The sequence below is a fragment of the Sciurus carolinensis genome, chromosome 2 (assembly GCF_902686445.1).
Source record: "Sciurus carolinensis chromosome 2, mSciCar1.2, whole genome shotgun sequence".
Taxonomy (NCBI): Eukaryota; Metazoa; Chordata; class Mammalia; order Rodentia; family Sciuridae; genus Sciurus; species Sciurus carolinensis.
The window spans coordinates 15,603,389-15,675,477 of record NC_062214.1 but is presented as its reverse complement, the minus strand read 5'-3'; positions in this window follow the sequence as shown (position 1 = coordinate 15,675,477).

The window sequence follows — 72,089 nt, the reverse complement described above, 5'->3', positions numbered from 1 at the left end:
AGAGCACAGGGACTTACCAAGGCCACACAGTGTCTCAGGCTAGAAGCCTCGCTGCCCAAGGCTTCCTTCCCTTCACCAAGCTCCCTCTTTCTTATTGCTGGGTCAGGGTGGACCATCTCTACTGGGTGTCATCCAGGGTGGAATGTCAACACCTCTTTGGGAAAGTGGTTCATGCACAGGTCCCTGATGCTGAGCCCAGTGGGGAGGACGGCAGAAGACAAGGTGAACCCCATTAGCAAGGACCTCTCCGCCTTCTTTCTTCTGAGGTGCTCCACTTACCTACCTGAGCCAGGGCAGGCGGGACGTGTACTGCCAACAGACATAAAGCAGGGGACTCTGGGGCCACTGCCTGTTCCCAGAGGGAGGGACCCGCCAAGGGGCGCTAGCCAGGCCAATTCACCCCCCGGCCCTGGTGGTGTCTTATGAGTCCCGAGGCTCCTCCCACTGTCACTTGTACAAAGCTTGTCTGTCTGTGGAGCCCCAGGGGACTCTGTCCCTGAACCCCTCCCCATCAGGCAGCCCCAGCCAGGTCCACGAATGCCCGCCTCCCACTCCATCTCCACGGCAGCCTGGCCGCCTTTCCTGCTCAGACCTAATCTCATTCCTGATTAAACTTCCTCTCCCTTCCATTTGTAATCATGCACAGGGATGTGAGTTTTGAAGCCCCGTATAAATATGTGCTTTAGAATTAAACTGGTTCAGCGATTCTTGACAATGATTTCTCAAAAATTAAGCCCAGACAATTTGTCTAGCTGGAGCACAATGTCTGAAACACGCGTGATGGAGAGGCGGGCAATGTTCTCAGGGCCGCAGCTTCGTAACGGGGCTCCTGAGAGGGCGGACATGCAGGCTCCGCGGGCACATGCTGCCCCCTGGCAGCGCTCGGGGTTAGTGCCAGCCCGAGCCTGGAAAGTAAGAGGAGCAGCGGGCGAGCCTGGCCCAGCGCACCTCCCTCCGCTCAGAGGACTCGGCGCCCTGACGCGGGAAGAGAGCTGTTGAAGCGGGAGGGGTGGGATGACTTTTTACCCGCGCGTCTGGCGCTGCACAACATGAGATCAGAAAGGAATGACGTACTGGTGACGCTACAGCTGGGTGAAGCTCGTGAGCTTTCTGCTAAGCCGGACACAAAGGGCCGCCTATCGCATGATCCCATTTATATGCAATGTCCCGAACAGGGAGCAGATGGGGGGTTGCCAGGGCTGGGGGGCGGGGCTGGGGAATCGTAGCTAATGGGGCTTCTATGTGGGATGAAGGAAGCGTTTTGGAACTATATAGCAAGGGTGATCCAACATTGTGAACGTGCCCAATGCCACCAAATCCCTCTTTAAAAATGGTAAGTTTTGTGGCATGTGTATTTCACCACAATAAAACAAATAGGTCACCAAACAATCTCAAGTCTCACTACTTGCCCTGACCCCGCCCCCCCCCCCACGCCCTCAGGAGCTGCAGCTCACCTCCAAGTTGTCCTTAGATTTCTGAGCATCCCCAGAGGGTGCTTTGCTGCCTGGCAGGATCTGCCAAGTCCTCCCCTGATCAGGCATGTGGCAGACCTGCCCCTGTACCTGCCAAGGGCATCCATGACTGCCACCTGGCTCTGAGGGACATCAGGCAATGGGGAGGGGACCAGCAGTGCCCCAGAGCATCTCCTCTCCCTCCTGCGGAGCTCCTGTTGGGGAAGCAGCAGACTCCCAGTGGCCCAGACCATAGGCATCTCCTGATGGTCTTGGTACCACTGCCTTTCCAGAGAACTAAGCAAAAGCACCTGAATGGGGCTGGAGCCTGCTCCCCGGCAGACACTGTACGGGCTCAGAAACTCCTCTATGGTCGCTGCTGCCCTCAGTAGGACTTGTGGGTCTTGAAAACTTTTCCCCAGGGACTCCTAGAGCCCAAGTATTGATGGAACCCTGGCAGACCTGCCCTCACCCCTCCGTCCTGTGATCCCCTCCAATCCCTGGGGAGGATTCATTTAACATGAATGCCCCAAGGCACATACGAGGCACTGAGGATTGCTTCCATTTCATTGCTGAAGAAACAGGCTCAACGGACAAGACCCACACAGGAAATCAGTGGCAGAGTCGTCAGAAGTCCAAGCCTGGCCACCGGCTTGTCCCTGGGCCCCAGCAGCCCCTGGGGTCTCCCACAGCCTGGGAGCTCTGGTAGGTCAGGCTGTAGGCAGGTTCGCCTTTGGGGCCCAGGGCCAAGCACAAGCCCTCAGGTGCAAACCTCCTTTGCTCAGATGGATCGGCACAGGCCCCAGTGAGGCTGAGAGAACAGAGCTGGCCAGGAAAATGACATTGAATCTTTGCTTATGAAGTCAGGTAAATGGTGAGTTAAAACAGCCCGGGCGTGGGGCGCACACACACATAGAGAGAGACTCAGGTCTTCACAAAACATCTTCAAAGAACGAGGTTTTGTCTCAATGGTCCTCTGGGCACTCCACCTACCCAACCTCGAGCAGCCAGTCTGTTCTTCAAGGGCTTGAAGAATTGCTCAAAATTCTCAGATTCAGCCCTAAACTGCTAGAATGGATTTCCTCCCACATGCGTCGAATGACAGACTCGGGTTTCAGGAAGACCTTGGCAGGATGGGGCGGTGGGCCAAATCTCACAAGGGAATTAGAAAAGGGAAACCACGAATCCCACACTCAGCTCATCACTGCTCATGTATCAAGGCAGCAAAGTGTTAGGGTGAAGTGGCTCTTCAGCGTGACAGGAGTGCCTTGCAGGTCTAGGGTTACGTTCCGTCACGTGAGCTCAGGTGTGGCGCTCCGGGAAAAGAAGGTGAGAAGGCCCGTCTGCTAGGAATCGTTCAGCACGGGCTGAGGTCTTGTGTGGCGTTCTGCACTCTCAAGAGGAATCTTTTCAGGGGGGTTAGACGCTCAATTTCTCCCTCGAATAACCCTGACTCTAGTGTGTTCCCGGTGACTGGCTCAGTTCCCGAGAAGGAAACAAAAGCACCCTGACCCTGACTCTCCCCCTTTCCTTCCACAGCTATAGCCAAGTCCGTCGGTCCCACCAGCTGAGCATCTCCGGTGTCCTCCCTCCTCTTCCAGCCCACCTGGATCTTACCCTAACTTGTTCCCTGGCCTCCAACCTGGTCCCCAGCCTACCCCCGCTTCTCATTGTCCATCTTTTACATTGTGTTCAACTCCCAGTCCCATCCCCGCAAACGTCACCTCTGGCCCCAACCATACACGGGATTAACTGCAAACAGACCCCAGAGACTGATGCTCTCCTGTCCTTCCTCCCAGCTTTCTTACCCTCACTGCCCCACTGTGTCCTAATCTAAAGAAGGGGGCATCCATCCTTCCTCCTGGCTTTGAAGGGGCCATTTCTGCAGAGCGAAGCATCCCTAACTTCCGTGTCCCACCTGTGAATCCCCTACACACCCTCAAGCAGGTCACACTGCTCTGTCTGTCTCCTCTCCTAGACAGTGAGATCACTGAGACAGGCCCAAGTCCTAGGGGGCTCATCGCTGCCTGTGACCAGCACTGAGTTTTGCACATGGTATTCATCAATAAATGTTGCTTAGAATGAAAGGATACATGAATGAATGCACAGAGGACACGTAGATGCTGGGATAGATGGTATGTCTCTGATCAAATGTAGCATGATAAGATCACTTCTGTCAATCATCCATTCAGTGAGCCCAGAGTGATCATAGGCCCTGGGGTTAGGAGCATGCATCTACCATTTCCTTGTTTGGTCTCTGTCTCCTTGAGCCTTTCAAGATGAGAACATCTCTCTGAATTGATCAGGATTCAATGCTTCAGTGTTCTCTGCCTTCAGCCTGTAGGAGACAGGAGTTCCTTTCCCGGTTACTAAGGCTCCCTTTTAAATGCCCAATCATCATTTGAAGTATTTTTCTCCAACAGCCATCCAATTCCTGTGAGTTTTTAGATAACATTTAGATAAATGTTTTAGATAACATTTGCCCATGTTTCTCAAGCATCCCACACCTTGAGCCACTTATTCCTTTCCCTTCCACTAGAATACCATCCCAGCTGTCCGCTGGTGAAGGTTTTCTCATGTGCATTGCTACCTTATGACAGGAGATATCTGTGCCTCACCCACCACCAAGACCAGGGCTCTCATTTCCAGTTGGGTGGCAGGTGATGCACCTCCTCATCCTAGCACCTGATTTCTCAGACCACTTCTAGTGTCAATGGTCCCAGATGAGATTTCTCAAGAAGTCAACTCAGAGCTGAAAATTAGCAAGCAGGTTTCCTAAGTGGTGCTCTCTGCTTGGCCTCAAGACCCTGGAGTTAAGATAATATCTGCTGCTGTAAAATACTTATTCATAATAGTTTAAACCAAATCTAAGTGTATTTTTCTTCACACAAAGAAAAGAGACATGTTTTGGGTCTATGAATGACTCTCCTCCAAGTGGTGACTCAGGAACCCAGGCTCCTTTTCTCTCATGGATAGAAGCTGTGTCCACCATGCAGTTCCAAGCTCTCCATGCTCCTCTGCTTGGCAGAAGTGGAAAGGATGGGATGGAAGGCTATATGGCTCTGGCCTGGATGTGGCACCCATCTCTGTTCCCATTTCACCAGTTAGAACATGTGACCACACCCTGATTGCAAAATAACAAACAAACAAAAAACAGAAAAGAAAAGGAACACAGCCAACCAGTGCCTGTAACATTCAGGAAGCTGAAACTCTCCATTGTAAGTATTCTTGGGTATCTTACTCTGGCCTTGGATCATCAAGGATGCTAAAATCATGTGAAGCCACTCTTGGTTTTAAAGCCTGGCTTCCTTCTTTACACCCCAGACCTTCCCTGGCCCCCAGTCTTCTCCTAAGCTTCCCACTACAGCCTCCCCCACCCCACCCATCACATGCCTAGGCAGCATCAACTACAAATAGCACATGTGAGACATAGCACCCTCAGCAAAGGAGGAAGACAGGAGGAAATTTTGGCTCCAGACGCAAGCAGCATCCTTATCTCCAGGAGAAAAACCATAATAGCTTATTTCTTTACTTCTTCGCTCTCTTACAGTAGCTATGACAGTTTCTTGCAATATTTTTTTTTAAGATTCCAACACTCCAAAGATCAGTATGGACAAGTTAATGAGAAATACAATTGTTGCTGTTGGAGGTAAAGAGCTGATCGTGGTGAAATGTGAAGAAATTATTGCATTTATTAGGGTTTGTCAGTTTAAGTGCAGGAAGTTAATGTTGGGGAAACACAAATGGTCTTTGAACCAAGTGAATAATGCAGCCACTTCCTCCTGCTATTTTTTATAACTGTTATTAAATTAAATACACATAAGTTCAAATGCCCCTGAGAAAAGATGCTGAAAGACCTTTCGGGAATAAGTCATACTTTCGTTTTGAGATGCCAATTTGAGCCCACATATTTAAATACCTTCCTCCAACATGCCAATAGACATGAACAAAGAACCTGGAGATCCAATAGGACAGAATCTATTTCTGTGCTAGAAAATAAGGATGGATGGGTGCTTTCAATAAACTAGAATGTTGTGACATGTCTATGGGATATAATGTAGGTGGCACTAGATTGAAGAAAATTCTGGCCCACCCACAACTCAAAATAAGTGAAAGAAAAGTTTAAAAGTAGGCAAGAAAGTAGCGAGGTAGATCTCTGGTAGGACCAGAGTCCCCACTTCCACCCACCTCCCAAAAAAATCTTAGCGAGTCAGCAGCTGTAGACAGAAGTGAGACGTGATATATTTGACAAGGACAAATCTGAACCCCTTATGGGCTCAGGAACAGCAACAGCCATAGAGCAGGCACAGAGTACACCTCCTGCCAGAGATCTGCCAGGTCACCTCGGCATTTGCCTATTTCTGGGCATGCCAGCCTGACGTCCAACCTTGACAACCGGGGTGTCACCTGAGGGCTCTCTCTAACCACCAGAGCCAGCTCTGTCCATGTGAGGCAGACCAGAAGCACCCAGGCCCTGGAAGCAGGGGGTATACGTACCTCAGCTCCCTCATCTCTTCTGTGGGGTGACCTGAGGCATGGCTTTACCCTGGTTCTAGAGGTCCCTGGGTGTTGAGTTCCAGTTGTCCAAGGTGGTAACTTGCTCCATGGTGCACCTTGCGCTGGTTGTCTTTCCTTCCTTATCCCACTTCCTCCCTCCCACGGCAGGTGAAATTTCCTCTCACAAAATTTACCCACTCTTTACTTTTTATGTTCGATCTTCTTCTGGAGAAATTCAAAGTTTGGAATTCCCAGACCTTCTGAATGGGTGGTTATTAGGTCCAACCAAGTGGAAACACTACTATGGTGGGCAGTGGGAACCTTTAGGGATGAAGGCTATCATCCAATTGATGTCAAACTAACCTGAACGAAGGAAGTGTCCAGCCGTTGGTGGTTACCCCACCCCAACACACACGCACTCACAGAAACTCAGTTCCACTTCTCTCTCTATGGGAAACATTGGAGCACAGACCCTTACACTATCTGACAGAGCCCATCCCAGTCTCGGGAAAACTAAACTCTCAAAAGAATAGGAAAATTTTTAAAACCACCTACCCTAAGAGAAAGAGTCACTGGTGAAAACAGCAGCCCGATTCTGCAGAGTCCCTTCAGACATTTCCCTGTATATACATTTGAGAAAACTTTAGGAAATCTCTCCTAAATATATGCAGAAAGATCCAAAAACACATTGCAAGATGTTAACATGAGAGAAGCTGAGTGAAGGGTGTATGGAGGCTCCCTGTAGTGTCTTTGCGCTTTTCTATGAATCTAAAATTATTCCAAAATAAAACGCAAAAAAAAAAAAAAAAAAGACTAAACAAAACAAGCATTGCCTCTATGAAAGAAAAACTCTAAAATTGGGAAACACTTTCAGTAGGAAAGGCAAATATGATAATCCAAATGCCTAAATTAGTGGGGGCCAAACAATGAGTTGGAGACTGACCAAACCATCTGAATGATCAGCATGAGCCATTTCCCAAACTCAAGGAAAAGACGAAAAGTCGGATTTGATGAGGTGGGGGGAGGGATGGGGAATGAATCCTGGAGGCTCCGTAGCCCCCATTTGGAATTCTAGAAGGAGTGAGCAGGACAGATGGAGGAGAAGCAATAATGGAGGAAGTAACAGAAGGAAAATTCCCTCAATCGTAAGCAAAGGATTAGCTCCCAAGGACGGCAGAAAGTGCTGGCGGGAAGACCTCCAGTGAGCGGTGCCATGCCTGAGCCCTTGGCACCTGCCCAAGCGACATGGCAGAGGAGAAACGCAAAAGGCACTGGCTTGTCGGCAGTTGTGACACAGTAACCAACCTGACGGGAAAGGCCAAGTTTCCGGCACTGCTCCTGGTGACCCAAAGGTTTGCAAAGGTCCAGGAGGTCTGAGCAGTGCATAAAGGAACACCGCCAAGCCAGCTTTGGGAAACGAGCAAAGCCAGGGCAGTCTTTGGGGTCCTTCGGGGTGGGGGTCAGGATTAGGTCCCAAAGCCATGTTTTCTCCCACTCTTATATTCCCTGCCTTCCCATGCCTGCTCCCCACATTCACTCCCCATCGCTCCCCCATCCAGGTGGAAAGCTGGCGTAGCTCTGGACTCAGCCTGTTACCCCTTCATCTCCAGCAGATGACCTGTGCGATCGGCATCTTTCATCCCGACAGTCCTTGCCTTGGGCTATTTTAACGGTATTCCACGGGCGTGCATGCTTCCAGAAACTCAACCGCTAACTATAGACCGAGGCTTGAACCAAGCAAGTGTCACCAGCTCAGATGTCCTTGATTGACAGAAACGAGGAAGGCAAGCGGGATCCACAGCAGGGAGTCGTGAGGACTGTGGAACCAGGAGAGAAAGTACTCCCACAAAAGGGGACACTCGCTTCTCGCCTCCACCCATCACTCCCCATGGAAACATCGACCTAGGCTACATCTTCCGGTTTTCCAAGAAAAAACAGGAAGTCAGACATCTTTTCTGTGAAACTTCCTGGTTTAAGTTAGCAACTAATACAATTTTTAAACACTGAGATTCTTTTTTTTTTTTTTTTATCTACATAGGTCTCTGACACCTTCACAACACCTAGAATAAATATTCTTAAAGGGCTGGGGTGCAGCTCAATGGTAGTGTTTGCCTGACATGCATGAGCCCCCTGGGTTCAATCCCCAGTCCTGCAAAAAATAAGTAAATAAATCAATATTCTTGAGGGATATGAATTGCAGAGATGAGGTGCCAAAAGTGCACTGGAGAATCTCATTGACTCTTCACACCATAAAGTAGCATCATCATTCTTGCCTTAGAGATGAGGAAACTGAGCTCATGGAAGGCGAGTCTTGCCCACATCAGACAGGCAGTGCCAGTACTGGGATTTAGATCCAGGTCTCTCTGACCCCACTACAGCCTTCAGGAAATCAAGGGGCTGAATTCGGGTCCCCTTTCTGTTACTATCAAAGTGTGGGCTCTTAAGCAAGTCATCCTCCACACATCCCTGTCCCCACAACCTACCCCTGAGCCTTCTCCTAGTTCCCTCTTCCTGGCTTCCTAAATACTTGCACCACTAAGCCAATCTTGTTACCTTCCCCTGAGGGGTGAAGCCTCCTCCCCTTTGACCTCCCTGCCTCCAGAGCCTCTTCTTTCACTGGGGTCTCCAGAGGTCTGCCAAACAGCAAGTGCTTAAAGTCGTTTGAGACTCTTAAGAGGAATAAAAGGCCACACCCAAGGCCCAGTAGCTGAGTTTCTTGACTATCTAGTCCGACCTATGTCACAACCTCATCTTCCACCCCTGTGGCCCCAAGTTCCTACCACAGCCCATGCTCCAAAGCTCTCCATGCCCCAGAAGTGCTGTGCTTCTCCTTCTTTGCCTTCAACTGTGCTGTTCTGTCCTCCCACCAGCCTTGTGTTCCCTTCTCCCTTGGGGGACTCTGACTCCCCCCTAAAGTCCTGTGTGAGAACCTCGTGAAGATGTCCAGAGTTGCCATAGCTCTTCAGTGACCCTCGTCCCTTACGATGCTTCCAAAGGACAACACTCCTCACGGCGTTTCACAGTCACCTGCTCATGTATCTCTCTCCTCAAACTGACGACTGTCCCCCGGTCTGCTGTGCCTCTGTCCCCATGCCTAGCGAAGGCTGAGATTCCAACACAGATTCGCTAAATACCTTAAAAATGAACAAGGGGTCACAGCCCCACCTTCGCAGCCACACAGAACTGCAACCAAATAACGTTTTACAAGTTACGCCATTAAATTTCCTCAGTGATCCTGCAATTCTGTGATCATGTCCATCTTACCAAAGACGAAGAGGACACTGAGGAGCCCTTACAGGTCCAAGATGCGACAGCTAGGAAGTGACAGAGCCAGGACGTAAACCCAGATCTCCGAGCTCCCGAGATTCACATTGTGTCCGTGATACCATATTTCCCTTCCATGACAGCCCCTGGATATGTCCCCCAGGCTCAGCAATCTCTGACCTTTCTGCCGTCTGCGATACACTGCAGTCACGACCCATCGCCAGCTTGAACACGGTGAGGAAGTTCACTCTGCAGATTTAATGCTGGCACCTGACCCGTTTCACCCAAGGCCAACAACACAGCCATCCCAGGCAAGGCTGCTGCTGATAACGGGAATTTGAGGAAGCCATGAAGACAGCCCATGGGCTCTCAGCTCCCTGGCCAAAAACACACCTAAACACGTACATCTCCATGACCTTCTTCTTTGAGACATGACAGCATTGGCCTGTTCTGCACACTTCATAAATTGCAGTCATAAAATATGTGATTAATCACGTGTACGGTGGCCGGCCATCACTACCAGTCACCACCAGAGAAACAGGACCAAGAGGGCGTGTGAAATAGATAGGGAGATAATAAAGAGACTTATTACCAGGAATGGGTTCACCTGGCTATAGAGGATGACAAGTCCCAGATCCGAAGCAGGCAAGTTGGAAGCCCAGGAGAGCTGATAATGTAGTTACAGTCCAAAGGCATGGCGATTTGGGTTCAAGCAAAAGCCAATATTTAATTTCAAATCATAAGGCCGTGGGGAAAATTTCCCAGCTTGAAGGCAGACAGGCCACAGGAGTTTCCTCTTCACTGGAGGGAGGGTCAGTCCTCTGATCTTAGGGTCTTCACCTGCTTACATGTGGCCCACCCACATGAGGGAAGGCAGATCCGCTTTACCCAGTTTCCTGCTTCAGATGTTAATCTCCCCTTCACAGGCACCCTCCCCCCAAGAAATGTCTGGCCAAAGATTTGGACCCTCCAGGGCCCAGTGAGGTTGACACATAAATTAGCCATCACCATCCCAATCTGGAATTCCTGTTAAACTATAACTTCAATTGCGTCCTCCTTGGAGCCCTTGGCAACCACCAGTCTACTTCCTGTCCCTGTGTATTTGATTAGCCTCGGGACCTCAGAAACGTAGAATTATACCGTACCTGTCTTTTTGTGCTGAACGTCTTCACTCGACAGGGTCTTTGGGGTTCATGGGGTTACAGCAGGGGTCAGAATGCCTCCTTCCTGAGGCTGAGTGATATCCCACTGCGTGCCTAGCCCACTTCCTGTTTATGCACTCCCGCGGTGGATGGCTAGGTTGTTTCCACCGTTTGACTATCATGAATAGTGCTGCCGGGAACGCCGGTGTACTGACGCTCATTCAAGTCCCTGCTGTCCAGTCTCTGGGGTGTACAGCCAGGAGTGGAGTTGCTGGATCCTATGGTAATTCTTCTTTTAATTTTTTGAGGAATCATTATGCGATTTTCCTGAATCATACCTTTTTTAAATGGTGAATTTTATGTTATGTGAACCCTTTCTCAATAAAAAATGTTCAAGCATTGCAGAGGAAACATTGAAATGTTCTGCGAGACAATTAGCCCGGACTCTTCAAAATATCAATGTCATGAAAAATAAAATCTAGGGGGAAAGTTAGGGGTCAACAAAAGAAAAAAGAAACGCAACAACCAAAAATACACATGTGGCGCTGGTAGATGGCTAACCCAGTACCCATCCCCAGTCTTTTCCTGCCTTCCTCCTCTGTGAAGGCTGAAAGGTGGAGTGGGGGGCGCTTAATTCTCTGGCCACTCTTGCTGCTCGAGGTTGACCTGTGACAGTCTGGCCACGGAAATGTAATGGAAATCCATGGAACGTTTCTGGGAAAGCTTTTGCTTTCCTCTCTCCCTCTTCTTTCTGCCTGAAAATGCAAAGATGAAGCTGGAACTGGAGTAGCCACCTTGCAACCCAAGGGAGCAAGTTCCAGTATACTAAGAACGGAGGAAGGGTGACATCCTGTGCACTTGGCAGCTTTGATCTCCCATGCCAGCCCTGGACTCCTGGCATCAGACATCTAATTACACGAGGGTTTTTTTCTGTGTTTGTTAGTTACATACCACACCAGGATACAACCTGACATGACCACAAAGGTATGGGGCCCAACCCACTCCAGTTCAATCCCCAACACTCCCGCACGAGATCCCCCTCACCTCCCTCCACTCCACCTCTCTCTCTTCAATCCATTCAGTTTAATTTTTTTAAAAAATATTAGTGTCCTATGGATGCCAGCCCCCCACTCTCCAATGCAGGACCCACCGTGCCACATCCATGCATGCACATAAGAAAGTTCAATCTGATCCATTCCACTGTCTCCCCTCTTTCCATCCCTTCTGCTTTTCTGCTATTTGCAACGGTGTGTTCTAGGAAGAACTCCAGAAAGATGACAATTGCTTTAACCTCCTTACACCTCAATTTTCTCATCTATAAAATAAGAGTTACCACAGTGTAATGGTTATTCTGAATTTTCACGTTGATTGGATTAAGAGATGCCCAAGATTAAGAGGTTTCTGAGTATGCCAATGAGAGTGTGTCTAGGAATGACGGGCGGGAAGGTGAACTGAAGGGGAGACCCACCCCCAAGTGTGGGCAGCACTGTCCAATAGGTTGGAGGCTTGGATGGAACAAAAGTTGGAAGAACAAGGAAGAAGCAGCAGACTCAAGCTCGATTCTTCTTGCACGGGTTCTCAATTGCTGCTGTGGTCCCCAGCGGACATCAGATTCCAGCTCCTTTGCTCATCCAAAGTGGACTCTGCCCAGTGACTCTCCAGAGAGTTTCCAGGTCTTTGATCCTAGCCTGGGGTACAATCATTGACCCCTCTTGTTCTGAGGCTTCAGCTTCTTGGACTGCACAGCTCCTGGTTCCTCCAGCTCTCCAGCCTGCAGACAGCCATTGTGGGACTATCCAGCTTCTGGTTGTGTAGGCCAATCTAATAAATACCCTTTTATAATCATACGTGTATATCCTGCTGATTCTGTTCTTCTAGAGAACCCTGACTAATACACCCGGTGATCTGACAAAGAACCATCAATGGCTTGATGTGAAGATTAAAGTAGTTAGCACTAATAAAATTAGACTAGAACTTATACATAAGAATCCAATAATATTAACAGTTAGTTGGATACTGCTATTACGATTACTAATATTATTATCGTAGAATGAGAAAATATTCACAAGACTCCACTCCCTGAAGCCCATCATATTAATTTTTAAAAAGCCCAAAGTAGAGATGAAAATTCCAGTACAGCACGAAGACAATGAACCCATTCAGACGCTGACTCACAAGATGCAGACTGAGCCCTAAGGAGGTGCTGGGAGGTGGTGGGGCTTGCTCCGGGGTTCTGGAATCATCTGGTTGGATTCAATTTCCCACTTGCTGGGTTGAAATGTTTGGCAAGTCACTCAACCTCCACCAGCCTCTATTTCCGTAGCTTTAAAATGAGATTATTGACCATCCTTAACTCAGAGTATTTGTGAAGATCACAGATGCTTTGTAGCTCTAGCCCAGAGTCTGGCCCATGCCCTGTGCCAGATTACCCATCTCTGAAAGCGTTTGCTGCTGATGTTAGTGCTGTTATCTCTAGAATCTTGGGAAAGGTGTTCGATGAATTCTTTTTGGAATCATGGATGGATGGATTGAATAAATGGATGGATGGATGGATGGATGGTTCAATAGACATGTGGATGGACAGAATCTCTTGGAGGTTGGGGAGTAAATAGTATTTAAATTCCCTATTGATCTTAGAAGGATTAGCAACCTCTGTACACACACAGCCCCACCAGCGCGTGCCTGCTGCCCCTCTTCTCCCTCCACAGAGTAAACACATACCCTAATCCACAGCCCCAGTGCACACTGCTGAAAAATCACTTCTTAACAAAACTCTAAAAGAAAAACGCATCTTGCCACTGCCACAGGAATTATAGGTTGTCAGCAGTCCAGCATCAGTACATACTCCGAGACTTTATTTTTAATAATAAAGTTGCTAGGTTCCTCCATCGCGGGAGGCCATGCCATCTTTGAAGCTCCTTGCTGCTGTCTGACAGAGAAAGGGGCCGCCTATAGCACTCTCCCCACACCAACAGGCCAGTGTCAACCAGACAGCGCCATGAATCATAATTAGCTGCTACCGTCCACGTGGGTGTGGAGGGTGAGGGGCAGCAAAGCCCACACCAGTCTCGGGCACAAAGACAAACCTCAGCTTGATCCACTGAAAGGTAATTACAGGGACTGTCAGAAGCTGGGCCGGCTTTACTTTAAAGTCGAGGAGACTGCAGGAACCTAAAAACTCCACATATTCAAAAATAATCACTGAATTCCCCACAGTGAATTTGTGGGTCGATCACTCACAGCTCCTGAATAAAGACATCTGCAAAACACTTTGTTTCTTCTGAATGGAACAAAAAAGGGACTTATTGCTTTTCCAATGATCCCCGAAGGGAAGGGGGCAGAGAACCAGTGCTATTAGCATCTACTATGCTCTGCGCCAGGCATTTTGTGTGTATTTCTTCATTTCACTCACACGGCATCTAGGGGTTGACTTTCCAGGTCCTCACTTTCAGATGAGGAGGCTGAGCCTAGAGAAGTCACATAATTGTCCCAGAGCTCAAAGGTGACGAGGAGATCTGCAGCCATCCTCATAACTCCAGGGCTGCTATCAGTTCCCAGAAGTCCTCCTGGCTCATCTTGGTCCTAGTGCACCCTATGGCTCATGCTGCGTCTGGCCTGCCGCAGACCTACCTTGCTGCCCATAGTGGCACCTGGTCACATGAACAATCTCAACCAAACACTCGGAGGTGAAGTTGGCCTGGGCCTGCTGCCCACACACCCAGCTCTGTGTAGTCGAGACAGCTGCCCAAGACCACCCCGCTACACACAGAGTGTATGACTGGCCCCCGAACTTTGTTCTGGGGTCTTGTTCCAGGTCAGTGCTAGGATCTAGTGATTCTCCAACTCCCCAGGGCTGCCTCGGCCCTCTCCGGGTCCCTGGCTCAGGCGCTTTCCACCTTCCTTATTTTCTTCCTAACATAACTGAGTACCTGAACCAGAATGCCAGCTTCTGAGGGCCCAGCAGTAAGAGGCCAAGCCCTCATGGAGCTGTACGTCTAGCAAAGGGGACTGATGCTAAAGAATCAGAGGCTAAATATCTCCACAAGCATCCATCCAAGAGATCCCATGTTCCAGTGGAAAGACAGGTGGTAACAGCATCTGGCACCAAACCCAGTGTCATCCCATGAGAGTCTACACGACAAGCATTAATATCATCCCCATTTTACAGTTGGAGAAACTGAGTCTTAGAGACTGGCAAGTGGATGAGCCAGGTTTGAACCCAGGCAGTGTGATTACAGAGGCCACGCTCCCATCAGCTGTCCGATGGAGTCCTACACCCAGACTCAGGAGCCAATAGCCTCACTTACTTTGAAACACAGTTTAAAAAAATAATTCAGATACATACAGTCCGGCAGAGTCACGCTGCCAGACATCATCTTTTAAAACAGCTTGTTTTTACCAGTCGACAGGTGTCTGGGTGGCCCTGGGCACAATCAGGACTCATTTCTCTGCCAGGCTGTAGAACCGTCAAGAGGATGGAGGACAAGCCCTCCCGCAGCCCTTGGCAGGCTCAATCCGTCTGGCGGACTGGTGTCCCTGGCGAGAGCGTGCGGGCGCCGGCCACTGGGAGCGCACAGCGCGCCTAGCGCGGGGCCATTGATTTCAACTCGCTCGCTCCGGGTCCCGGGAAGGCATCAATTACCCGCACACACGCGGCCCATTCGGAGGATGGATATTACCTTCTGCGCTCTCCGCAGAGCCGCGCGTCCTGATCCAAGCACAGATGGAGGACAAGGGCGTGGGGTTAATTGATCAAGCGGCACCGACTCCTGTGCGAGGGTTGGCAGAAAATGGTTCATTTCACAGATGCACAGGCCCCTTCCTGGCCCGTCTCCTCTGATTAAACCAGGTCACTACTGCGCTTTTGAACAAACACCCCGAATTTACATGTTCAGGTTCATCTTGTTCCCTCCAAAGTGGTCACCTTGGAATACTCCACACAACTTCCTCATTCTGGAAACCTTCCTCGAATACTGACCACACACAAAGTGTAATGCTAGCACTGGGCCCTGCGGGTATGCAGTTCAGTGTAGCTCGCTTGCTTTCAACCATTGAACACCAACTGGGTACTGAAGCCCCATGGCAGACAATGAGGGGGGTCCTGTCCTTTGGACAGAACAAGTGAAAGGTGTGGTGCAGGGTGAAGGCGGGAGTCTGGGGAGGACAGGGTGCAGGTCAGGGGGGCTGCATGAGCTTCGTGGTGCTCACAAGAATGGGAAGCCATACTCCATGTATACGTGAGGTGTCAAAATACAGTCTATGTCATGTATGGCTAAAAAGAACAAATTTTAAAGAGAGAGGAAAAAAAAAGATTGATGGCACTAAATATGGGGGTGGGATGGGGGGATGGTGGTGGGCGTGGATTCCATGCCTCAAGCTCAGAAAGGCAAGAAATATGACTTTTTAAAATTTTCTCTACATGTATCCCTGCTCTCTGCTTACTGATCTGGCTGGAAATTCTTATTTGGGGTCTCATTCTTGACCCCCAGGATTCTAAGTTCTCAAGGCTCCTACATAGAACCAACTTTGGGGGCATCCAGTGGTTATAAGTCCACACTGGTTGTCTAAGCCCTTGGAGGTTCCCGGTTTGCAACTAACAGTGCTGCCTCCCTGCCAGACTGGGCTGGGGAAACAGCCTGGACCAGGAGCCCCAGTACCTGGGGCCCAGCCTCTTTAAAACCCCCTAATGGTCTTCCTTTCCAGCATCTCACCACCTCCAGGAATGCCCTTCAGTTCACAGAACCCAACTGGCATGTCCTTCCTGGTGTCCAGGATCATTGCCGCATCCTCACCCAGCAGTGAGCCTAGGTTGTGAGGGAAACGAGACCCTTCGGAGGTCAAGTTCTACTATTGAAACCTCCCTTCGCCAAGAAAGACAAAAATGGCCTCCACCTTAGAATAGGAAATACAAGAACACGACACACATTAATGTATGAAGCCATCCCATCTGTCAAAGGAAGACTCAGAAACTGAAGTATTTATTTAGAAAAGAAAAACATACTTGCAGAAGAGTGCAAGGGAGTGAAATTTCAGAAGGACTGGCTCACCAAACACAAACACAGTCATCGTTCAAAGGGAAACAATTGCCAAATCACCAAGTTCCCTGGGTTTACATTAATCCCCCCACAGCGTGACGTCAGTGACCATTTTGCATCCATTCCATATTCACCAAGGCCACCATCTAGCTTCAGAGAGCATCAGAGTGAGAATCTGGGATCTGGCTGTCTTTGTTAGAAAGTCTAGGTTTAAGGGACATGTTCAAGGACTTAGCATTTGGAGAACCCTGATATTTTCAGTTTATCTCGGAGTTTAGGAATATATACTTGTTTCAGTTCGGTGTCTCTTTTTCTCTCCTGATATATTATGTGAAGTGCTTAATCATTTTGGAAGTAGGACAAAACAACAGAGAAAACGCAATGGGAATGCACACTAGTTCATCAGGAATCGTAAAAGTATCAGTAAGAGACCTCAACAGTCTGGGCACATGTTGGAGGAAGGGCATAAATGTGGCAGAGTCACCAAGCTCATGTTGGAGTGTGGGGGAGGTGACAGGTGGTTGCAGGAGCTGGTTGAAGGCCAGACTGAGGACCCAGGTGGGTTTCTGTGACACATCAGCCACCCAGAATGTGCCAAGATGGTAGTTGTGTAGCAGTGGCCTCAGAGTCCTAAAATGTGATTCAGATGCCAAAGTCATTTAATCCAACTTCTTCCAACACAAATGGGGGAACTGAGACCAGGGAGCTTGGTATATGCCACCATATCCTGTGGCCTTCAGGTCAATAGCGGTGGCAGGGACGGATTCTTTTTAAACAGCTAAAAAGACATTCAGAGTCAGATGTGGTTAATCAGGCAAGAACCAGCGTGAGCAAAGCCAGGTCCTGCTAACATTTTTGTAAAGATAATTTTTAAAGGATAATTTAAATTTTAAAGACAAGAACCAGAGCAATCTTCTTGTGCTATTACCTCTAGTGAAGGTCATTCCCAGGGGAAAGACCAGATGCTGTGAATGGATTGAGTGGAAAGGGACACTGCTCCCCAGGGGTCAACACTCATTTTGGTGTTCTGCTCTGGGATCTTTTCTTTCTTTTTGAATATTGCTCATTTTAATTAAAAATAATAATCCATGCTCACTGTGAAACTTCTAAATAATAAAGAAATGAAGAGGGAGGCCTCCCTTTAATAGCTATCCCCAATCTCACCCTTCTCCCTGAAGACAGGTGATTTTAGCAATGTAGCATCTACTCCCCTTGCTGACATTTCATCACTAATTTCATCACTAATCACTAATCACACATGTAAATGCAATAACGAAGGGGGTTCTCCCGCTGCACAACATATTCTTCCGCCTTGCTTTTTTTTTTCTTAGTTGACATCACAAACATCTTTTCATGCCATATAGCATGACCTCGCTCTTTAAAATAGCTACAAGCCAGGTGCAGTGGTACATGCCTGTAATCCCAACAGCTTGGGAGGCTGAGGCAGGAGGATTGCCAAGTTTCAAGCCACCCTCAGCAGTGTCGTGAGGTCCTAAACAACTTAGCAAAACCCTGTTTCAAAATTTTTTTATTTTTTATTTGTACAGACTGCATTTTGAGTCATTGTACACAAATGGGGTCCATCATTTCATTTCTATGGTTGTGCACAATGTAGATTTATACCATTTGTGTAATCATACACGCACATAGGGTAATGATGTCTGTCTCATTCCACCATTTTTCATACCCCCTCCCTCTCATTTTCTTCTACATAATCTAAAGTTCCTCCATTCTTCTCTCACTCCCCACCCCTATTATATATCATCATCCACTTATCAGGGAAAACATTTGGTCTTTGGGTTTTGGGGATTGGCTTATTTCACTTAGCAAGATATTCTCCAATTCCATTCATTTATTTGCAAATGCCATAATATTATTCTTCTTTATGACTGAATAATATTCCATTATGTATATATACCACAGTTTCTTTATCCATTCATCTGTTGAAGGGCATCTAGGTTGGTTCCACAATCCAGCTATTTTGAATTGAGCTGCTATAAACTGATGTGGCTGTGTCACTGCAGTATGCTGGTTTTAAGTCCTTTGGGCATAAACCAAGGAGTGGGATAACTGGGTCAAAAGGTGGGTCCATTCCAAGTTTTCTGAGGATTCTCCACACTGCTTTCCCGAGTTGTTGCACCAATTTTTACAAAAAAAAAAAAAAAAAAAAAAAAAAAAAATTTTAAAGGGCCGAGCATGTGGCTTAGTGGTTAAGTGACCCGGTACCAAAACAAACAAGACCAAAACAGCTAAAAATGACCTTGTGTGGATGCTCCATAATGGATGTCACTCTTCCTTATTAACGCACATTTAGGTTATTTTCAAATTCCTTACTAATATAAATAATGCCACAAAGAACATATATTTTCGTACATATATGCCTATATGCTGTAGAACAGATGCCTGGAAGCGAGACACTGAATTAATGAGTATGTATACTCGATGTTCTTGGCATCCGCACAGTGTGAGACTCATTTTGTACTACGCAAGATATTAATGACCTTCTCAGAATGTTTGTCAATTTACATTTCAATTTATGCTTCCTTTACTCTGAGTGAGGCGGTAAAACTTTTCATTTGAGACTCTAGTCATGGTTCGTTCAGGTCCTCCAAGAAGCAGGTGCCAAGAGATGGTCAGGAGCCTTGCCGGGGAAAGGCATCTAGAGGACCGAGAAAGAGGGGCGGCTGGAGGCAGGAGAGCCTCCAACCAGGATGCACAAGGAAACGGGGACAGGAAGGACTGGGCAGGAAGATCCTCAGACCCCAGTGTAGTTCTGAATAAGCCTCCACCAGTTTAGTCTGGAGCACCTGAGGGGACTTTCCAGGACTCCGTCATGCTCAGTCGTTGGCTGGGGACAGTGTTGGAAGCACAGCCTGGTATGACCTTCATGGTGGATCCAAAGATGCTGTAGGTTGAGGCTGTCAATCAGCTCTTCTCCCAGCAGTACCTTCCTCTGAAGAAAGACCTGAGCTCCAATCCACTGTTTCCTCTTCTAGAAATTACCTGACCACATCCTTGCCTGTTTTTCTATTAGATCTTTGTCGTTTTGATGTATATCTTCAGAAATTCTTCCTACAGTTGATAGATTAGCTCTTTCTTATATCTGTACAAGTCTTTTCTCCAGTTTTTGTTTTCTTCTAACACAGGCTGTTATACAATATCAAAGTTTTTTACATTCTAAAATTTTTTCTATAGTAAAATCTGTTAATATTTTTCTCTAAGGCTTACTTAAAAACATTGTCTTCTTCTAATCAAAAGAAAAAAGAAAAAAAAACAGGAGGATCCCATTACTTTATCTTATACATTCCCTGGCTGCACAGTACATTATTGACCTAAATTTAGTATAAATGATTATATTATGCATCCACCAAAGCTTGATTTGGTTTGCTTCTCATCATTTCCAGTTTTTTACCATCTAATTATTGTAAAATATGCTTCTTTTTGATATGAGTAACGGGGCTCTATTTGTTCAAGTCAGAGTGCATGATTTCTCCCACAATGTCATCAATAAGTCTGTAAAGCAGGAAGAAAATCAGCAACATGATTCAGCATTTGAGAGAAGAGGATGATACCACTTCCCGGGAGGGCTGGGTTTTGAGACCTGTGAGACCCCAGCCAGCCTCAAGGAGTGGAGGGGGAGAGGAGTCTGATACCAGAGCACCCCACATCCAGTCCCAAGCATCCACAGGGAGTCCCAAGCATGGTGGCCCAGCCTGTGCACACCTGGGTCTCCTCAGGAGCCTCCATTCGGTTTTCTCCCATAAGCTCTCCTTGTCACATTCACGGCTTGCAAGCGGGAGTTTCCTGCATCTTCAGGACCCATGCTTAAGGAAGTGGCCATGGGGTATCTGCTATCCACTGGTCCTCTTCAGGAAGAAGGCTCACCTTGCAGGGGACAGGTCAGCCACAGCCACATAAACTTCTACTGCCCCCGGCTCCACTTGTTTATCAACTTTATCTTCCAGGGTCACTTACTATCAATCCCTGGAGGGGCCTGGTGGGGACAGCCTAGCATGTCCCAGGATGCCCTCTGCCACACCCACTCTTCCTCCCTTTGTCTAAACCCCCCAAGGCCACAGCAATTATTTCCAGACAATTATCAGTGATCCAGGACTGTCTAGAGCTCACATTTTTATGTCAGGGTGAATTTGGATTCTGAAGTTGATCTCCTTGTTGTGCAGGTTTTTATGAGGGGAAGATTAAATCATTCTCTGATGTGAGCTTCATTAGGCCCCAAACCCTTGAAGAGTCGTTAAGGCCCCTTCTCATTGAAATGCTCTCAATCTCAGCTTGACAGCGATCAGCAGGAATAATCTCTCCATTATTTGGAAGCTAAACTGACTGGGGACCTCTGCCAGACATGAGTCTGTAGCAACCCTTTGAGCCTGGCCCTTCTGTGGCTAGTGAACCCCAAAATCTATGAGTGCAACACCAGAGGCCCATTCCGTTCTGGAGGAGACATTGCCGGTCCGTGATCTCTCAGGGGATGGCTCTGCCCTGAGTCAGCTTCATTCCCACCTTGAGCCACAGCTGCAGGTCTGATCTGTGAGCTGGGTAGGACTCAGTCCATGGTCAGGGCTCAGTCTGGGCTAAGGTCAGGGTTCATTGCAGAAGTAGGGTCAGAGTTCAGCAAGGTCATTGTGGTGTCTGAGCATAGCCTTGGAATCCAGTGGACAGACAGGATGAGGGTTTAGTCTTTGACCAGGATTGGGGCCTAGTCTAGGACCCAATGTTCACTGACTGGCCCTGGCCTGGCACCAGCACTACCTTAGTTCAGGGAACCGGGAATTAACACCTGATCTAAGCACCCATCTCAATATTAGCGTACCTGTTCCTAGTCAGGTTGTGCCAATAGCCACCAAGGGCCCCAAGCTATTTCAGGTAAGAGAAGCCAATAAAAGTTAGTAGTATATGCAGGTGAGGGTAGAATCAGAGATGCAGCAGGGAAAACTGAGGCAGAACTGAGGGGTTGGAAGGTGAGAGAGAAGCTGAGGCATCGTCAGGCACAGGCTAAGGGATCCTGCAGCATTTCCAACCCTTTCCCAGCAAAACTTACCACGGTTCATCTTTCTGAGTTCCGCAGCAAAAAGAGTCAGAATTTTGGGTGAAGGATACAAGCTGATGCCGTTTCCTTCCCGTGATGGCTGAAGCAGGGAGGAAAAGAGGTGGTTCCTTTTAGCACAACAGGCTTTGGATTTTATAGGTGACTTTTGGTAAGTCCCTCTTCCTCTCTTGACTTCACCTAGAAAATGGACGGCCCATCTGCCACGTCCTCTGGGTTCAGCCAACAGGGAAGAGCATGAGAGGAGAGTATGAGTCAGAAGGTGGAGTGTTGAGAAAGGTTCCAGGCGAGGCAGAGCCCTGGATTAAGCTTAGTGTGGCTGAAACCGAGTGTGGAGAGAACAGACAAGAACTGAGGGCAGAAGAGAGGCGGAACCCAAGCCGGGAGGGCCTAGGAGATGGGAAGGGTCTGGTTTTAGTCCTACGGGCAATGGAAGGCCTTGGAGCAGGAACACCACCAGATTTGCATTGTAGAATGACGGCTTGGTTGCTGTGTGCAGGCTGGGTCAGCAGGAGTGGACACAGGAGAGCCATGACCAGGCTGTTACTATCCTGCAGCATCTGGGGGCCTGGGCTAGGTGACTGGGTGGAGCAAGTGGTGAGAGTTGGACAAATCTAAGAGAGATTTGTTAGTAGAATCTACGGAATCCGTGACCGGATTTGGGGATGAGGGAAGCATCAAAGGGAGCAGGTGGCTTCTAAGGTTCTGGCTTGGACAGCAGATGGATGGCAGCAGAAGTGGCTGCAATGGGAAGATTGAAGAGCAAGACTGGTAGGAGAGGAGGGTGGATTCCAGCCTGGAATGGCTGTGGGATCCAGGAATGATTGACATCATGGGCCAGAAATGAGGTGAGGGCACAGATGAGGGAGAATTCCACCATTACTTAGGAATAATGCAGAGGAGAGAGGAGAAGGGAACCCAGAATGGAATCTTGGGACACCCAACATTTAAGGAACCAAGCGAGGAAGAGAAGCCAGCAAAGGAGCCTGAGAGGGAGCAACCAGGTCGGTAGGCAGAGTCAATGCTAATAGGGCTGGTGAATTGGAAATCAGAGAAAGAGTCATACAGACTGAGAATGTGAGAGCTCAGAGGACTCAGTGACCACAGAGGTCATCGGTGACTTTAGGGAGAGCCGTTTCTGGAATTCTTCTAGAGCAGAAATCAAACTGAAAAGAATAGAAGAATGAGTTGAGGAAGTGGAAGCAGACAGGAAGTGAAGGCAACTTTTTAGGAACACTTTCTCTGAAGGAGCTAAGGTGGGATTGTAGAGGAAGAAAGGGCGGGTGTCGGGGGAGACAGGTGTGTTCTAAGCCCAAGAGCCTTGGGCATGTGAAAGTACTACTGGGAAGGATCCAGTCAAGGGAGAAATTCAAGATACAGGAAAGAGAGCTATTCGGGGAAAGTAGGGGTCACTGAGTGTCTGTCATTTACCATCACAGAGAGCACTTTCCATACACTCTTAATATTTAATTCTCCCAACCCATCTGTGGTTTCACATAACTCTGCTAACTTCCCTTACAGCACTTACCACAGCCTATAAATTGTTTTAATTATTCTTTGGCTTGTTTATCGACTCTGTTGGCCACTAATCTCTAAGCTCCAAATGGGGACTTCCCAATCTCTTTCATGTCTATCTTATCTCACTTTATGTTTTACAATAGCACTTAACACTATCTGACATCGTATTATTCATTTGTTATTTGTCTCCCCAACACCACCACAAAAATGTAAACTCTGGGGGAGATGGGATGAAGTCTGGATTGTTCTCTGCCATGCCCCAGGAGGGCCTATCCTAGCAGAGACATGATAAATACACGTGGAAAGAAAGAACCACATGGGAAACACTTCTGAAAATCACAAAGTACTGTTCAAAAGTGAAGCACAGGGACAGGAACCTAACATTTATGAAGCTTGTACTGTCTTCACGTTGTTCTTAAACTTCACAACAACTTCTTGAGGGAGGAATTTCCTTTTTTCTAAGGTGGAGAAATTGGGCTCAAAGAGATTTTAAATATGATCAGAAATAACTCTACTAGCTCAATTCACAATAGCTAAACTATGGCACCAACCCAGGTGCCCTTCAACAGATGAATGGATAAAGAAAATGTGGTACATATACACAATGGAATATTACTCAGCCACAAAGAAGAATGAATTTATGACATTTGCCAGTAAATGGAAGGATCCGGAGACTATCGTGCTAAGCAAAATAAGCCAATCCCATAAAACCAATGGTCAAATGTTCTCTTTCATATGTGGATGCTAACACACAAAAATGGGGAAGAGGGGAATATTAGAAGTTCAGTGGATTAGGTAAAGGGGAATGAAGAGAAGGGAAAAGGGATAGTAATAGGAAAGACAGTTGAATGAATCGGACTAACTTTCCTGTGATCATGTGTGAACACAACCAGTGTAACTCCACATCATGTACATCCACAAGAATGGGAAGTTATCCTCCATGTATATATAATATGTCAAAATACATTCTAACTAAAGAGAACAAATAAAAATAAATAGCCCTGCTAATATGTGGTGGTGTCATAATTGAAGACCATGGATGTTTTGTCTTGAGTTATTTTTGCTTATTGGTTTGCTTTTCTCAAATACCTGAGCTCACCAAAATACAGTTAGATAGCAGGACTAAGTTCTACAATTGTACAGCACTGTCAGGGGACCATACTTGACAAGAATTTATTACACATTTTATGAGAAACTAGAAGAGAGGAATTCAAAGCTTCCCAACACAAACATGATAAATGTTTAAGGAGATGAAAATACTAATTACCCTCATTTGATCATTACATGTTGTGTATATGTATCAAATTATCACACTGTGCCCTGTAAACTTGTGATTACTATGTGTCAATATAAAAAAGAAGAAAATATTGATTCATTAAAATAAATACTAACCCTGAGCTCATTTTCTGTCCCACGTGGTCACTGGGAATTACCATACATTTCTCCCTGTCTCTGTCCTCAGGACATGGCCTGGGAGCAGAGGCTGACCCTGCCTGTGTGTTCTGGAACCGTCCCTCTGACTGCTGTCCTGCAGAAGGTGGGGGGTGGGTTGGTGGGAGAGATGGGGTCCCTTTGGCTGTGAGAGAAACGGGGAGAACCTTCCTTCCCCAGGGAGGTGGTGGCTGGGCTAAGTTGAAGGACGTTTGATGGAGATTTGAATGAGGACACAGAGAGGACCTGATGGGTGGGATGTGGCAGCGACAAAGAACAAGACGTAGGGTGGGCTACCAGGTTTGGGGGCCAGGGAATGTGTGGCCCGGGCCACCAATGGCTGAGACCCAAAAAAGAGAAGGAGCCAGTGGTTTCCATCTGTGACATGCTGTGTGGGTGGGGTCTGGGGACATCCCGATGGTGGCGTCTAGTGTGAACCCCAGGGAGTGCTCCAGGGTGGAGACAGGAGTTTGGGAAGGGCCAATACGGCCTGCGTGGTGGATGCTCCTGCCCCGGGCAGCAAGGGGAGGTGAGTCTAGGGCAACCCAGGCCATCCCGGGCAAGGCCAAAGCGGGTCCATGAGTAACGCTCAGACAGCAAGGGGCAAGTACCACAGGAAGCGCATCCCTTCCCAACCACGGAGAAGGCAAGAAAAATGAGCTTCTCTGCACGCCTGCCTGACAGAATATTGTACAGCCTCCCTGGATGAGCAAGCTGGCATCTGCCGCCCAGCCCTGTATCCACGCAAGCGGGAAAGGAGAGTCCGGGGGCTTGGACACTCTCCGCTGCTGACACCTAAATGCTACCCAAGCAAAACAAGGCCAGAGAGTCGCTGGCTGACTCAGAAGGAAAGCAGTCTCCCCATGCCCAGGGAAGGAGTGGAAGAATCATTGAGCACCTACTGTGTGCCAGACACTTGGCACAAATCACCTTATTTAGTACAGCTCGAGCGGTATCATCTCCATTTTGCCGATGAGGAAACAGGTTCAGAGAGGCCTGATAATGACCCCCAGCTGAAGGTCTCACTCCAGGGGCTTCCCGTGACTCTTGGCGGCTGCCTGGAAAAGGTCTTAGTTTGGTTCCTCTCTCCCTCCCAAGTCCGGCACAGTCAAGTACAAATGCCTTGCTCGTGATTTTACGATTCCGCTAACTGTTCTTTTCCTAAGATGTCTGCTTGCAAGAACTAGAAATAACTATGAAGAAAACTGCCATCAAGTCATGGACTTGAGCTCCTGGCGTTACCGTATATTCAAAGTGGATTTCCAAAACACCATTTGATGTCGGTGGCAATGCCAAAGGAGACTCTCTTTCCTCCTTTCCTGTCTCAGTTTCCAAGACCAAGTCAAGAAAGGAGAGGAGGTGAGGGAGTCCTCCAGAGTCACCGGGACAGCTGAGGAAGAGCTAGCCTCCCCACAAGGAGTGTCAGCAGTCTTGATTTGAGGACAGATCAGATGATTCTTCCCACCTCCTTCCCTTCCTGACCTTATAGATGAGGAAACTGAAGCTCAGAGAGGAGCAGTGACCAGCTTAAGATGGGACTAAATCCCGAATCCTTTGGCTCATAGCCCATAGTAAACAGGCAGCTTCATGAGAGACCAAGAACTGCTTATAAGGAAAATTTATACATGTATTCCCTGTGTGGTTTATATTCATTCAACTTTTTTTAAAAATCCCAATACATATCTTCCAGTGCAAATAGGCAAAAGACAACATCTCCATATAAAAAGAAAAAATATCCGAAAAATAAGAATGTCCCTGACGCTATCTTTTCTAGTTAATCTGCATGATTTTATACCACGCACCAGCCACACTGGCTATATTTTTTTTTCAGTAGCCTTTTAAAGCACCCAAACTTGCAGACTGGAAATATTGAAGAGTATATGTCCCCAGGAATAACCCTCAGGAGTGACTGACCACAACTGGTGGGTAAATAAAATACCCTGGCTCTCTCGCCCCTTAGGTGGAATGACCAGGATACCTACCCAGTGCCGCCCGCCAGAAGCCCCTCGACTGCCACTAGCAGGAAGCTGCTCAGTCAGGCACCTGCTCACCCCACCCCCATCCCACAGCCTCACTCTCCAACTGCTGCTGCCTCAAATTGACTCCCAAGTAAGACCACTTACGTCCGCACCCCTATCTGTCAGGGAGCCCAATCCAAGACATGCACCAACGAATAAGTGGGTGCTTGCAGCCCTTTGGAATACATTTAATCCAACTGAAAATTTATTGTCCATTAGCCCGGAATGGGTCAGAAGATAAGTCCAAACAACTCATTAGTTTTCCTTTAAAAATAATCAGAATAATCAGAATAATGAAAATACTATTTGAGAAAGTGTGAGGTGTGTGTGTTTCACCACTTGGGGCTGCTGATTGCTGTCTCCTTGTGGTCTTGCTGCACATTAAATCAGATGGTTCAGCCCCTTTGCAGAGAAGCCAGGTTCTCAACCACAGTGACCTTCCTTTTAATGAACCCTTGCTTTTGAAAGAAAGAAGTTCTATGAAAATTATGGAATAGATCAGGACTCAGGAACAACTGACTGTATTTCACCAGCTCCTCCCAAAAGGCCTTTGAAGGAGACAACATTACCTCCACTTTCCAGGGGAGGCATCAGGGACTCAGGGGAATCCGGTGACTTACCCAAGTTCATCCAGTCCAAATCCTTCTGACTCTCAACCCGCACTGCTGCCTTCTCATCAGGCTGAGTGTGTGCGTGCCGCACTCCTGTGTCTGCACGGAGCCGAGGCGGGTGGGGAGCTGCGAATGCCTACTTAGCCTCCAGGCTGCCATCCCTTCTGGTCTGCAGGTTGACCACAGAACAGTGGCCATTGAGGCAATGCACCAGCAGGAAGGGACCCACGGGCAGAATAAACTGCAGAGATCATGATCCAGGGCTCCCTCGAGGGAGCTCAGAAACATCTGGAAGCACTTTAAGAGGGGCTCATTCTCTTTATTAGATTAAAAAAAAAAAAAGGTGGGATTTCCTGCTTTAATGTTTAAATATACTGAGAAAACGAGATCTCTTTGGGTGACCTCACAATGTGATCACAGTACGTGGTCACAGGCAGGTGAGGCCAAAAACACGAGATCCGGCTTGGGCCGATGTAGCAATTCGGTGGCAATACACACTAAGGACCAGCGCAGAGCCAGGTACTCAGGACTGCTCACCTTCTCACCCTTTCCCAGTTCTAGAAATTAGAGGCCCCAGCCTGATTTGTCATCGCCCTCTAGGATCCCACACTACCTGCTGTCTTAAGAAGCTCCGCCACTATTTCCAATCCATCAACACTTAACCATGAGGCCAATTTGCCCAATACACTGTCTATTTATTTTCTAGGCTGCAGTCTTTATGATGCATATTCCTGAGGCAGTTAATTTGCTCTTGAATACATCTCTTTGTGTATTGGTTACCCATTTCATTAGCTTCGATATTGAGACTGGCTGGGACGTGTGGGGGGTTTTCACAGAGTGAAAGAAGGTTTTTAATAAGCTCCATCATCACTGGCTTTGTGGTGCCATTTGATGAGCAACAAATGTATTCGTTTGGCAGCTGCATTCCTTAATCAGGTATTCACTGGGTAACAGTGTATATAAATGTGGAGAAACTCAGAATCCATGGAGCCAAGCGCAATCATGTTCCAAGGGGATGGGAGCATATTCTGCGTTCACCTTCGGTTTTCAGGCCAGGGCTCCTCCCTGCTGTACAGGGGACTCTGTAGTTAAGAAGCAGCACCAGCTATGGATCGTTGACATCTTCCAGGTGCACAGAGGGGCCACACCCTCCTGAGGATGCTGATCCTCTCTTCCACCTCAAACAGCTCCCCCGGTGCTGGTTCCCTTGACCGACGATGCTAAGCTTTCCTCTGGCTCCTGTTTGCCCTCAAAATGTCCCCCAGATTTAAAAAACAAAATTACTAAAGTAGGTTAGCTCTTAAGCTATGTTCTCATGATCAGAACAAGAAAATAAATTTCCAGTTTTTCAAATTCTCAGGTGATTAAACATAAAAAAACACACACACACACAACTCTTCAGAAGTTTGCTGACTCAGTCCAGTGGTTTGTGTCCGATTAGGTAAGAAATAAGAAGTAGCTTTGATCATGAGGGCATTTTGGCCCTTTGACTAAGATCAGGTGCAGAAGTTGCTTTAATAAACAGTCAAATTTATGTCACTACTTGCATTACAGTGGCTTCCGACCTCAGATATGATGTTTAAAATGTCAAAAAGATTTTATCACAAAGTCCCTTGTGGTTGCCGATGTCACAAGGATTCACTGGTTATGGGACAACAGAGCGGAGTGTACCAGGAAATCAGTCTTCTCTGCAGGTTCGACCGTTGCCCTGTAATTCAAGGAGATTCATAATCCAAGTGAAAAGGGGATGGATTAGAAATTGCCTCCTTCCCCGTCAATCCACACTCCCCAGATCCCTCTCCTTCTCCAGCCCTCCCTATGGTTGGTAAGGAGAAGCCTTTTCATGCCAGTCATTCAGAGTCCTTCGCACTCCCTCCCCAGTACCTGATCAACCACGGCATCCTGTGGATTAATTCCACAATCCATCTCTGACACCCTGGCCTCTGCTCTGGCCTTCACTCTCATGGGGTGATGCATAGCCTGATAACAGGTTCTCCTCTCCTGCCTTTTAGCCCACCACTCTGTTCTGCACGTGGAAGCCAGGAGAAGGTTTCAAAAGCACGGAAGTGACTACAGCAGTTGATGGCTAAAATCCTCCATGGGCTTCTCAGTGACCTTAAAGACAAAGTCCCCAGTCTTGGTCTCCAAATCCTGCACACCGTAGCCCCTTTTGCCACCACTGTCCTCGTCCCTATTCTGCTTCCCTTCACTACAGTCACTCTTAGGGCAGCACAGTCCTCTCCCTAGAATGTTCTTTCCATGCTGAACCCCCTTTCACTGAGTTAACTCCCACTCCAGGTCACCGCCTACCAAAGGCCTCCACAGAGAGGGCAGGTGCCAAAGCTGCAACGGAACCCTTTGGGATCTCAGTCTGAAGCCTGAGCAGTTCCAAAGGGTGACTTTTCTCTGATAAACTTTTGCATCTCTCAGGGAATTTGCTTGTGGTACAAGAGGGGAGAGGGAGTCAGTGAGGGCCGCCATATCTCTCCCCAATCAGTCAGACCTGTGATTGGCCCTTCTGTACTCACCGATGAGCTACGAATGGTGAAGTCAACTGCAAATGGACCATAAACCCTGTCCAGAGGCAGAAGTGGCCTCTGTGCTCTCCAGCCCTGGCCACAACCACAGTAAGGAGCAGATTAGGCTGGTCACTGAAGGCTGCAGTAAGATCATCTCAAGTTCTTAGCCACTTACCTCATTCAGCCATGGTTACACAGTCATTAGCAAGAGGAGTCATTCGTAAATTTCTATTGAAAATTGGAGAGAAATAGGGATATTCAGTTAAACCACCTATTCCTGCTTTCCATCTCAGCTGGAGGCAAATTCTTCTGTTTCCAGTGGACCTGGACCAAGGCCTTTTCCCTGAAGACAGTAAGACTAGGTCTCTCGGGAGGGAGAAGACCAGGATGTGTGTTCAAGCGTGTGTGTGTGTGTGTGTGTGTGTGTGTGTGTGTGTGTGTGCATCAGTGCTTCCATTGATAAGGAAAGTGTGATCCACCCAGCTGGAGTGTCTGATTGCTGTTACCTCCCTCTTCCCAGACCAAAGCTGGCACATCTGGATTCTCAGCACGTTAAAGAAAGCATTAATCAATCAAGGGCCTGTTCTGTGTCCAGCTACTTCCAGGCTGTGCCGACAGAACAGAAGCCCTCCGTCTCCCTTCTCAGGCCATCCGTGGCCTTTCTGAGACAATGCCTCCCCTCTCCCAACCCCAAGGGAAGAAGAGGGGCAGAGAAAGGAGAATGGCAAAGGAGAGAACGAGCAGATGGAGGAAACCTAGCCCAGCTGCTTACAGCAATGAACAAGGAAAACCAATCTCAGTTTGGAAGGGGGAATGTTTGTAGGGACTTGGCCAGGATTCTAATGAAAGGAGCAAATTTATTAAATGTTGTGGAAATAACACCAACCTTTTTCTCATATCTGGAACTGCCTGAACCTCTCATTATAGTCACACACTGTCAAAACAGGCCCCGGATCAGTGGCAGGCAGGATGAGATCTCAATGTGCAGGGAGCTAGGACCCTCAAGGCCACTGCCAAAGGGACATGGTGGGCTCAGTTGTGGATGGTCTCATCCAGAAGGAAGTGCACCTGGACCAAAGTCCAGAATACAGGAGATAAAACATCGGCAACCAGTAGCCCTGGGTTCTAGGGACAAGTTTCCCGCTTAAAGGAGCAGAGGAGCAGGAATCAGGAGGTATTCAGGCAGTGATAGACCAACTACTTGTCTCCTGCAAAAAGGCCTCCTGACTTTCTCTCCAGGGGGCAGTGCCCCTCCAAGAGCCCCACATCCCCTCCAGGTAGCTCTTTAAGGCACACCACTTGACAATTTGACAACTGATGGCCTTCCCAGCCACCTCAACCCCTGAGATCTCCTCATTGGCCAGAGTCACATGTCACAGGATGTGCAGGTTGAATGGAAAGGTGGAGTCTACCGTTCATGAAGGCTGTTTGGGAAACGAAAAGGTCCCCCTGGGACCAAAAGAGAGACCGTGCTTTTTCCGCTCAATGTTCTGCTATTCCATGGGCCAGCAGTGTCCCCTGGGGCTTTGTTACAGGCAGCATGTGGGCCCCACCTAGACCTTCAGAGTCAGCCTGTTACCAAGATCCCTAGGTGACTTGGGTGTTCATTTTCTCTCGAGAAGCAATGGGCTGGAGAGTTGAACTTGGGTCTTTGGGACTCTAAACTCAGACCTCTTTGAACTCCCACAATTTCCTGTGGCTTTGAAAATCACAAGCACTCTGGTATCTTCTCTTTAGACTTCCCCAGCCTGAGATGACTTGAGCAGGGCAGGAAGAGAAGATTGTTTAAAAAAAGAGAATCCTAGAACTCATTAATAGAGCCTGTGCTAAGGCAAACCCAGTGCTGGGAGCCAGCACCTGCGTCTCTTAGGACATCATCAGCATAGGTTGAGGCTGGAGGATAATGGGCTCCATTTTCAGGTGGAGGGAGATTGAGAAGGTTGAGCGTCTTTCCAAACACCACTCAATAGGACTGGTTTGGCTGCAAGAAACAGACCTCATGCCAACTCAAACCCAAAGGATTACTGTAAAGAAAATAGATTACCTAGCATCCTAGGGTAAGAAACACAAGATCAATTCTTACTGAGCCTTAAAGTGGACACCACTTGAGTCAAGCCATCTGTCTCTGTTTCTTGGGACTCCAACTTGCCCCCGAGATGGGGATTCTTGTGCAAGTGATTTACTGCAGCAGCTTCTTAGGACAAAGGGAGAGAGGAGCAGAGGGGAAAGAAGGAAGCTAAGCCAGATGTCCTCTCAGTGGAGACCAGCCTCTACTGATCCCAGGGCAGCTTGAGTACAAGTGGCACCACAGAGGTGGTCCCCACTTGCGGCCAGGAGGCTGCTCCTTTGTACCCCATGTGAGTCACTGGCAGCTGGTTGCTAGAGGAGGAGGAACGAACCAACCTGGCCAGGAAGCCATTAGGTCAAGTATTTCTCCTGAGAAGGGAAAACCCTATGGCCCTGGCAGCGACACTCACAGAAGCTGGCGGGATGCGGCACCAACAGTGAGAGGTGGCGTGCGGTGCCCCTCTCAGGGACAACCTCTACTCTGGCACCAGGCATCTCCGTATCTCTCTGTGCCCTGCTCTGCTCTCTCCCTCTCTGAAAGCAGTTCTCCTTCAAACACACTTGTCCTCTTTTGCCTTCTAACTCTGTTTTGCAGATGTCCCAAAATAACCAGCCCAACACCACCTCTTGACCAAAAGCTTCCCACTCCCTGTCCTCACTGTTCAAACCTCTGGTCCATATCCCAAGGGAGAAATCTAATTGGCCATGTGTCTGATGGGTCTCAGCCAATAGATGGGACAACCTCATGTCTCAAGTCTGCCCAGCCAATCAGAGGAGGCTTCAAATGACATCATGGAACATGACCAGAGAACTGGGGGGTTGAGCCTGTTTTAGTTAAGTCTTAGGTAGAACAAGCAGCGATGGAAAGTTCCAGTCCTGCTCAGTAGCTGGAACTCAAACTCACATTTCTCTCACTCCAAAGATTATGTCCCTCCCTATTACTTTCCCTTCGTTGTGTAATTATTCAGAATGAAACATCCCCTGGGGTCAAATCTCAACTCTACCCCTGGCTGGTGAAACCTCAGACAAATTATTTAATTTCTCCATGCCTCAATTTCCTCAGCTAGGAGGTAATAATCATACCTGCCTCCTAGGGTTGCTGGAGGATTAAATGAGTTAATATTTGTAAAACACCTAGAATAATGCCTAGCATACAGTAGGCATAATAGAAATTGTTGCTAAATAAATATAATAAATGAATTCCCCAGCTCTCAGCAGGCAGGGGGATCTGAATGGTGCGGCCCTGTGCGGTGGAAACCGGCCAGCAACCGAGAGACGGCAAACATGTTGAGCTGTCTGGGATCAAGCCCTGGGAGACAGACAGGAACGTCAGCATGTGACTCAGGCAAGAAAGACTGTGCTGTCGCCTTTCCAGGAAACAAGCGCCATGGCAACTCGAGATGGCCCAGAGCAGCAGACAAGTCGGAGCTCTGAAGAACCCCTGTAGGAATGGTGAATGATCTGCCTAGCGTTCTGCTGCAGATGTTATGGCTGCTTGTTATGGGTTGAATTATGACCCCCCCAAGTCCTTATGTTGAAGTCCTAACCCCAGTATCCCAGAATGTGACCCCATTTGGAGACAGGGTCTTTATAGGAGTAATGAGGTTAAAACGAGGTCTGTAAGGTAGGTTCTAAATCAATAGGACTGGTGTCCTTATAGGGAAGGGGAATCTGGACACAGACACAGACACAGACAGAAGACAGGAAGACACAAGAAGATGGCTGCCCAGAAGCCAAGGTGAGGGGCCTGGAACAGATTGCCTCTCACAGCCCTCAAAGGAATCAACCTGGCAGACACCTTGATCTCAGACTTCTAGCATCCAGTACTGTGAGGCAACATATTTTCTATCGTTTCAGCCACCAGTCTGTGGTGCTCGTTATGTAGCCCAAGCACATGGGCACAGTGCCTTAGACTGCCCAGGCCTTGGTTATCTTCCCACCTGTCCCAGGAAGTAGAGACTGTGCTGTCTCACCTTACAGAAAACGGAAACAGGTAAGTATCCCAGGAAGTAGAGACTGTGCTGTCTCACCTTACAGAAAACGGAAACAGGTAAGTATCCCAGGAAGTAGAGACTGTGCTGTCTCACCTTACAGAAAACGGAAACAGGCCCTCTCTGTGTCAGGCCCCAGGAAGCAGAAGGACCTGGAATCACAGCCTCTTTAAGCACTTCTCACTTCCTGATTCTGCCCTGTCTACAACCACAGTTAGGAAAAGGCAGGTTGGACCATCACTGGAACAAACAAGGCCTGGCACCTGCAAGACACCCACCTGGTACACAAGAGGCACTCACCTGGTTGCTGCTGAAACACCCTCCTCTTCTTCTCCCTCTTGAGGCGCCTTCATTAGACCAAAGATCAGGCGGATGACCAGTCCAGTAAAGCTTTGAGGAGGAGTCAGAAGTATCCCAGCTCTGGGCAGTATCACAGCTAGCCCTCTCTGTGTCAGGCCCCAGGAAGCAGAAGGACCTGGAATCACAGCCTCTTTAAGCACTTCTCACTTCCTGATTCTGCCCTGTCCTCCCGACAGTCTTTGTTGAACAGCTTCCTTCTCTCCCTGAGCTTCTCCTTCCTGAAAGAACCCCAGAACTACTCTTAATTATTCCCCCGAAGGGGAAGCCCACATTTCAGGCTGGCTTTTATCCCCGTAGAAAATTGCCTGCACCACACTAAAATAAATTCACCAACAGTCCCACTGGGCTTTCATATCCGAGGTGCAGAAACGGACAATGCCATCCCTTTGCATAAGAACCGGGAGATCGACCGACAAAGGGGCCCAGCAAAGGGGCATCAGAAAAGAAAGGAGAGGTGCATCCAGGCACCAGCACACATGCTTTCTCTCCTAAATTACTTCTTTTTAATGTACATGTAGTGAGGGTTTTCTGATTATGAGGGAAAATGTTCATTTACAGAAAATTGGGAAAACACAATAAAAACACAAAGAAGAGAATTTAAATCATCCACAATCCTAACTCTCAAAGATAACCACTGCAAATATAGAGGGAAAAAAGGAATTGTATGTACGGGTTCACACAGGCATGTGAAAGTGGTCCCGATTTTTTCCCTGCTTTTTCTACTAAAAATGCTGTAAAATTTTTCTGTGTAGAATCAAAGACTGCTATTTGTTTTCCAATATCTGTTCTTCCATTCTCCCTCTAGTAACAGAAACCATCAAACATTTTTATTATTGTCTATAATTTTTTTTTTACATTTATACTTCCCAGTCTCCCCTTACAGCTAGATGTAAACATGTGATCAAATTCTAGCCAGTAGAAGCAGTGGGTTTACTTCTTCTAGATTTACACTGAAAGAAAAGGACCTGCCCTTCATTATCTTCTTTTGCTACTTTCAGCTAACAGGAGTGAGGATGAGTGGGGTCTATCTTGGACCAACCTCGGCATGATAACAGGATAGAAGTCAACTGGTCAGATAGCCTGATACACGAAAGCAAGATAGACTCTCACAAGATAGAAGGCAGATATGGCAAGATAGATAGATGACAAGATAGAAGGCAGAGCCGCAAGATGGGAGAAGGCTGGGTCCCTGAGTGGCCTCCTGCAATAGAGTCACTGCAAGCCCTCAATTGACCATCTCCAAATTGCTGCATGAAGAAGAAAGAAACTTCCATCTTAATGAAGTCATTACTACTTAGGTCATCATAATGACAGCTGTGTTTATATTCTAACACATGTCTCTAGAACTTCCTCTTCAATATAGTTTGAACAACTGCATGTTTTTCTATCAGATGAATGTTTTATGTTAAAATTTACTGAATTGAACTAATTGTAAACTATTGGCCATTTGTGTTGCTTTCAAACTTTTTCTTCGTAAACACCACTGTAGTGGATATTCTTATATAGAAACCCTTGGATATGTTTCCAATATTTCTTGGGATACACTATAGAAGTTCCACTAATGGTTCAAATAATACAAACTTGAAAAAACATTTTCCTTTCAAGAGTATAAGTTAGCTTGCTTGAACTTCCTCTTGAACTTCCTCTTATACAAAATTTTATTTCAGTAGGTTGTGTTATGGTTTGGATCTTAAATGTTCCCTAAATGCTCATGTGTGATGACCTGATCCCCAAAGCAATGTGTTCAAAGGTGGGGTCTTTGGAAAGTGACTGGATTAAAAAGACTTTGGTCTCTGAAAGGATTAATCCATTTACAGATTCATGATATAATGGGCTATTGGGAGGTGGTTGAAACTTTAACAGGTGGGGTCTAATATAGAAAGAAGGTCATTGATGGCATGGTTTTCCTCACCCTCTCCCCACTCTCTCCTTCCTTCTCTCTGCTTCCTAGCCACCGTGAGGTCAGCATCTTTGCTTTACCACAAACTCCACACCATGATGTTCTGCTTCACCAGAAACAACAGGGTCAAGTGACCATGACCTGAAACCATGAGCTAAAATAATCCTTTTCTCCTTAAAATTGATTTGTCTCAAGTATTTTGTCACAGTGATGGAAAACTGACTAATACAGGTTGCAACGTTTACCCCATATTTATTTTTATTGCCCATTCCCTCCTGTATTTATGGGAAGGATCACAATTAGTCACAAAGGCTCTGAAGTCATCTCTCCCAAGTTCATGTATGTGTAACCTTGAGAAAATTACTTCTCTTGTTCCCTTTCTTCATTTTTAAAATAGAGGTTCTATAAGATAGAAGTTCTTTAAAAAATAGGAGAATTAAATGAGTTAATATAGGAAAGCTCTCTGTATTCACCATACAGGAAGTACTCCCTAACCTTATTCATTATTAATTTTATTCTCTATAGAATTATTTATGGCATTTGCTTTGTGTTCAAAAATACATTTAGATTCATGCTAGATTTAAACTATTTCATTTCTCACTGACCATTATTAACATACTCAGTTTTCCATTCTTGAAATATTTGTTTCATACCTCAATATGTTGTGATGTATTTTCCGGTAATTAAAAAAAAAAAATACAAGTGGTATAGTTCAGTCTCTGCATACCTGAGCACATTTTTAAATTGGCCTCCAATACAAACAACCTTTTGTCTGAGCTTAGAATTTGGGGGGGTAACTTTTCTTGTCCTTCAAAGCTTCTGCTCTGATGTTCTATCTTCTGTATTCAATGTTGTGGAGAAATTCAGTGTCAGTCCATCTGATTTTTCTTCCTTTGTTTCTTTTTGGAATGTTTACCTTCAAGTATACTTGTTGGAGTGTTTCTTTTTCCTTGAAATGTAAAATCTTTTCTAGCAGTGACTAGGGAGTAGTTTTTTTTGTCTTATTTACATGGGAAGAGCTCCCAGCTGTAGATTCCAGACTGTCTTTCTCCCAGTTAAGCTACACTGTACCATTAGATGTTGCTGCTCTTGTCTCTTGCTCGAGAAGAACAAAGTTCTATGTTTTGAAGCTCCGTGTACATCTTCCTGTGGTCCTCAGCTTTCTATCACTGTAGCAAATACCCAAGACAATCAACTTATAAAGAGAAAAGGGTTACTTTGGTTCACAGTTTTTCAGTCCTTGATTGATTGGCCTACTCGTTTTGGGGCCTGTGGAGAGGCAGCCCATCATGGAAGGAGCATGTGGCAGAGAGGAAACTGCTTACCTCTTGATCAGGAAGCAAAAGAGAGAAAGAGGGAAAGACTGGGCCTGCCTGCTATGAGCTCCCACCGGGCCCCACTTCCTCGACAAACGCATCTCAGGACCAACCCTTCAACCCTGGGACTCTAGGGAACATTCAAGATTCAAACTGGACTGCTTCCTTATCCATCATCCTTCCCCTGATCACTCCCAGCTCTTGTGTTCTGGGAGAACTTCCCTGTCATTGAGTCTCACTGATGCCCTCTACATAGTCTTAAATCTGTTGGCCTCTCTCCACGCCAACTACCCCACCTTACAGAGGTCTTCCTGCTCTTATTCCTGTACCTCCACAGTTTATTCTTCTTTTTTTTTTTAAACCAACCCAGCCTAGATATTTGAATAGCCATCGTGGAGAGGAGGGAGAGCCCTTCCTTCAGATTTCCCCAGGAGGGAGCCTTAAGACCAGAGGGCCACGTCTTCCTATCAAACTTGTCCTGGCCATTGCTACCTACGGCCATGAGTCCCCTCAAGTTATACTTGCCTAGAGCAGAGTTTCTCAACCTCAACACTGTTGACTTTTGGGGCCAGATAATTCTTTGGTGTGGAGACTGTCCTGTGTCCTACAATTCATTCTTTGCAGAATAGGAAAAAAGAGCCAACTCTCTCAAAATGTAAATGTGTCATTTTTCTCTCATCTTGTAACATTCTTCAGTGATTTCTATTTGCATTTGGAATAAGATCCAATCACCCCAAGACCTCAAAAAACTGCATCAATTAACCCTGTGAGTCCTAAAAGACATCCATCAACATTTTACATGCTGTTGGTTTTCTAAAATGAGTCCAGACTTGGAGGGGTAGGAAAATTCTAAGAAAGTAAAACTTTTCCTAAACCCCTGGCACATCCATTGGGACAAGGATAAAGCAAGGAGAAGATACAGGAAGTGAGACCTTGGTGTGGAAAAACAAGTGGCCACAGTCTTGAGGGGCCAGAAGTTTCCAGGTTTTAACAATGTTTCTGCATAAGATCAAGAAGGTAATAAAGAATGTATTTATTTTGCACCTATTATGGACAAATATTGTTCCAGGTTCTTTACATATATAGCCCACTTAATCTCCTCATCTTTATAATCATTCTCATTTTAATTTTAAAAAACAGTCTCTGAGAAGGTAAATGACTTGCCCAAAACCCTATGGCTAATAGGAAGTAGAAACAACGATAACATGGAAGCCAACCTGATTTCAAGGTTTCTGATCTTTCTGTATATTTTATGACCTTTGTAACATGGGAATTCTAGCATGCTGCTGGGGACAGAACCATGTGGAAGTAGAAGGCATTAATAGGTTCCCACGATGGGGGCAAGTCTTTGCATTGCTCCAAATACTCCCTTAGGTCAAAGCAGGGTAGGTATGACTGAAATAATAAATAGGTACCAAAACGTAGCAATCCAAGCAGATATTTCTGACTGGAGGACAGATTTTTTCTGTATTCCCTCTTAACAGTCCACCATCCTTCTCATCCTACATATCCACCCTTCATCATCTTCTCTTCAAATGCAAATGCTCCACTCAAGGACATCAAGATCCTTAGAGAAGGCAGAGTACAGAGATGCAGGGAACCTGGGTCCAGAGTCACTACATGGATCCATTGAATGCCCAACTACATTCTGTCTTAAGCAAATAAATCTTTTGTTATTGAAAAGCCACTGCAATTTTAGAGTTGTTTGTTATAGCAACCAGCATTAATCGTACTGACTAATGCAAGCAATACTGAAGACTTTAACATGGACAGAGGCTGCAAAAGCTCAGGTTCATATTCAAGTTGGCCTTGTGTTAGGTTCAGAACCCCTTTCCCAGGGTCGACCTGCCCTGCTGATCCACAGCTAGTTCTGATGCAGGCTTGAACTCTCTGTGGAACTCAGAAGAAGTCACTTCCCCACTCCAGGTCTCAGTTTCCCATATGCAGATAAGAGTTTCATCTTGGAGGGTGGCATGGGGTGCTCTGAAAGCAAGTCTCACTACCACCTGCAGCCTCTGTGCCTCATTTCACAGTGACTCCATGCAGGCACTGCACCCGTGGGTCAAAAAGTTTTTCATTGTAAAAGGAGGGGCAAAACTTTTTTTTTCCCTAAAAAAGAGTCATTCCAGCTGATTATATAATCATCTACATTTAGAATGCCTTTACAGTAACCATGGCAACCATGGCATGTGTGAGGTTCAAACTTTGTTCTAAATTTGCTGATGAGGATGAAGAAACAGCTCTTTGTGTGGACTTGAAGGGCCCGGTGTGGTTCTGTTCCCTCCTCTGTGAGGCTTGGCTTGGCCACTGTCCTAAGGATCAAGGCCAAGAAGGGGAGGACTTTCCTGGAGGAGGAAACCAATATTTAGGCTGAATTTTGCAAGATGAATTGCGATTTTTCAGGCAGAGAAGGGGGTGTGAATTCTATATGGGAGACAGAGCCTGTGCAAATCCTGGAGGTAAGGACACCCTGGGGATGGGGGGCCAGGAAACAGCAGATGGGCATTGCTGGGGCCTAAGTGTGGGGGGATGGGCAGTGGCTGATGAGAAGGCTCAGGAAGTAGATTGGAGGTCAGTCATCATGGCATGTGAATGCCAAATTCAGAGCTTTAGACTTTGCTCTGAAGGGTCCACAGGAGGGTACAGGGCTTGCTATGGAGGTTTATTAAAGGAAGATGCTCAGCTCCTCCCCCCTCCCCAGATCTCCTGAGTCAGAATCTCCCAGGGCGGGACCCAGGCATCTATATTTTTAAAAATCTTTCCAACAGTGTGGTGGTTCCTCCAAAAATTAAAAATAGAACTACCATATGATCTGGTAATCCCACTTCTGGTTATATATCCAAAAAATTGAAAGCAGTATCTCAAAGAGATATTTGCACACCCATGTTCAAAGTAACATTTTTCACAGTTGCAAAGAGATGGAAGCAACCCAATATCTATTGATTATCTAATAGATACAGAGTGATATATGCATGCAATGGAATATTATTCTGCCTTGAAAAGGAAGGAAATTCTGACACATGATATAACATGAATGAGACTAGAGGACACAATAGTGAGGAAAACCAGTCAGTTGTGAAAAAACAAAATACTGTGAGATTCCACTTATATGAGGTACACAGAGTAGTCCAACTCACCCTGACAGGAAATAGAAGGGTGATTACCAGGGACTGGTGGTAAGGAGAAAGAGTTGTCCTGTGGGTGTAGAATTTGTTTTGCAAGCTGAGTCCTGGAAACTGATCGCGCAGCAATGTGAATGCCCTTAACACCACATAATCATTTAGAAATGATGGAGATGGTAAATTTTATGCTCTGTGTTTTTCCCAAAATTTAAAAAAAGTGGGGAGCTGGGATGTAGCTCAGTGGCAAAGCATCTGCCTCACGTTCACAAAGCCCTGGGTTCCACCCCCAGTTCAAAAACAAAAACAAAAACAAAACACCTTCCCAGGTAAGTTTGCACATTAGAGGAGGGTCGTGTGGGATTAAGCCTGAAGGTGGGGGGCAAGGTGACTGACAGATAGAGTGTCACAGTAGATCCACAAGAGGAGTTGAGCTCAGGTGCCTGAATGAAGGGGCTGGGAGAGGCCTCGTGGATCGGGTGTCAATATTCACCACTCAGGTGAAACACTGAGGCTTGGGGAGGTAATGACCTTGCAGCAGCTTCAAATAGGTGGCACACCTATGATTCCAGAGGTCAGCCACACCCAGCTCACTGACCCTTCCAAAGCAGGGGCTTACCACCTGTCCAAGAAGCACATCAAAAGATGTGTGTGATTCCAGCAAAGGGGATTCCCCTGCTGGGGGGAATGGTGAATGGCCTCCAGGCCAGGTCATGACGACTTGGTGCAAGAACAGGGCAGGGAGACCAGTCCTGAATGTCAAAGATGCCGGCGCTCCAAAACCTCTGGTGCCAGACACAGTGGTACACACTGGTAATCCCAGAGACCGAGAGGCTAAGGCAAGAGAATCCCACGTTCAAGGTCAAGTTAGCAAAGCCCTAAACAACTTAGTGCGATCCTGTCTCAAAATAAAAAATAAAAAGGGATGGGGGAATGTAGCTCAGTGGTAAAGTGCCCTGGGCTCAATTCCCAGTACAGAAGAAGAAGATGAAGAAGATGAAGGAGGAGGAGGAGGAAAAAGAGAGAGAGAGAGAGAGAGAGAGAGAGAGAGAGAGAGAGACAGAGAAGGAAGGAAGGAAGGAAGGAAAGAAAGAAAGGAGGAAAGAAGGAAAGAAAGAGAGAAAGAAGTAAGGAAGGAAGGAAGGAAGGAAAGAAAGAAAGAAAGAAAGAAAGAAAGAAAGAAAGAAAGAAAGAAAGAAAGAAAGAAAGAAAGAAAGAAAGAAAAAGAAAGGAAGGAAGGAAGGGAGGGAAAGAAAGAAAGGGAGGGAAAGAAAGAAGCAGCCTCTGGCTTCTAGACCATTGCTAGTTCAGGAACCAGAGCCTCCCCTGAGGTTGGCCAGAGGAGGCACCAGACACCAGCAGGAACTCGCAGCCCTCAAAGCCTCGGGGACACCCCACTCTCCCTTCTCCTCCCTTCTCAGTGCACTGACTTCCTCTGAGAGAAATTTCTCTTTTCTCTCACTTCCCACAGCTGTTTAACCCTCACACATTCTTAGGATCACAGCTCTGTCAAGAAACATCCCTGCACAAGCACATGAGTAGACACATGCATGTTCACAAATGCACACACAGGCATGCACATGCAGACACGTGCACACACACGCCAGCAGGCTTGCGCTTAACACGCATGCTTAGCACGTGGGAGCTCTCACGTGACCACACATGCGCCGTGTGCGCAGACACATGGTCTCACGCACTCTCAGGCACGTGACTGCATATGCACACACGTGCGGGCACACAGGCACACACACATGCACACGCTCACCAGATCAAGCCAAGGCTGCCCGTTGTTCCTTCTCGCAGCCCCTGTGCATCTTCTACCAACCAGCGGGGTCCCCAGAGACACAGGGCACAGCCAGCCTTTGGGAGCTGAGGGAGGCTTAAGAGGGACTAAACACAAGGATAAGGGTGGGTGACAGGGAGCACCAGAGCGAGTGCCCTGCTCCAGAGACAGGGACCATGGGCACCGAAACACCCCTCAGGCTAAAGGGCAGAAAGGGCTCACCAAGCCTAACCTCACCCCAACCCTAACCCTAACCCAACTCTGCTAGGCTGCACCAGCCCAATCCCACTGTCCTTCCCTCGTGGCTGCTGCTGAAGTCCCAGGACTCCTGATGGCCATTTCTGCATAGCATCCAACCCACCAAGGTACCTGGCAAGAGAAGCTTGTCCAGGATCTGCAGACTTCACTCCCAAGTCAAGGTTTAGGACAACGAGGCCTGGCTTTGCTTTCCTGTCCCCTCTGTCTTTCTGCACAGAGAAGGAATCAAGTCTACTAGGTTTGGTTGAGAAAGTTGTTCACTGCACAAAGGTGCCCAGCTGAGCTGAACAGTGAAAGCTGAAAACAGCCAGTGCTTCACCGTCCAGCTATACCCAGGCACCACCTGGGTGTGCCCAAAGGAGGGACGCCATTTTCTAATTTGCTCTAAGATGCCGTTCGGGCTGGGGGGCCATCCTGAAAGAAATCCTACGTGAAATGTGAGCAAAAGAGTATATATGCCCAAAACAACTGGGAGCTGGAATATTCTTTTTAATCTCTGATTTTCAGGAAGTGAAATGACTTCAAGGCCAGTCCTTCCTGTGGAAATTCATTACACACACAAAAAAAGACCTTCTGGAGTAACAAAAGTTATCATTGCAATTACATTTATCACAAAAAGCATGGCAATCAATGTCTTATGCACAGACCACAGCTCAAATGCCCTTAATCAATGGCTGTGCTAATTACACATTTATTGCAATTAATTTCATTTCAATTATACCTTAATTACTAACCTTGAATGAGATTGGGCAGCTCAGAGAGTTTGTGTCACCACAGAGGTAGGACCCAAAGATAAGTTGCTATCCTTCGATTAAAAGATGCTGCTCCATTAAAAGTTGGTTTATTGGCTGAAGGCCCTTTTTCAGCAGGGAGGGGCTTAGTTTCTCCAGGGAGGCAATTCATAATGTGAGTCTGAAATTGAACGCAGGAAGGCAGGAAGGCAGCTGTGCCTACGAATTAACTGGCGCGGGTGTTTAATTTGCTTCTTATTGATGCCATTTCCTTACTGGTTCATTAGCTGTGGCTGGAGGATGGATGCCTTCAGAGTTCATCCTTCGTGATGTCCTCAGCTTCTGGTTCAGTCCCGTGGATTCCTTATCTTCCTCCCTCTTCACGTCTTGGAGGCTCAGCTCTGCATTTCTGGGGACCGGCCCAGCCTGCCCATCAAGACTCCCAGGCAGAGTGCTATTGTAGCAACCCAGACGGCAGAGCTGGGGGAGCTGCCCAAGGAAGATGTAAGAGCACCTTGCATGATAGATTGAACTGAGACCCTCGAATCCACCAGACCGAAGTTCAAGTCCAGGTTCTGATACTCTTTAGCTCTGTGGTCTTGGGAAAGCTGTTTAGCTTCCCTGAGTCCAGTACGTGCAAAACAACTATTCCCACCACTTAGTAAGAACTCAAGAAGTGTCAACAGCCTCTTTCAACAAACTCCTCTGTTTGAGTCAGCTTTTTCACTGCTGTGACTAAAAGATCCCAGCAGAACAACTGTAGAAAAGTTCATGTCGGGGCTCATGGTTTCAGAGGTCTCAGTTCATAGACAGCCAGCTCCATTCCTCTGGCTGGAGGTGAGGCCGAACATCATGGCAGAAGAGTGTGGCAGAGGAAAACAGCTCACATGATGGTCAGGAAGCAGAGAGACCCCACTTGCTAGATGCAAAATATATGCCCCAAGGCCATGCCCCCAAGCCCACCTCCTCCAGCCACACCCTACCCACCTTCCTTTACTTCTCAGTTAGTCCCCACCAGGGGATTAACTCACTGATTGGGTTAAGACTCTCACAACCCAATCATTTCTCCTCCAAACCTTCTTGCATTGTCTTGCACATGAGCTTTTGAGGGACACCTCACATCCAAACCATAATACTCCTCTCTAGGGCTTATGGCAAGCCCACCTCTGGTTATTTTATTCCAAAGGGAAAACTCTTCCTACAAAACTTTTCTTTAACTGAGGAGGAAGGAACTGTAGAGACTGGCTGGTCCCAGCCTTCATCTTAAAGATTGGGAAACCAAGACCAAGAAATGAAAAACCCAAGGTTGTATTGTTCCAGAACTGGGCTAGTCCTAGAAATCTCTCCTCACACAACAAGACAGCCTCCTTGAAAAGCCACTTGTCAGTTTCTAGTAAAAACTGAAGATACACAAAATCTCATGTGTTAGTGCTAGTGAGCTTGTTGTCACTGTGACCAAAACACTTGACCAGAACAACTTAGAGGAGAAAAAGTTTACTTTGTTTTTCCTCTTTTTTTATTTGTTCTAATTAGTTATATGCGACAATGAAATGCATTTTGACTCATTGCACACAAATGGAGCACAGCTTCTCATTCCCCTAGCTGCACATGATGCAGAGCCACACATGCAATCATAGATGCATATAGGGTAATAATGTCCCAAACATTCCACCGTCCTTCTCACCCCCACACCCCTTGCCCTCCCCTCACTCCCCACTGCCCAATCCAGAGTTCCTCCATTCTTCCCTAGCCCCTAGCTGATTGGTAATCAGCATCTGCTTATCAGAGAAAACATTCAACCTTTGGTGTTTTGGGATTGACTTATCTCACTTAGCATATTCTCCAGCTCCATCCATTTACCTGCAAATGCCATACTTTCACTCTTCTTTAAGCCTGAGTAATAGTCCATTGTGTATATATACCATGTTTTCTTTATCCATCCGTCTATTGAAGGGCATCTAAGTTGGTTCCATAGCTTAGCTATTGTGAGTTGAGCTGCTATAAACACTGATGTGGCTACGTCACTGTAACATGCTGATTTTAAATCTTTTGGGTATAGGCCAAGGAGTGGGATAGCTGGGTCAAATGATGGTTCCATTCCAGATTTTCTGAGGAATCTCCACACTGCTTTCCAGAGTGGTTGTACCAATTTGCAGTCCCACCAGCAATGTGTGAGTGTACCTTTTTCCCCACATCCTCGTCAACACCTATTGTTGCTTGTATTCTTGGTAATTGCCATTCTGACTGGAGTGAGGTGGAATCTTAGAGTAATTTTGATTATCATTTCTTTAATTGCTAGAGATGTTGAACACTTTTATTTTGAACTCTCAATTTCAGGATTTCCGTTCATGGTCAGCAACTCCAGTGTTAGTCAGGAAGCAGAGAGGGAGAGAAAGAGAGGGAATGAATCCAGGGGAACAAGGACGAGTGATGATGGAAAGGATACAGAGAGGAGCCAAGTTTCAGAGACAATTAGGAGATAAAATCATTGGGATTGGGGCTGGGGATGCAGCTCCGTGAGAGAGTACGTGCCCAGTGTGCATGAGGCACTGGGGTTCAACCCAGCATCTCAGAAAAAATTCACTGGTACAACGAGTGGGATTCACTGATGGAATTGATGGGAAGGATTGAGGAGGAAGATCACATCCAGGGTCATGGCTTCACTACTCACTGGAGAAGACTCTCGGAGGGGAGATGCCACCTTCCGCCTTGGCATGACCTAGGTTAAGGCACAACCAGCCTTCAGAGGGAAACACTCCCTTTCCAGTGCCCCGCCCAGTGTCAATAATATCGCTTCCTTGGCCCTCACCAGAGCAGGGTGCATCTGCCTGATGCCCCAGAGGTCTCCCCGTCTCCATTCCAGGGCTCTCAGGAAGGTTCCGGTTCCTGGGACATTGGCTTGCCTGCTTTGAGGCTGGCTTTGAAGCAGCAGGTCCACCTGAGTGCAGGAGGCAGGACGCTCCCTCCTACCTGTGCCCGGCCAGGTAAAGTGGGTCCGGCTAAGAGGGTTCCCCAATCCCACCCTCCAGCTTTCGCTCCGCCTGGACCTGACCCCAGAGGAGACCCATGCCAAGAGTCCATCTGTCACGTGGGAATCACACGGAAGTATGAAAGCATTCTGGCCCCTGCCTTCCCTGGGAACTCTGCTCTGGCAGGGGAGGCATGCACCCGTCAGTCACGTCGGCCTTCACGGCCCTTCAAAGGGAACAGAGAGGAAAATCCTCCTGCAAGTGGGAAGGTTTACAGCGCCAGTAAAAATTATTCAAAAAATGATGAACATAATCAAAATCTTTAGGGGTCATGCTGAACACAGCTTTTCTTCAAGCGATAGACTTGCTCTTGGGACTCATCTATTTTTTTTTTCTGTCCTGAAGAGGGTGGAAATGCAGGCTTTACTGAGAGGGACTGGCTGACTCTCGGTGGCTGCAAATGGATTTCCCAAAGGCTGTGCACAGTTGGTTTTCTTTCAGCTTCTCTTAATTTTCATTTATTTTTCTCCCATCCTCGCCCTGGCATTAGGCCAGTGCTTTGGGGTTGAATACATTTAAATCCCATTACTGATCACTGGAAAAGCCAAGCCCACCTCTGAGCCATGTCACAGAATGTAAATTTTTCAGATGAGGGGATTCTAGGTCGTCAATATCCCCACTCACACTTACCCAGGAATCCACCAGATGCGAGAGCACCAAGTCTTAGTTCCAGTTTGTGTAACTCCAGGGTGCCTCCAATTATCTCCAGGACTCTTTCAAACTTCTCGAAGATTTCTCAAAACAAATTGAATTTTCATTCAGCATCCAATTAAAAATAAGGATCCATCATGCAACACTTTGAAGCAAAGCTCCTTAACCTGGAGTTGACAGGTCTATGGAGACCTTGGTAATCTATGCACTTGGGCAAGAAAAAAGTTACATCCCCCGCCCCAACCTCCTGGGGAAATGTTTTATTTTCTCCCATTCTGAACCTTGGCAACAAACCACAGTAGCAGTAGAAGGATCTGGAGTTTGCGACCCATAAAATCCATGAATATGTTCATTCACCTAATGATTGCTACATGTATCAAGTATTTTTTAAATATTTATATCCAAAACACCTCTTCAAAATCACAGTAATTATTAAACCCTCTGCTAACTTGATATTTAAAGTGTTAGTAAAGAAGCACATTTATTACAATATCACAAATTTAATTTTCTTAACATTTGGATAACCATGTTTCCATATAATTGGTTTCTTTTGGAATCCTATACATTTGTTTTATATTTTTAAACTTTATACTGAGTAAAGTTCATAGGCCTCACCAGACTAATGACTGCCTGGGAGTTCATGCAGAAGAAATAGACCAGTAATCCTGCTTTGGAGGTGGAGAAACAGGTAAGAAAGAAGAAATTCTAAAATCAGATGGAGAGTCTACTCATGAATAGTAGAGCTTATTCTGAGCTCACTGAGGGGAAGAAGTGTCCAAGGGCAAAAGCAGCAAGAGTCCACCCCTCTTCCTGAAGCAATACTCCTCAACTCACTGTTGTGAAGTAATGAACTTGGCCTTTCCCCAAGAGAGGTCTAGCCCTTGTTCTCCCAGATACTGAGAGATAACCTCTAAATCCTTGAAATGTCCTTCATGATGGGGTGTCTTTGTTATTTCTAGTGGCCCCTCTGACCACCCCTGATAGCTTCTGCAAACGGTGACCTAGATTTGGCCTCTCCAGGGAACAGTGCTGGAAATCGAGTTCAGCCTCATGGACAATCTGTCAATCACACCAATGTGAAGAGCCCCAATGAAAACTCTAGACACCAAAGTACAGGCGAGCTTCCTGCGTGGGCAATACTTCATCCATATTATCTTGCCTTAACACTCGGAAGGTAACACATTCTGAGGACGATGGAAACTTTGCATTTGGAACTCTCCCAAACTCCACCCTATGCTGCTTCTTGCTTTGACTGATTTTTAACTCAGTCTTTCTCTGTAATCACCATATCCACAAATATACTAGCTTGCAGTGAGTTCCTTAAGGCCTTATTGAAACGGATGAAGTTTGTCTAATGCCTGAAATTGGCATTAGAGGCGAAGGTGGTCTGAGAGGGTCTCTTCCCTCTAACTTTCCAGTTGGACCCTATTCCTTGCAGCTGGGGCATAAGTCTCGAACACACTGGCTGTCTGGCGATAAGGGGGTAATGTGTATAAGACGACCTGGAAATCCCACTAATGCAGGCTGAGCCTGAGGAGACCAGGCCTGTGGCTGGGATGCTGCATTTCTCTCGGCAGCAGGAGGTCCTGGTGCTGCTATCTGCAGTCCACACTCGGAGCAGCGAGATCCTAAAGCACAGCTCCAGTGGCCCCTCTTCCCCGCTTCACAGCCTCGGTGGGCGTCCAGGGTGCGCCTGAGACAGTACCGCTCCTGAGAGTGGAGTTCTAGGTCCTTCAGGAGCCAGCCCTGGCCTTCTCCTCCATTCCTGGATCTGCCGCGTCTCCAGTGATCCACCCAGAAGGGAAGGCCTCCGTATTCACTTGGCGTGTCCATCACAGGCATGTCCATCCATCCTGCTTCTGGCCACAGGCTCGCCTCTTCAACCCTACCCTGTTCCAGTCCCCAGACCAGCACATCCAAGAGCATCATCAGAGCCAGGCAGCTCCACTCTGGTCCTGGTCCCAGGCCAAGCTCCGGGAACTAAACTCCTACCAAGGTGTGAGCCCCAGGCACGTACCACAGAACAAAAGCCGCGGCTTTGTTTCCTGCCTCCGCCCCCATCTGGCTGCTTGAGGAGACCTGGTCCCTTTCTTGACCTGGACCCCAGTTCTTTATGGGACAGGGCTAAGCCCTGAACTCAGTTACTTAGTGACCCAGGCCCAGGCCTTTCCTGCCCAATGGCGGCACCAGCCAGGACTGCTATCGGATCCTGCTACAGTGATGGCACTGCCGTCTCTGCCCCACTTCACTGTCTTTGTGTGGACTTGGTCTGAAAATTGCTGCCACTTCTTTGGATATTTTAAATAATCATTCAAAAATATTCACTCTTTGCCACCCCCTCCTCTGGAGAGGTATACTCCTCATTGGTGTTGGGCTGGGTCATAAGATTTACTTGACTTCATGGTGGGTAGTGTGCTTTCTCTCTTCTTGACTTTGGACATAGCCACATGAATTGCTTTGTGCAGTGGGAGGTTAGAAGGCAATATACAATAAGAGTTTTGAAATGTGCTTGTGTAATTGGGCTTATGCTCTTGCACCCTGCTGATCTATCATGAGAACAATTGTCTCAGGTAACAATTGGGCCTGGAGCCCAGAATAAACACACATGGAGCAGATCTGAGATGATCCCAATCAAGGAGCTTCATTCAGTCAGATTCATAGCTTAAAGCCCAACCTAGATCACCTCACATCTGATAACCCTTAGCTATATGAGTGAGATTTGGGGGTTGTTTGTTATTCAGCAGAGACTGACTGATGCACCTCTACACATATTTGCTTGTATCATTTGACTAAACTTCCTGTGTGTCCCCATCTGCTCTAGGTCAGTCCTCCCAAATCTAATCCACATCAGGGGCAAAATGTGCCAGTTCCCAACCCTCTTTTTTTAAAAAAATTTTATTTGTTCTAATTAGTTGTACATGACATTAGAGTGCATTTATACATTTTGATAAATCATACATAAATGGAGTAATTTCTCATTTTCTGATTTTACATATTGTAGGATCATATCAGTCATGCAGTCATATATGTACATGAGGTAATAATGTCTGTTTCATTCTACTATCCTTCCATCCCCCACCCCCTCCCACCCCATTTTCCTCTACACCATCCAAAGTTCCTTCATTCTTCTCTTCACCCCATCACCCCACCTCGTATGTATTGTCATGCACTTATCAGAGAAAACATTTGGCCTTTGGTTTTTGGGACTTGGCCTATTTCACTTAGCGTGATGTTTTCCACCTTCATCATTTACCAGCAAATGCCATAATTTCATTCTTCTTTAAAGCTGAGTAATATTCCACTCTGTATATATACCACATTTTCTTTATTCATTCATCTGTTGAAGGGTACCTAGGTTGGTTCCATAGTTAAACTATTGTGAGATGAGCTGCTATAAACATTGATGTGGCTGTGTCACTGTAGTATACTGATTTTAAGCCCTTCGGGTATAAGCCAAGGAGTAGGATAACGGGGTCAAAACCGTCTTTTGCCACTTTCTCTGTTCTATCTTGTTTCTCATAATCTTGAGATGGGGGCGGGGCATATTTAACTTCTATGAAACTCAGTTCTTTAGAATTGTTGGAAATATTGGATATAAGGGTTTGTAAACTCTCTAGGACAATTCCAGGCATATTGAAGATATTTATTAAATAGTAACAGGTCAGCCATTTATAGACTGATTCCTAAGAAATAATTTGGGCATCACTCCATTTTAGGTGCTAATGAAAGAAAACCCCAAGCTGAAGCCCCACCTCATCTTTTTGATCACTCTCTCCCTGGGCTCTCCCCTCCCCCCGCTTTCCCCTGGTCCCATCATTCTGGAAGCCCTGTGTATTCTACTGTGGGGTGCCCACTCCCACTGCTGTCTAGACTAGAGGCCCCTCAAGGCAGAAAATGTGGCTTACTCATTTTTGTACCCTCAGCTTTTAGCACTGTGCTCAATTGGTATTTATTCAAAGAATGAGTCAATTAACTAGTCAAAGAATAAGTCAATGATCAGAAGAAATAGAAGGGAGGGCAGGAGGACTACAAGGATTTGGGAGGATGGTTGGATAGAGGGGTGAATCTGCACCTGTGGAAGGGTGAACAGATGAGTGGATGGTCTATTGATGGATGGATGGAGCCCCATGGATGGATAGAGGGGTGAATAGAGGTATCTCACCTGTGGAAGGGTCAAAAGATGAGTGGGTGGTCTATTGATGGATGGATGGGGCCCCATGGATGGATAGAGGGGTAAATAGAGGTATCTCACCTGTGGAAGGGTCAACAGATGAGTGGGTGGTCTATTGGTGGATGGATGGAGCCCCATTGATGGATAGAGGGGCAAATAGAGGTATCTCACCTGTGGAAGGGTCAACAGATGAGTGGGTGGTCTATTGATTGATGGATGGAGCCCCATGGATGGATAGAGGGGTGAATAGAGGTATCTCACCTGTGGAAGAGTCAACAGATGAGTGGGTGGTTTATCTCCTCCCTGGGGGCATCCAGCTCCCTGGTATGCATACCTTTACCAGTCCCCTCTAACCCTCACTCATTTCTCTACTTCCACAATCAACTCCTGGGTTTATTCTAAGTTCCATTTGAACAAATAACGAAACTCAAATTGGTTTGTGAGGGTTTCTAGCATTCTAATTGTGAAGCATGCTCCGGAATGACTTAGGAGCTAAGGGGAGCTTGAAAAAGCCCAAACTGCTGAGAGAAAATGAGATACATGACATTTTGAAAAAGAAACCAATTTTCTTTAACTGAAACTGTTGCCTCTGTAACCCACATTATAAATCCAATAAATTCACATAATGCTATTGTAAATCCCTCACAAAAGGGAGGGAGGGAAAGGGGAATGTGGAAAATGAAGAAGAAAGTTCTTGCAGAGGTTCCCAAAGTCATTCCTTCCTTTAAGGACCATTCCTTTGATCCTTAGGGTAGTTACTGAGACTCAGACTGCCTGGATTCAAATAGATTCCACCAACTCCAAGCAGAGTTGGCTTTGGAAAATCACGACCCTCCCCATGCCTCAACTCCTTCCTCTATGAAAAGATGGCGAAGTTTCAGAGCTGTGAGGATTACTCAGATTACACAGATAAAGTTCTTAGGAATCTGCCAGACCCAGGGCAGGCTCATGGCAATTGTTAGCAACTATTATTACTATTACACTCCACAAGCTCCCTAGGTAAAGAACAGTCCCAGGACCTGGGTGACATAGAGAACATGAATTACCAGCACTGCTCCAGAGTTTTCCTCTACAGTCTCATCTATTGATATTCTCCACCCTGATCATCCCTCAAAATTCTGGCCCTGACTCTTCACAAGTCCAATGCCAAATGTCATGTAACTCAAATGTAAATGCAGGCCCTATGGGCCAGCTCAACACGTTATGTTAAAAGAAACAGTCCATCAACCAAAAAGTAATTTTAAATACAGACGGTCCTTGATTTTCAATGTTCAACTTATAATTGTTTGATTTATACTTCTTTTTTCTCTTTTTGATGGTGCAAAATGATACATTCAGTAGAAACTGCACTGTAGATTTCGAATTTTTATCTTTTACTGGACTAGCTGTATGATTGTTCTCTGCCACAGGCAGGCAGTGACAGCAAGGATTCAGCTCCCAGTCAGCCCCAGATCAAGAGGAGGACAATTCATAATCTACAGTGAACCATGAAGTTGCTACACTGTGGTGCTCCATAGCGGGGGTGCATTGAATACCTTTTGGTTTATGGTATTTTTATCTTACAGTGGGTTCTCAGGACACAACCCCATCATAAATTGAGGAGCATCTATAATTTAAATATTTACTCAAAGAAACTTCAAGGGAAGACGTGTATTCTTAATACACAACAAGAAGCATCTTTAAAACCTTGTCATTGTGGTCTTTCAATATCCCATACATAGACCCAAAACTCTCTCTCTCTCTCTCTCTCTCTCTCTCTCTCTCTCTCTCTCTCTCTCTCTGTCTCCCCTTCACCTTTTCCCAATCCTAATCCTCAAAATCCCTGAGACCTTTCTGTTGCTCACTTCTCCCTAAGTTCCCATATTAGATCTCCACTGAGTAGATCAGCTTACACTTTGAAGCCTTCAGGCTCTCTCTCCATTACATATGTTCACTGGATTCCATTTATTCAAGGCAACCCGGAAGCTAAGTGAGTGGGCCATACGTCTTTCCCACAGAAGCAGGGAAAAGGCTAAAATACTCATTTGTGACTACTGTCCCTGTCACACCAAGTTCTCTGATGTCTTTACTCAGCTTCTTCCTCTGCCTGGAAGGCACTTCCCTTCTTTTGAGAAGCCTTTGGTTGTACTGGGCTCTGTGCTGAGAGCTGGAAGTGAGTCTGGGATGGAAAATCAGGGCCACTGGACTAGAAGTCAGAGGCTGTATTGAGCAGGCTGACTCAGCCAATCAGGTTCGGAAATGCATTTCCGCACAGACTGGATGACCACTGGCCTAGCATGTGGTCTAGGGGACGCTAACAGCAGCAAAGAGTTGGACTTCCTGAGCCAAAATTCAGATTCTATGACATTTAGGACAAAAAGCATCCCACAGGGAAACAGGGAGAACAGGCCAGTGTTCACCCTCAATAGGAGGAAACCTGGCTATAGCCACCAACTGCTACCCAGTGGTCCCTATGATGCAATAACCTCAGACATGGAAGGTACTGGAAAGCCCCACAGACCAGCACTCCACAATGGCATCTTCATAACCTACCTCCACCTCCAGGGTGAGACCAAACCCCTAGACCAGATCTGAGGGAGAACACTTTGGAAATCTCATCTGTTATATACAGTTTATAGTTTTCAATAGACTGTCATCTATGTCCTCAACAGCCCATGAGACCAACAGGAGAGGAATTCCAGTTCCAACCACAACCCCATGGGATGCTGAGCACACCACTTCTCTCTGTGGCTCAGTTTTCTTACTTGCCAATGGAAATGTATCAGTCAGGATAACGAAGTTGTGCTACATAACAAACAAGCTCCAAATTGATGCCTTCATGCCACACACATTTACATCTTGCTCATAGCAGATATCCAAAGTAAGTCTGTGAGGGGCTCTGCTCACTATACAGTCACATGCCCTGCCAGCATCTGTGACTGCGCTGCCTGGAATAAGGCCTCAACAGTCACGTGGCAGGGGAAGGACTACAAGCAAGCGAACTGCTTACCGTCTCAGAGCGACACACACGCCCCCCAACACACTCATATTTTAGTAGCCAGAACTAATTACTTGGCACTGTCTACCTCCAAAGAAGCCGAGAAATATAAGACAACAAATAGAATATTAGTGAGCCATACTGTCTCTGCCCCAAGGTAGGATAATAACACCTCTCTTACTAGTGACTAAGAGGATCAGGTGGACAATTACATTTCAAGAAGACTTTCACAGGACTTATGCTGAGTAGGAAGACAACAGGAGAGCCAGTTCTCATAGAGAATCGAGGGATCACCTCCATCAGTGTCCTGAAATGCTGAGACCAGCGCTCCGCAGACAGAGGCGCCGTGAGACCAGGGGAGCCTGGGGTCCTGGGGGTCCAGAAGACTGTTCAGAGGAGGTCACTCTGGAGTTACGATCTGAGAAATGAGCAGTGGAAGAAGATGCTGTGAAGAGCATTGCTGGCAAAGGTGACCGTACCAATGAGGGCCAGGGTCGGGGCACGTGCCAAGTTGTGAGAAAATGTCGGAGAGACGTGGAAGCAGAGACCCAGGGGCAGCTCAGAGTGAGAGAAGTTTGCTGAGTGCTGCAGAAGTCAAACCCAGGGGCTCAGCTGTCCTCTACCACAGAGACAACGGATGCAACACAGTGACCACGGTCTTCGCTCCCAATTTGAAGGAGTGGAAACCAGGAAACCCACTTAGAGGTCCTCAGCAACCAAAGGGGGCGATGGAATTCTGACTCCTCCTAACCTCTGTCGGCCATCTCCAAAGTCTCAGGTCAATCAGGAGCAAAACACCTCCTCCCATCACGAACAGAATACTCCTTCTCTGGAGCAGGAACCACCTCCCAGGCAGTGAGGTGCACCTACGATACAAAACGTGGGCCTGGCTCAGGCCATGGCTAGAGCAGACTGAGGCCAAGAAGCGGGGGTAGAGATTACAGGGCAGAGATCCCAGGCACTTCCGCTCCATCTCAGCAGGGCCACCGTCTTACCACGTGGTTTTGAGCCAGCGATTTCGCCTTTCCAGCCCTCAGTTTCCCCATCTCCGAAGCCAGAGCCATGAACCGTGTCATCTCAGAATCGTAGGTGTGTTTTCCAGCTGAGTAACGAAGGGGAAAAGTGAGTAGACTCCCAACCAGTCTTTATCTGGAGAACTGCAATTTGCCAAACAGGAAAATCAAGGGGAAATTGCAAAGATGATGAGGGATGGACCTTTTTTAGGAACAACAACCTAATCACAAGTCACTGCTGGAAAAGAGATGTCACAAAAACCTTGATTTGCAGCTTTGGGGAGTGGCATGCCATGGGATACAGGCAATTAACAACGTGAGACGCCTCGCTGAGGCACAGATGAATCATGGAAGGCAGTGTTGATAGGCTGGAAAGGATGTCAGACCACACGTGACCAAAATGCCAGCCTGATTTACGAAGTCCATGTAGAGTTGCCCGCCAGTCATTCTGCGTCTGGACGGACGGCCCTTGGGATGGGGAGCTTTGTACCCACTGTGATTTTGGACAGTGCTCAGCAGAGTGTACTGAACAAGAGCTCAGCAAGTATTTTAAAGTGAATGAACAAACTGGATCACTCTGGTGCTGCCCCACAGCCCTCCTGGTACTTCACCCACAGGTCCTAGTCTGGAGCACCCTTGGTCACGACTGCTCTTCTTAGAAGACGGCTTCCCAAAAGCAGATGCTGATATTGCAGATGGTTTTCGGAACCCCCATGGAGGTGTGGGGAACTAAGCCAGGGAAGTGCAGGGAGCCAACTCAGGTGTGATCATGAGCAGGTGGCACCGCTGGCAATCCTAGTTTAATCCCTCTGGGAAATGACCAAGTGCTGTGCTGGCCAGTGCACCAGCCACTAGCCACCTGGGGCTCCTGAATATGTGAATGAGATATAGTGGGTTAAAACATAGTATCAAAAATTCACTCTGCCTGTTTCTTTTCACTTCGATTTAAAAGTACATATGTGGTGCATATTCACGCTCATGTTGTATTTCTATTGCTCAATGTCAACATTACACAGACTGTAGAGTTATCCCACCCGAGGGTGAGGAAGTTGGGGTTTACCCATCAACTTGCAACCATTACTGGTGTGTGCGGCTCAACAGTTAACTGTCTCAGGCTCCAGTGGGCTTCAGCAGCCACAGAAAGCCCGGAGGCAGTTATGGGAACTTGGCACGGGAGACCCTGAGCATGCTCAGGGGCCTCTAGCGGAGGGATGTGGGCAGAGCCCTGCTGCGCTGCTCCCCAGGAACCTAATGGCAACATCTGTGTCCCATCCCAATGGCCCGCCCTCTCCCCTCCAAACTGAGCAACCCGGTTCCTGTCTACATGACCTTCTCACAAAACTTGCTTCCTGTCCCCTGAGCTTCGGGGTTCTTTAAACACATTCCAGTTGGCCTTTGTCCGTTTTCTAGGATATTGATTGAGGTTGTCTATCATCCCCAGGTCTCAGAGCCTTCCTGCCTCAAGCACCCTTTTGAGATTCTGGGAACTTCTTCCCTGGAGGAAATGTTTTTGCTCGTCCTAGGCACCATACTCACAAAATTTTGCCCTGAATTTTCCAAGGGGATAATTCTAGCGTCTACACCCAGACCCCTCCAGAAGTCCCTAGACCCAAGATTGAAAACGCCAGCTGTAACCCCTGCCTGCCCGGCTCTTATCCTTCAAATCGTCTTTTCTGGATTCTTTCGATTTTCTCATCAGAGAAAGAAAGCAGGTGAAGGCAGGCGCTCCCAGAGGGGCCTGGGGACTTCTGAGGTAGCCCTGCCCTGAACAACACCCGTTCTCTGGTTCCTAGTTAACGGCCAGTGTCACCGAGATCAGGCTCACTGGTAACCAGGGTACGAAGGCCGAGAGCCCCCTGCCCATAGGGCCCAGAACGCTAAAGCCCCTCTGGACATCAGTCCATCTTATGTACATATCTCCTCTATGCCAGCAATTCAGATCTCACATGTCACCTCGTCTTGATCTCTGACACAACTCAGTGAGTTGGCAGAGCTGTAGTCTTTGATTGCACAGATGGAGATGGAGAAGGGGAAGCTCAGGATAGAAAGCGCTTGCCCAAGAGCACATAGCTGGCAAGGGGGGAAAACCAGGGTGTGAATCAACACCCTCTGACTCCCAGTTCGGTGTCCCTGCATCCATGCTCGTTTGCCCCTCGCAGAGGAGAGTGCATGCTGCCCACCCAAGTTCATTCTCCCCTTATTCCACTGTAGTTGTGATTGGTGCATTACTGACCTTGAGGCTAGGGATACCCACGTGCCTAGGCCCCCGGGATGGGATGGGAGCAAACATGACATGTGCCATTTCTGTCTTATTTGTTTACAAAGAAATTCACAGTCTGGATGGCCCTATATTTACACATTTTTCCCCCTCCTTCTATTGGCTGGATGGCATTGCTTAAAGTGACCTCAGAGGCCATGTGAAGACAGCATGTCAGCCTGGGTCCCTGAGTAATGGTGTGGAGCAGAACTACCTGCTGACTTAGAACGTCACCTCTGACTGTGGGTGGGAGACAAAGAACTTGTCCATTCAGTAAGCCCTAATAGTTAGGGGGTCTTTCGTTATAGCAGCTTGCCTTTTATCCTAACTAATACACACCCTTAGAAAGCATATTGCCAACTTCCTTCATTATACATAGACTTTTCCTCTCTTCTACTCATTCATTCATTCATTTTTTTTTTTAAAGGAAGCATCTGAGCCAAGGGATGCTGGCAACCCAAGACGGACATCAGAGGTCTCACTTTATCAGTCAAGGAGAGAAGGAGAGGCCTTGCAGGTTGCCAGAAGGGCTCATGAGGTGCTAGACTGGTACCCTGGATCAAATGAAGGATCAAAAGATGCCCTTAGGTAAAAGCATGTAGGCACCCAGGCTCAACCATGAGAGGTGCCCTCTTGCCAATGGGAGCCACTGGCAAGTGGGTCTGAGTAACTCACAAGGTTTAATTAGATTAAATTGGGAGTGGCAGTTCTACTCTCCAAAGAGCCTGACCTAGAGTGTGAGGCAGAGCTGGGGAGGAAGCATTTTCTTTGCCCCCTAATCACCTGCTTGGTGAGGGAGGGATCCCCACCTGGGGTTAGGCCAAACTCAGGACACCCAGCGCTGGGCAGCGGTTTATTGGCCACATGTACTCAAAGCCTGGTGGAGAGCACACAGTCCATCACTCAGGGCCAAGGGGTCTTGTACTTGGGAACAGAGGGAACCCCAGGCCTGCAGAGGCAAGCCTGGTGGTAACGAGAGGGTGAGGTGGCCCCTGGTTCCCACAGGCGAATGCAATGGGCATGCTTGACTAATTTCACAGGCTGGCAGGGAACCGACACCTCAGGGACGTGGAAAAACTGCAGTGGAGCTTTGTGTGACTGGAGACCTTCTCCATGGGAGCCGAGTGCAGATAAGTAGAGGGGGCCACTGGAGGTCCTCAGAGTCACCAGACATCAAGGCAGCACACAGTACTGGGCCTTAATTGGGGCCTTACCACCCAGAACACTCCCCAGGGATGACAGCATAGGCACCCACAGGACTCCTCAGGCCGACCTCTCAGTTCAACCAACCTCAACAACCAGGACCGCAGCCCGCAGCCTCCTGAAGGCCAGAGCCCAGATCGACGGTGCTCAGCTCCTGGTGGAAGAGGGCTCAGAGCTGAGATTCGCCCTGAGCGGGGCAGGCGGGGCTCAGTACTTGCATGCTCCTCGCCCTCCCTCCTTCCTGTAAGCCTGTCTCGGCCAGGTCAAAATCCCCACCCCCAGCTGTTTGACTCCCTCGCTTTCCTTCATAGCCCCCACATTTGACGCAGCTATACATTAAAACATCTGCCCTTTGCTCTTGTAAGACAACGGGCTCTGTAACCAAGACAACTGGTTTTGGCCTATCGCACTGAGCACTGAAGGAAGCTAGCTGTCAGTGATAAGGGTCCATCCGGGACCCTCCCCTGCCTCCCATCCTTCTGTCTTCTTTGCTCCCAGGAACCGAGCTCAGTCAATCAGAGGGCTGTGTTGGCTCTCCGTGCTGGCCTTTCTCAACTTCTGTAATGGATTCCTGACTTGAGATGCCAGCTGGGCTGAACCCACAGAAAGGGTTGAATTTTGTCCTGCTTTTAACATATCTCAGGCATCCAGCTAATAGTGAGCTTCAAAAACCTGCACCTCACAGAAACGCTCCCCATGAAGGGAAACCCTGAGCAGCCACACTGCTGGGTGGGAACTTCTAGCCACCAGCTCCCAAACCCACCTCAGCTACCCACTTCCAGCTGTGTTCTGGGGGTCAGGCCCCACCCAGGCAGACCCTCAGGCCACTGTCCACCTGTCCAGTACTGACAGGAAGTGAAGCCCGCTGGACCGTGAGCATCAGGCACTCCTAGCTCAGGGCCAAATCCGAGTTGCTTGTGATTGTCCCCCAATAGCCAATAGCCTTGTTAAAGCCACTGTTCTTCCACTAGAAATCAGAGATGAGGCAGAGTTGCCACTTTGGTACCCAGGGACAATAACCCCCATATTGCAGAGGGAGTTGAGGAAATCAATTTTTTAAAAAGGACACAAGGACACAAAAATTAGCACCCAACTGTCTAGAGAGGTAAGGGATACTGCCCAAGCCCCACACGAGTTATCCAGAGGTGGCCTGCTGGGATCTTGATCATAGGTGGGGTTGTGCTCTTTTTCTGCCTCATCCAGAACTCGCCTTCTGTATTTCGGCTTCTGGGGTGTGGGGGTCATGGAGGGAGTAACCCCTCTGGACAGGAGGGGGGCCACCTGGGGTGGTTCTGATGATGATGACCCAGGATTAGGTTGTAGGAGCTGCCACAGACAGCTTCGAGGAGAGAAAATGATTTTCTCCCCAGAAGGTGGAAGCAGGACGGTCTCCAGTTCAAAGCCAACCTTTAGCAACTTATCGAGGCCCAAAACAACTTAGCTAGATCCTGTCTCAAAATTTAAAAGGGGGTGTGGGCTGGAGATGTGGCTTGGTAGTTAGGTGCCCCTGGGTTTAATCCCTGATACCAAAAAAAATATTTAAAATAAAATAAGAAGACAAAAAGAAAATTATTTCCTTGTAATTCTGGAAGTCCAAGATCAGAATCAGAGGGTCAGTTTCTTCTGAGCCCTCTCTCCTTGGTTTGTGACACCATCCTTCCCGGCGTGCCCCCAAGTCTGGACCGTATTTCCTGGGAGATGGGCAAGCCCCACAGTGGAGCCAAGGATGGGAAGGAGGAGTCTGTGTCAAATGCCTGAGGGAGGAGGAGACCTGTCTGGTCTGCAGGAAAACAGGAATGTGCACTGTTGAACTTGAAGACGGGCAGCCTGCGCCCTTCCCTCGAAGGATTTCTGTGCGACTGGGAGTCATGGGGTGCTTAGAGGAGAAGTTCTCATTTACTTCTCAAATTCTCTGATATACTAAATCAGAGGCCTGAACTAAATAATTTAGCTTAAAATCTGCCCGTGTGGTCCTTTATCTCAATAAGGCTCGCCAGCCTCTTTCCGGACTAGATGAGTTAGTTGTAAGGAGAGTGGTTAGTGAGTTAAAATTCTGGGATAGAATTCACGATAATCATCCAACACGTCCACCTTAGTGGCATTAACCAGCAGATCTTCATAAACACACATCCGATACCAGGAGCACAGAGGCAGGACAGGCCCCCGATGGGTTGCAGTTAGCTCCCTCGCTGGGGCTTCCGGCAGCTCTGTTGTGTTTTTACTGTGCAGCCAGGACTGGGAACTAGCTGTGCTACGGTTAGTCGAGGCCAGAAACGCTCTGTTTATGACCCAAGTCTGGGGTCTACCCTCTGGCTGCGCGAGTACCCGCTTGGTGGTCCGCTCACAGGGCAGCCACAGCAGGTCCCAGCAGCAGCATCAAAGGCAGCTGCAGGAGCAACACTTGTTCCGGGGAAGCACTGGGGGAAGCACTGGGGCAGGCCGGGGCTGGAGCGGCTCAGGGCGAGGACTCGGGGTCAAGGCATCCCGAGCCAAGCCACAGACTCCCCAGCGCCTCCTGCCCCAGGAGCACCAACCTGCAGCTCTCGGGGCCCTGGGAGTCGGGAGCCAGCTCACAGGCAGCAAGTCAGGCCCGGCGCTTGGAAAAGGGCTGCTGGGGGCTGGGGAGATAGCTCAGAAGGCCCTGGGTTCAATCCCCAGCACCACCAAAAAAAAGAGTCACCAAAAACAGAAAAGGAGTGCTGGTTTAGCAGCCTGCTGCTGCCACCTTCAAAGGCTTAATCATTTTTAACACACTACATATTGTACATATACACAATATACTTATATATATATATATATATATATATATAATTTTAACACTATATATATTATATGTGTATAAATATATTTATTTTATATATATATATATATATTTTTTTTTTTTTTTTTTTTACTGAGGGAAAAATTCACATAACAAACTGGACCATCGGAATGTGAACAACATTTTGTCCATTTGTGCTCCCTGTTGTACAATCACTATCTATTTCCAAATATTTTCTAAAAGAAAACATACCCACTCCATTCCTCTGGCCCCACCCCCTGGCAACTGCCAGTCTGCTTTCTGTCTCGATGGAGTTACCTACTCTGGATAGTTCATTTAAACGGAAGGTAGAATGCGTGACCTGTCACTTAGCATGACGTTTCTGAGGTCCGTCCGCAGCGTAGCGTGCATCAGTACTCCATTCTTTTCTATGACTGAATAATGTTCCATGTGTGTACTTTTTTTGAATGAGATGTCCCACCTTTTTATTTTGTGTGGGACTCTGAAATGATGAAGTTGGTCACAGGGGAACTGACAGGGTGTGGAAGCTGGTTACATGTGCCTGGGCCATTGCCTTCCTGCCTGCTGTCCCTCCACACACCCGCCACACACGGCCAGCCTGATCTTCCTCAGTGAAACCTGACCTTGCCACCCCCTGCTTAGGATCCTCCTGGGACTGGCATCCATCACCCACCATGTCAGCACCCAGGTAAGGCAGTCCATTCTCTGCAGGGGTCAGGTTGCAGCAAACCCCTCTCAGCCTGGAAGCTCCCTGACGCTGTCCCCATATTCTCTTGCAAATTGATCTGAATACTGTAGCTCTGTGAGTCTAAGGTCCTTGTCCTCCAACGTGAGGGGGATGGTGCAAGGGCCCTGAGCTGGGTGGTGACAGGATACAATTTGCTTCAAGGCTGACCTTCTGGAAGATGGACTGAGAAATTGATGAGTCGTCGTAAGCTTCCACACTGACACTTTGGGGGAACCAGAGACCTTACTTACAAGGGAACGTACGAATGCAGTGAGATTTAAATAAGCACACTAAAGTATTCCTGCTCAGTCCGGCTTAATGGCCAAGAAAATAATTGTCGGAAATTGGAAAGGGTTTGAAATAAATATGACTGGAGCAGCGCTGGATATCCCGTAAGGACCCGAGTCAAAGAGAGCTGAATAAATGCAGGGCCTCAGAGAGGACACGTCCAGACACCCAGAGGGCGATTTTTCATTTGGGTCAGGAAGTTTTCTGCTCCCTCACATCAGCCGTCAATAAACAGGAGCGGCAGTACCTTGATTCTACTTCCTTCCAAGAATCTGGAGGCTGTGGTGTGGCGGGGAACCTGCTCACCCATGAGGCCGATGCTTTCGGTGGCTGCCTCTGGCGTCAGGGGCCTCTAGGGCCAGGGACCTCTGACACCAGAACCACAACCATGAACAGAGACCTCACAAGTCAGTCTTGGTGGCTGGGCACAAACCGGTGGCCCTACCTCTCGGGCCGGCACCAGCTTCCTCAGCCCCTGCCTCCTGGCTCACCTGGGCCTGGATTCCTACCTCCAAGTTCTCTCTCCAGCAGGAAAGCCTCTCCTATCTTCTGCCTCTCCCCAGATTCCTTCATACCAACCGTCAAATGTGCTTATGTCCCCATCTGGACAAAAGCCCCCTGACCTGACCTGCCTCCTCCCAGGTCAGCAGCTGCACACCTCTCCCGCCCACCAACAAACATCCACGCCTTGGTCCATCCTTTCTCGATCCGCCCACCCCAGTCGCCCAACCGCACATCACACAATCCTTCATCCACAGATGGTCTTTCTGAATCATCTGGACCCTGCCCGGACCTCCTGGGAGCCTTTCCCCACCTCCAAGAAGAGGCCACGCCTCCAACCAGGCATTCGAGGAGCAGCCCAGCCCAGCCCCCACCTGCATCATCCTTCCAGCCTCACACCCTGCGGCAGCCGTTCCTGACTTCCACCCCACGAGCCTCAATTCCCCATCTAGGAAGTGAGGAGTGAGGACCAAGGAACCCTGGAGGCTCCCTCCTCCCAGTTCTAAAAGACAAATGCAGCGCTCGCCCCGCACCTGGCCTTCGTTCTGGTTTCTAAGTGCCGCCGTGGAGAGCTCACCACAGGCAGGGAAGATCCCAGTGGAGACCACGGGCGCTCCTCTCATGCTCCTTTCCTCGCTGCTTTCCAGTCTCGCAAACAAAAATAGCCCGGTTTCATTCCCGAAGGAAAAGCTAGAAAAGAAGCTGAGAGTCAAATCAGTGTCCACTCCGGGAAAATCCAAAGGGAAAGTAAAGAGAGGAACGAAACAAGCAGAACTCAGGGAGGTCGGACCCCCAGCTCGACGGAGAGCTTAGCTGCTGGTGGCTGGGGATCAGATGGGGCCAGAGACTGTGGGGAAGTTGAGGCAAGAGGGGAGCTTGGCCCCGGGTCTGGGAGCCCACCCTCAGGTGCCCTGAGCGTATGTGTTCTAGAGCCACCTTGACACCTGTCCACTCAGACACACGTGGCTTAGCAGACAAGAGCAAGAGCCTGCCCACCGGAGGCAGCTGGTCCTCCAAATAAGAGGGGACCTGGTCAGGTGTCCTGGTCTCTTTCTTGGTCGTCCCAGTAGTTCTGATGTGTGAACTTCTGAGGAGGCAGAAAAGGATGGAGAAATGGGTCCCCGGTCCCTGGAGGACTGGAAGCCTGCTTCTCACCTCTGCGGGGTGGGAGCAGGGATGAGCCACGAGGAAGGGGACTTTGACCTTTGTACTTTTGTCACCTGTTAATTATTTAATTATTTTATGACCGCCCGTGCTGTGGCAGACTCAGGGTTATTTCGTGTTAACACGCACAGAGATGACAGGCGAGGTTCCATTCCCTGGGGTCTCCGCGGGCTCCCTCCAGTCTGTTAAGCTGCCCTCTGTAACGGGGTCCACAAACCAGCACACGCACCAAACTCAGCCTTCCGTTTGTTTTCATAGCATTCAAGCTAAGAATGTTTTTTATATTTTTAAAGGTTTTTGTGAAATCAAAAGAAGCAGCCTATTTCATGGCATGTGGAAATTATGCGAAATTCAAATTTCAGTGCTCATGAATAAAGTTTTATCGGAGCATAGCCAGGCACATTCTACATATTGTCTCTGGCTGTTTTTGTACAACAAAGGGAGAGACACTACATAGCCCAAAAAGCTAAAAATATTTACACTCCGGGCCTCAGAAAGAGGGCCTGTCCCCACTCTGCCCTAGGACACACTGTGGTCTCAGGTCTTAAGGAGTTAAGAATAGATTCGAAACCAACATTTTAATCAAATTCTGAATATACTCTTAAGGAACATTCTTTGGTAATCCTTGCACCGGGAGGAGACTGCGTTGTGGGTGATAAGGAGCTCGCTGCTGAAGAGCGGGGATGGGGGAGTGGGGGGCCCTCTTTATAACTGATGGACAGCTGTCCCTGTGCTCTGTCTCAAATGCCAACCAAAAGGCCTGGCTGGCCAGGAGTCATGAGGGCGGCCCCTCCCCACCTGCTGTGATCAAGGTAAAAAAATAATAATGAATAGAACAAGAGACAAGGAAAGCGGGCCGGCTAATATAACTCAAGCCGGAAGGAGACAGGTACACTTTGAGCTTCTTGATTTCCTGAAAGTTGTGTGAGTCCTGCCACAAGCGTCACCCCAAGAGCAGGTGACGTCTGATTTTTTTTTCCCCTTAAGAACTAGCCACGGTCAACTGCACAGAAAAGAGAAGTAAACTGCCTCTGTGAGTGCAGAACGCCTCTTTGGTTGTCCTCCTCTTTGCCACCCCCAAGAATCCCAAGACACCGGAACAAGCAGAAGCAGCAGGTCACTGGAGGGGAGGTGGGTGGTGTGAGGTCGAGCAGCCTGAGAACACGGGATCAAGTCAGCTGGTCCGGGAGGTGGCGCCGATGGCCAGCTTTGGACATGGGGCTGGCTCCCAGGCCAAGGGAGTCAACCGAACACAGACGTAGATGGCTACGGAGGTGCTGGGTAGGTGACCAAAGCTGTCACATCGGTCGACTTTAAACAAAGGTGAAGACCCTCCACAACGTGGGTGGGCCCCATCCAATGAACGGAAAGGTTGAGCAGCAGAGCTGAGTTTCCCCGAGGAAAATGGGCTCCCAGGCGGCAGCATCCACCTCTGCCCAAGAGCTTCCGGTCTCCCCTCCTGCCTGGTGGTGCAGACTGGCCAGGTCCTGTGCTCGGGTGAGTCGAGTCTCCGTGTTCGGCCATGCACCATTTGTCATGGAGATACGTTCTGGGAAATGCAGCGTTGGGCAACGTCCTCACTGTGCCAATGCCACAGAGGGTGCTCCATCTTCACTAGGTGTGTCAGTCAGCTTTTCATCACTGTGACCACAACACCCCACGAGAACAGCTTAGAGAGAGAAAAGTCTGTTTGGGGCTCATGGTTTCGGAGGCTCAGTCTGTGGTCGGCCAGCTCCATCTCCTTGGCCCCAAGTGAGGTGGAGCATCATGGCAGAAGGGAGCAGCAGAGGAGCCAGGAAGCAGAGAGACTGGGGGGAGGGACAGAGGGAAGATGAACCCCTCCAGGCACACCCCCCCAAGACCCACCTCCTCCAGCCACATCTCACCTGCCTCCGGTTACCACCAATCAGTCCATCAAACTGAGGTGGACTGATTTGGCCCCGTTTTACAGATGAAGAAACTGAGGCACAGAGAGGTGAGATCTCTGTGAGTCTGTAACAAAACACTGATGGAGCCTAGGAGCAAACGCAAGAAGGATCTTTATAAATACAAAGGCAGGTCAGGTCTCTGCTGCCACCAAAGGCAAGAGGCGACGTACTTGGAAAGAGGATGGGCAGAAAGAAGAAACACCGAGAACCAGACTATGTTCAGTCTTTCTGAGTCTGTGTAGCAGCATCAACAAAGCCCAGAGAATTCCAATAAATTATCCCACAGAGCATTTGAAAATAGTGCCTCTTTCCCTTTCCTCATTAACACTTCCCTTTCTATTTCATCTTCCTTACTTTGTGGTTGAGGAGTTACTAATTTAAAGATACCTGAGTCAAGCCCCCTGGCTGGGGGACAGGAAGAGAAGAGACATGCAGACAAGCAGACAGATACTCCACGGTGCCAAGGGAACCTTTGCTGGGGGAGCCACACGAGGCAGGGCCCTGACACCTGGAGCTTCCTGGCCGGCATCCGTCAGTCCATCTGTTCCTCAGCTCCAGCTCCAATCTGGAGACCAAGCCTGTTTACGGAGGCTTCCCAAGAAGGTTCTGGAGGGGTGGAGGTAAGATTATCTTCCCAGACTCTCCCTAGACAAAAAAGATTGACTGCTTTGTGACTCCAACCCAACATCCTGGTGGGTTGCTGACACATGTCCTGAAATGCAGGGAGCTGAGACAAGGGGCCATGCAGAGGATGGCATCCTCCAGCCAGGCAGCCTCTGGGAGGCTCAGGGCTCCCTGCGGAAACTCTGGAGTAAACTCTGGCTCAACAGGAGAGGAAGATGCTGGAGGAGAGGTGGGACTTGCTCTCTAAAGTGGATGCCTCAGACAGTACTTTAGCCCATAAGAAAAGTCCTCAATCAGGGAAGCTGGTCGGGGCAGGGGGTACCCCAATGCACCACAAGCCCGAGTGAGCACCCCAGCGCTGACCAGCCAGCAGGGGCTCTGATGCTTGGAGGGAGCTTCGGACCAGCTCTCTGCTGCCCCCGCAGGGTCCTCCTGCCACACTCAAGCCAGCAGGGCCTAGGGACACCTAAAAAAAGTCTCCTCAGTACCTGCTCCCTGACCCCCAAATTGACCCTGAGCTGTCCCCACCATCCACTTCAACCCTCCGCTCCCTTCCTTCCCACCCGGCGTCCCCTCTTCTTTGTACTCCAGCAGCTCTTCCGGCTTCCTCCACTATGGTTGAACCAGGTTGTCACACAGTTCTGCCAGCAGGAGGCGCAGCAGGGGCCCGGGAAAGCTCTGTCTGTTGAGACTCGGTCCATGCCACTGCCCCCTCTCCCCGCTCCCTTCACCCTGGCCCACCCCTCATGGCACATGAACTCTATTCCAGGCACCACCACCCCCCCCCGAGTGTGAAGAAGCAGGAATGAACAGGCACGCCCACCCACGCCCTTTTGGAGATTACGTTCAAGCCATTTTATCATCCAACTAATATTTATTGGACACCTACTCTGTGCCAGGCACCTGTTCCAGGACATAGAGGCAAACAAGCTGGACGCATATCCCTGCTCTGGTGGAGTTTGCATCCTAAAGGAAATTAAAGAAGTCATTTCACAAGTTCCTCATGACATATGGGTGCTGCTGGACAGTGTTGTGCTGCATGGTAGGGAAGTTTGCAACAGAACAGGCCTAACCCTATCAGTCCCCAGCAGCTGTGTGAGCTGGGGCTTGACGGAAGAGGAGGAATGGTCTAGAAGGAAAGGAAGGAGGAGCATTCCTGACAGAGATTCTGAGATGGAGGAAAGGCTGAGTTGGAAAACTGAAGGGAGACCAGTTTGGGGGAAGTGGCCCATGACAGAGCCGAAGGACAGGTAAGCTCAACGAAGCGGGGACTTAGGACCCAGGGTTTCGGTCTTTATCCTCAGAGCAGTAGGGAGCCACAGGCAGGTTTTAAGAGGGACTGATGTGTTCAGATGTGGTTTACAAAGCTTAATGCTGGCAGCTGGGCAGAGACAAGATAGCAGAGGGATGTGGCGAGGGCAGAAAGAAATCTGGGGCAGGAACCTGGGGCGGTTGTGGGGATGTGAGTGAAGAGATGAGAAGCTCAGGAGGTAGGCCCCCCAGAACAAGCCAGCCATAGTCATTTGCTCGGGGCGCCATAACAAAGCACCATGGGCTGGCTAAGACCACAGAAGCTCACCACCCTGTGGTGGAAGCTTGAAGTCCAAAAGCAAGATGGGTTTGGCTCCTTCTGAGGGACGTGATGGAGGAACTGCTCCCCATCCTCAAGATCATAAGGCCTCCACTCAACATTTGTGCGTTACACAATTTAACCTTTGACCCTGATCAAGTCAAGTCTGATGGGGAGTGCAGGGAAGATTTCAGAATCTTTCATACTTTTAGAGAGGCTCAAGCTAAAGCAACTGATCTTCTATCTCTTTTCACTGGTGACTCCATCTCTCTATGGTTATTTGTTTTCCTGCTGTTCGAGGTCAGAAAGAGAACTGTGTGGGGCTGAGATGTATATGGTTTCCCAGGATAAAAATCCAGACAGGACTGTGTAGGGCTGAGATGCCTGTGGTTGAAAGTCCAGTCTCAACAGACATTCCAAACAGACACCTTAACCAGAGGTGGAATAAAACCGCCTCAGCCAGCTAGGAATGAGGACCCAGTGAAATCTAAGAGTTACTGCAGGAAAGTGCCAAGAAGGGAGTCCAGGAAGTAGCCATGTTGGGGTTTCTTTCCAAAAAACATCAGGAACTCAACTGCACTATTACTGTCTCCTCTCAGAAGTTCCCAAATCTGATTTGTAGTCAACTGGGGTCCTTGTTAAAATCCAACTTCTCTGTCCTCCACTCCCAAAATACCAGGGGAAGACCCCAGGCCTGTTTTTATCCCATGTCCCAGATGACTCTGGTCTCCAGTGGCATTGGAAGCTGCTGTTCTGCAGCCCTTTCTTCCACTGGACCTGGAGATAAACACGTGCCCAGGGCTCTGCGGGACCCAGCGGTTTGGTCTGTGGGGACTGGCACATTTCCTAGCCCTTGATTATCCCTCTAAGTTGTCTCAAGGCAGATTCTGATTACCATTTCTATTCCTGCCTCTCAACTCTGATTACTTCAGCAAGTGCCTTTCAATTGCCCCATTCTTTTCTTTCATAAAGAAATGCCTCAAACTTCAATCTTTTGGGAAAAAAATACACACACACACACACACACACATCAGCTATTCCCCATGTTCATGAAGCTTTGTGCTTCCTACCTCAGGGAGGGGTTTAGAAAAAGATTTTATTTTATGTCCTACTTTTCATTGCTGTAAGTCGACAGAGACAGCCCTATAGCATGTTTTAATGGACTTCCTCTGGTGGCTGGAGAGGCCACTGGCGGATCATCCATAAGTATCACTTTGGGTGGGCCCTGGTAGATGCTCCCTACCCACAGCTCTCCACCTGTGACTGTGATGAGGGTTGGCCAGTGTTCAGGGAAAACTACAAGTCCTGGGGAGTTTGCACCCCTAGAAGCACCCTCACCCAATAGGACTCAGTGAATAAAGGCCCCAGACTCCTTGTCTCTGGGTTGGGATAACTCCAAGGCAAGTTCTACATGGAATCCCACATTCCCCAAGGGAATGGAGCGCTGGTTGCCCACAGTGGTTGACTTCCTTGATAGTGGGCCCTACCCTGGCTCCCCTCCCTTCTCTACCTCACTTCCCCAAACCTTGATCTGTGTTTCATGGGATCACAACCCAGGGAAAGGACTTGTATCTGAGTCCTTGTCTCTGAATCTCCTTCTAAGGGAATTCCAAGCAAGATAGGCACTGGTCTAAGCTCTTAATCCTGTGCTACATCACAGCTCTTACTCAAGAACTTGAATCCAAGACTATATTATATTTTGGGGATTTTATTCCAGAATATTAAGGGTACGCCATTGTGGGCTTTGGAAGACCTTTCCTAGCCTTGCTAAATCCAATCCCATAATCCAAATTGAGTATTCCTCTGAGACTCTGGACCACATTGGGCTTGAAGCTCAAATAAATTTCAGCATCTGCAAACCCATTTCAACCAACATAAGCCATTAAAGAGTTTGGGGGTAGGACTGCAAGATGCTGGAGCCACTTCCGAAACCAGTGTGGCAGTCCTTCCAAAGATGAAGTAGAGTCACCATATGACCCAACAATCCTACTCCAAGGTCTTACACCCAAGAGAACTGAAAATCCATGTCCACACAAAAACTTGTGCCTGTGTGTTCATAATAGCGGTGTTCCTGACAAGCCACAAAAAGCTGCCAAAATGTCCATCAAGTCAACTGATGAGTGCTTAAACAAAGCCCAGTGTACCAAGCAGTGGTCTTCCTCATCCATAAAGGAACGAAGTCCTAGTACCTGCTACAACATGGTGAACCCGGAAAAAAAAGCTAAATGAAAGAAATGGACCACAAAAGGCTGCATAATATTCAGAAAAGGCAGATCCATAGGGACAGAAAGTAAATTGGTGGCTGCCAGGGAGGTGAGGAGGGACTGCTAACACGGGGTTCCTTTGAGAGGGGGGAATAAAAATTCTCCCATCACGGGTGATGGTCATGCAAACATTGTGAACACACCGGACACCACTGAACTGCATTTCTCCACAAGGCGAACTGTATTACCTGTGAATTCTATCTTAATAAAACTGTTGCTTAAGAGAGAGAAATTATACAATCGTGCGGATTACTGGAGTCCCACAGAAAACCTTGCCTCTAAATTTTCTCCCACTTTCTAACTCTCCTGAAATATCTCTTCAAAGTCATATCACGGCCTCAGAAGAAAACGAGACCCAAGTCTAGCCATAGTCTTGGTGGTTGACAAAGCCAAATTCCAAGCAAAGACTGGGCCTGTGTGCACATCAGAAGGAACTGGTTCTGGCTGGCAGCCAGCCCCTGCTGGTTCTGTGACGCCAGCAGGTTGTACCTGCAGGTAGGGTTTTGTAAACATTCAGCGAGACACATCTAATTTGAAAGTCTATCTTCTTAAAGCAACATTCGAAGGAGGACTTCAAAGCACTTGAATCTCAACAGCAAAGGACCAGCTGATCCAGATGTTGTTCTGTAACAATGTGGGAGGGGCTCTGCTATGGTTTGAGTATCCCCACCAAGCTGGGGTGGAGGAGGGGGAATCGCATGAAAATCAAAGGCAACCAGGCGGAGGGAAGAATGGCAGGAAAGGGGAGGTGCTGGGGAGGGAAACTGACCGAGTCATAGCGTCATGTTTTGTGCACATATGAATATGCAATATATATCATTATAATGCCCCATAGAATTATGAAAAAAAGATCAAATAAAAATGTAAAGAATGTTGATGAGCACAAGATTAGGCTGGAAATTAATTTTTCAAATTATGAAATAAATGTTTTCAAAGCTTAAAAAAAAAAAAAACAGAAAAAGGAAAAGAAGGCCCGACTGAGACGTAGGTTGAAATTCAACCCATTTGAAGGTACTAAGAGGTAGGACCAACCACGTTTTTATATTGATATAACTAAATATTATCATAAGTGTTTTACTTTCATATCAACTCTAATAATTTAAGTTTAAGAAATAAAATTTTGTTCATCTAAGAGGTGATTAGTTCATGAGGATTCCACCCTCTTGACTGGATTAATTAATTCATGGTTTCATGGATTCATGAAGTAAGGGCTATCTTGAGAGTGGGTCTGCTATAAAACTTAGTTTGGTTCTGTCTCTTGTATGTGCCCCTCTTACCATGTGAGTCCCTGTGCTGTCTCAGGACTCTATAGAGTCACCCCGCAGCAAGAAAGCCCTCACCAGATGGGGGTCCTCCAACTTTTGAACTCTCAGTCTACAGAAATAGGAGTAGTAAAACCCTAATTCTTTATAAATTACCCAGTCTCTGGTATTTGATTATAGTAACAGAAATTGGACTAATAGGCTCTTTATCCCAGGAACTCTGAAGGTCACTAAAGAATTCATTCAGGCCAGGAGCAGTGGCGCACACCTGTAATTCCAGCAGCTTGGGAGGCTAAGGCAGGAGGACCACAAAGTCAAAGCCAGCCTCAGCAATTTAGCAAGGCCCTAAGTAACTTAGTGAGACCCTATCTCAAAATAAAAAATAGAAAAGAGCTGGGGATGTGGTTTAGTAGTTAAGTGCCCCTGGGTTCAATCCCCAGTACCAAAAAAAAAAAAAAAAAAAAAAAACAATTAGAAGGACTGGTATTGCTGGGGCGGTGGGGGCTTCAACCTGCATTTCCAGCCAGGCACCATATACACAAGCAGAAGTCAGGCAGAGCATGAGCGTGGGTCAGACTGGAGGCCTAAGGAAACGAGGATGGGCA